This window comes from Saccostrea cucullata, unplaced genomic scaffold (assembly GCF_032062105.1).
Source record: "Saccostrea cucullata isolate Sc308-1 unplaced genomic scaffold, CSIRO_AGI_Scuc_v1 ctg61, whole genome shotgun sequence".
NCBI lineage: Eukaryota > Metazoa > Mollusca > Bivalvia > Ostreida > Ostreidae > Saccostrea > Saccostrea cuccullata.
The window spans coordinates 367174-439262 of record NW_026937101.1 but is presented as its reverse complement, the minus strand read 5'-3'; the positions used below and the strand labels follow the sequence as shown (position 1 = coordinate 439262).

At 34.0% G+C, this 72089-nt stretch overlaps 1 protein-coding gene and 1 long non-coding RNA gene across 2 annotated transcripts; one reads left to right on the top strand and one right to left on the bottom strand.

The window, feature by feature from the left end:
• Positions 1 to 16242: 16242 nt before the first annotated feature.
• LOC134247311 (heat shock protein 70 B2-like) lies at positions 16243 to 19358 on the bottom strand. The gene has a single exon (XM_062729679.1). The coding sequence runs from the start codon at positions 19149 to 19151 to the stop codon at positions 17283 to 17285; it is 1869 nt and encodes a 622-aa protein (XP_062585663.1). The 5' UTR covers positions 19152 to 19358; the 3' UTR covers positions 16243 to 17282.
• Positions 19359 to 22763: 3405 nt separating this feature from the next.
• Positions 22764 to 36671, top strand: LOC134247312 (uncharacterized). The gene is made up of 2 exons (XR_009987805.1): positions 22764 to 23002; positions 36461 to 36671. It is a non-coding gene; the product is annotated as an uncharacterized LOC134247312 (long non-coding RNA).
• Positions 36672 to 72089: the final 35418 nt, after the last annotated feature.

Below are 72089 nucleotides of genomic sequence, written 5' to 3'. Positions count from 1 at the left end.
TTAAAAAGGATATCGTTCATCTGCAGTCGAAAGGTAAAGAGAGTTGTCGCGCTTTGCCAGTATGGTCATTCTCTGGTTCCGTTTCGTTCCACTAAATACCAATATCTGTGTGGGTATTAGTTAAGTTGGAATAAGATGATACACATACAAGCATTTTGTTGTTCATTTTATCACATCTTTTTAATTATTAAAAATTAAATTCAGGGGGGGGGATAAAATATAAGAGACAAGGATGTTTGAGGAGGAAAGTTATTCATCCATCATATATCCAGCACAATAAAGCATACTTTTTTACCTTTTAAACTTCTTCAAAAGTCTTGTCTATAAATCAGTTATACATGTATTATATGTACAAATACAATCGCAGACCTTGATGTAGATAAGAAAAGGTAAATACCATCTTTCTATCTTCAACTAAATCGATATGCAAAATAATTGTAACATTATTATGTAAAGTTATATTTCAAAACGCGTAATTTGTAATTTACTGTATGCTAACAAATATGTTTACTACTTGAACCTTGATTGATATCTTAAAACATTTAGTTCTGAGCTAATAAGAAAGGAAACACACACAACGGGTTCCGTTCAATTTCGCAAAATACCAATATCCACTACAATATTAGTACTTTGCGAAACGGAACGGAACTGTAATATAAAGGGTTTTAAAACCCTGTTAATGAACGACGTGAGATAAGTTTTGTGCCTTGCGTAACGTTTTCGTCTTATGTGTGTATTCAATCAGAAGGTACCCTAGAGGCACGTTACAATAATGGGTTCGAAGGTACCTTTGCTTAAGTAAAATTTAGATAGAACAAGTGTGATCAATTACAATCAATTTATTACATTAATCAAACAAAAAGTACAATACACAAGTTTAATATAATGTCCCAATCCACAGTGTAATGTACAATAATAATTATATCTAAAAGGCCACAGATGCGCGTTAGACTCGGTGAAAGGTGCTAACGGTTTAAGATGCTAGGTGCTACCGATTATACTGGGGCAAACTGGTTCTAGGTGTCCGGTGTTCAGGTGCCAGGTGCTACTGATATAAGCGAATTGGTTCTAAGTTCCATCTTTGCCTGACTGGTGCTATATAACCTTACTCGGTGTTAGGTGCTAGGTTTCCGCTGAAATGTACTAGGTCTAAACTCGGAACATAAATTCACAGAGTAACTCGGTGTAAGGTGCAAGCGCACCCGACTATCTCAATAATTCCGCACATGCTCAACTAAAGTCCACCACCCTAAATTTATAACTTCTGGTTATAGAATAACGTAATTTATGTTATTAAAGTAAAAAGTATGCCATGCAAATTTACGATCACCTCATATACATTCATGCAAAAGATAATTAATTCAAGTACGGTGCACTGTCGTAATTCAGTCAAACGGTGCAACTTCACACCGAACTAGAAGAACGGACTAAGTTTTACTTGTCAATAAAAATAGAATAAATACAAATTCAAACTGCTAACAAATTACAAACTTTAAATAACAACTATAACTTTACTGGGAGAGACAATTTTCTGTGTCTCCCAGGGTCAGAATCCCGAGTGCACCGACAATCTAAATATCGCTGAATTTAAATATCAAACAAATCTAAGTTTCTAAATATTCAATATTACTTCAAACTGGATAAATGTTGATTCTTACTGCGCTAAAACTTGTAATAAAACTATTTCAAAATATCTTAATACTTTAAAATTCTTACTAACATAAATACCTCGGATCAGGTGCACGGTGCTGTGCAAGGTGGAACTGCAAACGGAATTCTGACAAACGCACTTTCAAAATCTTGTCTTTTATACCTTGACGCAATGGTGCATCGTCTACGTCATATGTCATTCCTAAAACTTCAAAAACTATTCTTTAATCAATGTACTTGAATACTTTATTTACTACTACAACATCTATAAAACTCGTTAATTAATCTATGATTTTTAATCTAATCCAGACGTCTTATTTATAAAGTTTTGTATAGAAAGTTCACAGGTATGTCGGCGTATGTAACAACTTATCCGGAGATCCGTGTTTTCTACCATACCGGTTCTACAATTAGTGTCTAAAAGCCATTTCCAGTAAGCATCCAATAAAATAACGGTAATAATTCACAAGAAAATTTCTTTTTCTTGACTATATCGTAAGACTTTAAATACAATTTGATAATTCTAAGGACGCTCTTAAAGTTCAGTAACTCGTAATTAATCAGCATAAAGTTCTACGGACAATCGCCATACAAAATGTAAACTATCATTCAAGTTCTTTGTAGAGAAATTGACTATAAAATACTCGTGCAGGCATAACACTGCCCCCACCTACTCTGGGTTTGGTCTCCAAACTGGGGCGTAAAAAGAAAGTCTTCTATGATACTGTTCCTTATTACTAACTATTAATAACTCTCTTTCACTTACTTTATTTCTTCTTATCTTGTTCCCAATTCTACATTTTAACATGGTGTGATCATCTACTCTGGTCGGACATTCGAAAAAATGAATAAATAAAAAGATAATTCATGAACAATTCTTCGAGGTATCTGCAACCTGGGTGAGGCAAACCTGCATCGCATAAGTTGATAACTAATAAAGAGCTTAAGTTTATTATTTATGGATCAAGATGTCAATTTGCTTTGTCACAGATTTTTATATAACATTGTTTAAATGCGTCTGTAGAACTGTTTCTGATTGAGAAGGATTTCCACTATAACTACATGAACTAAATTTCTATACAGCACTCCACACTCACTACGTACTCTACTCAACTCCTCATATAAAATTAACCTCTACATCAAGTAGGCAAAATGCTTCATGAAAGCGACTACCGGTAGGTTTATTAGAAAAACCAATTCTAAGCACATTGCTATAAAAGGCATGGCCATGCAAAACTACACCGCAAAAGTTCTTGGGGGGCCCATCCCAATATGTGAACTCTGCCAATCTAACTTATCGTCATATCCCAGTAAATTATTGGAGGCCAAAGGCTCATGAGGGGGATGCACCCGTACATTGTACCTCGACTGAGACAGTAAATCTTTCCAAAGCTTTCACTTTCCAAATTTCCAACAAATTACTTGAGGCCCAAGGCTCATGAGGGGGATGCACCCGTACATGGTACCTCTGTTGGAGCGATTAGACTACATTCCATGATTTCGAGTTTCACACCTAAATTTCCAGTAAAATTATTGGAGGCCACAGGCTCATGAGGGGGATGCACCCGTACAGTGTACCTCTACTGGAGTGATAAAACTACTATAACTCGAAACTAACATCTAATCAGATGCTATGGGATCCGTGATCCAGGGGATAATTCAACCCTAACTAGAAAATGTACTTCATAAGCATTCACACAGATATCCCTCTCAAAAGATCCAGCTCTATCTTCTTTAAATTTACTTGACTTTTTGTTCTGATACCATATTAAATAATTATCTCCCTAATATTGATCCAATTTATTATAATACTATATATAGTAGACTATTGCTGATAGTAGGGATGGGTATCGCAAAAAATTTTGTATCGCGATACATCACGATTTTTTTCTCCACAATATCACGATAATATCATGATATTTTTAAAAGCAGTTTTAACAATGATTTTATATGAAAAGTCATTAATATTTTTCTAAAAAATATGCTAGAAAAACAAAATTTTACTTTCTTGAAATTTTTATGTACAGGTATAAAATCAATTACGTTTGGACGGTAAGATGCGTTCTTTTCACTTTTTACAACATTTTTTATACTTTCTGTAATTGTTATTGAAAGATTGAACAAATAAATGAATAATTTCTGGACTTTATAATATGTACCTAAAGACCGGCATTTAGGTCTCCGTATCGCGATACGTATCGCGCAACAAAAAATCGCGATATACCGGTATACCGATAAAATCGCACATCCCTAATATGCATCCTTTGTAATTCAAATTGTATTGATGCTAAAATTTAATTTATTTTGAATTACAAATTGTTCATTATATCATGATATTTTTAAAAGCAGTTAAAAACAATGATTTTATATGAAAAGTCATTAATATTTTTCTAAAAAATATGCTAGAAAAACAAAATTTTACTTTCTTGAAATTTTTATGTACAGGTATAAAATCAATTACGTTTGGACGGTAAGATGCGTTCTTTTCACTTTTTACAACATTTTTTATACTTTCTGTAATTCTTATTGAAAGATTGAACAAATAAATGAATAATTTCTGGACTTTATAATATGTACCTAAAGACCGGTATTTAGGTCTCCGTATCGCGATACGTATCGCGCAACAAAAAATCGCGATATACCGGTATACCGATAAAATCGCACATCCCTAGCTGATAGGTCTCAAGTTGCTACCCGAAATTCTTGTGTTATTATACGATTTGGTCTAAGAGTCATGCCTCTGAAAAATTCTGAGTTGGTCTATAAACACTAGTATTGCTGTATCTTCTCTGATTATTTTGTCTAGATCTAAAATTTTGTGGGCGAGTGAAACTGCCAACAGGCCTGCTACGGTTTGAACTATGAACCGATTTGTGAAGTTTTTCTACGGAAGTCGCTAAAGGGCTAAGATCTTGCTTAAGGTTATCCGATCCTCAGGTTCTGAAAATCAGGCATTGAGTAATTGAAAATACTCACAAAGATGTCTCTAAATTCTCAAATTAAAATGTATTTACCCACAGTGTTTCTTTAAAATTCATCTTTAAATTTAATCATATTATATAGGGAAAATTAGTAAATCAAATAATTTTTCAGGAAATGCGATTTGAACTACCTACTGCATATTTTTCAATTGATAATTAATCAAGAAAAACATTTTAGGAATAAAAATCATAGATATCCAGGCTTTTAAAGAAAATTGCATGAATTTTACACTTATTTGGACTTTACTTTCTCCTACTTACTTCCATTGTTTCATAATGCATAGTGTATGAAGTGTTTCCTTTCAAAGAAAACACCGTAAATCAATTCTAATTTCAAATCATGCATATAAACATTGGTAACTATGGCTAAATTAAAAGAAATTTGATTTTTTTTAAATTGGCAAGTTTTACTTCATTTTATGAGGTACAAATTTCAACTTTTTAAATACTGTTTGTTAAAACTTTAAAGAACATTGAATCGTAAGTAGAGGCATAAAATGAAAATTGTTGCATGAAAAAATTTCAATTTCAAGCTTTATTTTAAGACTTTTTGAATTAAATTATAAATTAAAGAGTTATCCTTCCTGGCTGAGGATCGTATATCCTTAATACTATTCAAGTCACTATCTGTAGGTTTTAATTGCGTCTGAATTTACGTTGGTCGCACAAATAGTTCTACCACGCCGATGATCGGCCTCACGATATGACTCTAATCTCACTGCGAGAGACTCTGCAGCATTCAGATCTTTCGGTCTCGCTTCTCGAAGTCTAAGTTTAATATCAGAATCTGGTATTGCATCAATGAAATGGTCGAGCGACAGCGTATCTAGTAAAAATTTTGAAGCACCGGGATATGTTTTTCTAGTTAGTTTTCTTACTGACTGTGCTAATTCGGCGATTGATTCAGTTTTGCTTTTTACTTTTGTCTGAAGCCTAGATCTAAAAACTTCGGCCTTATTCTCTGACCCAAATCTGTCTTTCAAAGTTCTGACTAGAGTATTAAAATCTGTTCTTTCCACTGACCTGAATTCGCTTAAAACTGAAAGGGCTGTTCCTGACAAACTCGCTGCTAAGTATAAAGCTTTCTTTCTGTAAGTCCAGTCATTGATTTCAGCAACAATTTCAAAATGTGCTAAATACTCTTCTAAATCTCCCGACCCGTCAAATAACTGAGGTTTCATTTTTAGTTTATCATGATTTTGATAATCTGGACTATGGGGACGACTACATATGTAGGTGAAAAACCTGAGATTTTACTAAAGTGCCTATTTTCGTTTCTATCTTCATCGCTATGCTCGCCAGAACGCTCGTCAACATTAACTCTTCTAATCGGAGAACTATTCAATCTGTGTCGTAAGAATGGGTTAGTCGATCTTGAACCCCGAGATCTCTTCTCTAACCTTTTGTCTAAATCTGAAATTTTCTCGGTCATAAATCGTTCGAGGCGCGACATTCGTCGCTCAAACGCATTTATCATCAAGTCATACTTTTCATTCAAATCTTTATCATTCCCATCAATCGATCTATAATCATCATCTTGTGTGTCTACAGTTGAGTTCAGATCTTCATTTCTGTGCGTATGTTCATCATTACGAAGATTTAGAACAACAGTATTAGAATCGTCTTCAGCCATTATGTGTCTATAGATCTACACGCACCCTAGATATCATAAACAGTTCATCGATTTTATTATTTTTTTTTACACGGTACACATTTTTTTTAAACACCTAGAAACAATTTCTATACTTTCATAACGTGTATCATTTTTCTAAAAGCTACGTATTTCAATTAAATTTGTCTTTCTATCTTCCATCTAAATTTCTCTCTACTATTCACTAGAATCTGGAACTACAAGATGTCTCTAATGCTGTCCAATGGGATCTAATGCTATCCCACCGCTGCCACCAATTGTAACGTTTTCGTCTTATGTGTGTATTCAATCAGAAGGTACCCTAGAGGCACGTTACAATAATGGGTTCGAAGGTACCTTTGCTTAAGTAAAATTTAGATAGAACAAGTGTGATCAATTACAATCAATTTATTAAATTAATCAAACAAAAAGTACAATACACAAGTTTAATATAATGTCCCAATCCACAGTGTAATGTACAATAATAATTATATCTTAAAGGCCACAGATGCGCGTTAGACTCGGTGAAAGGTGCTAACGGTTTAAGATGCTAGGTGCTACCGATTATACTGGGGCAAACTGGTTCTAGGTGTCCGGTGTTCAGGTGCCAGGTGCTACTGATATAAGCGAATTGGTTCTAAGTTCCATCTTTGCCTGACTGGTGCTATATAACCTTACTCGGTGTTAGGTGCTAGGTTTCCGCTGAAATGTACTAGGTCTAAACTCGGAACATAAATTCACAGAGTAACTCGGTGTAAGGTGCAAGCGCACCCGACTATCTCAATAATTCCGCACATGCTCAACTAAAGTCCACCACCCTAAATTTATAACTTCTGGTTATAGAATAACGTAATTTATGTTATTAAAGTAAAAAGTATGCCATGAAAATTTACGATCACCTCATATACATTCATGCAAAAGATAATTAATTCAAGTACGGTGCACTGTCGTAATTCAGTCAAACGGTGCAACTTCACACCGAACTAGAAGAACGGACTAAGTTTTACTTGTCAATAAAAATAGAATAAATACAAATTCAAACTGCTAACAAATTACAAACTTTAAATAACAACTATAACTTTACTGGGAGAGACAATTTTCTGTGTCTCCCAGGGTCAGAATCCCGAGTGCACCGACAATCTAAATATCGCTGAATTAAAATATCAAACAAATCTAAGTTTCTAAATATTCAATATTACTTCAAACTGGATAAATGTTGATTCTTACTGCGCTAAAACTTGTAATAAAACTATTTCAAAATATCTTAATACTTTAAAATTCTTACTAACATAAATACCTCGGATCAGGTGCACGGTGCTGTGCAAGGTGGAACTGCAAACGGAATTCTGACAAACGCACTTTCAAAATCTTGTCTTTTATACCTTGACGCAATGGTGCATCGTCTACGTCATATGTCATTCCTAAAACTTCAAAAACTATTCTTTAATCAATGTACTTGAATACTTTATTTACTACTACAACATCTATAAAACTCGTTAATTAATCTATGATTTTTAATCTAATCCAGACGTCTTATTTATAAAGTTTTGTATAGAAAGTTCACAGGTATGTCGGCGTATGTAACAACTTATCCGGAGATCCGTGTTTTCTACCATACCGGTTCTACAATTAGTGTCTAAAAGCCATTTCCAGTAAGCATCCAATAAAATAACGGTAATAATTCACAAGAAAATTTCTTTTTCTTGACTATATCGTAAGACTTTAAATACAATTTGATAATTCTAAGGACGCTCTTAAAGTTCAGTAACTCGTAATTAATCAGCATAACTACGGACAATCGCCATACAAAATGTAAACAATCATTCTAAGTTCTATAGAGAGAAATTGACTATAAAATATTCGTGCAGGCACAACACTTGTAAGGATTTTAATTTAAATATCATGCTTAGCAAGAAAAATTAATTTGACGACAGTCCTAAAAATTCTTGTTTTCTTTACATACAATCAAACAAAAAGTTTTGTTAAGTTTTCGTTTTCTGTAAGTAAATTAAACACCATTTATATTTGAAAAGAAGAGGAAAAAAAAACATTATTTCAAAATGATCAAATCTTGTTCCGTTCCGTTCCGCAAATTACCAATATCCACACGGGTATCGGTACTTTGTGGAACGAAACGGAACCACATCTTTTCATTTGAAGAGAAAAAACAAGAAACAACCTAAATCTGCCAGAGTATTCAACAGGCAATTTTAAAGCTTTCATAAATCCTGGGTAAATCTGAATATTCCAAAATTAGTTTACCTGATAGAACAAGTCATTTTTAATTAAAGAAAAATATGACATTCATGTAACAACTTCATTCTTCATATATTTATTTCATTCATGATTGTGTTTCAATTTTGATGCGATTCGTTTAGTTCTGCTGAATACTAATTTCTGTAGTGACTGTCTATGTGAATTGTATTGAATAAGAGAATACACTCTAAACGTATCATTGATGTAGAAAATTATTAATACTTTTATTTCAGTTTATTATCAAAAGATTATTATAAAAAGAATATCGTTCATGTGCTGAGTCGAAAGGAAAAGAGAGTTGTCGCGCTTTGCCAGAATACTTATTTTCTGGTTCCGTTTCCTTCCACTAAATACCAATACCCGTGTGAATATTGGTATTTAGCGGAACGTAACGGAACAAGGTACTGTGTGTGCATATAGGCAACACCCATCAGCCACGCAATTCTAAATTTATAGGACCCGATATGTTCTCAGATATCTTCAACATGAAGACCTTTTTTTGAATATGCTTCTGAAATATGTTGGATTTTTAAAAAATACTGTAAAAAGAGAATTTTATGAAATGCCTTATGAAAAATTAAAATTCAGTACCTGTGATAAATCCTGTATAATTTTATCTTTATGGTAATCATTAATCATTTTGTATGTCATTTTCAGGAAAAAAAGATTTATTTATGGTATTTTCATTTAAAAAAAAAGCTCTGTTCCTGTGTTCAATAAAAGCTAACTTCACAATATTTTCAATTTGTTGCTTGGTTGCCATGTACGTTTACATGGTGCATTGTTTCCATGGCAATAGAAGTTGGCCAAAAAAAATTATGCTGTCCAATGATGTTCCCTTGGTACATGAAGCAACAACTTAAAATTTTGTAAAGATCTGAACTGGTTATGAATCACCCCGTTCCTGGTTCTTACAAATAGCTGTACTTAAAACATTCAGTTCTGCGCTAATAATAAAGGAAACACACACAACGGGTTCTGTTCCGTTTCGCAAAATACGAATATCCACTACAATATTAGTACTTTGCGAAACGGAACGGAACTATAATATCAAGGGTTTTAAAAACCTGTTAATAAACGACGTGAGATAAATTTTGTGTCCTCTGAGGAATTTATTTTTTCATGCTCAGCAAGAAAAATTAATTTGACGACAGTCCTAAAAATTCTTGTTCTCTTTACATACAATCAAACAAAAAGTTTTGTTAAGTTTTCATTTTCTGTAAGTAAATTAAACACCATTTATATTTGAAAAGAAGAGGGAAAAAAACATTATTTCAGAATGATCAAATCTTGTTCCGTTCCGTTCCGCAAATTACCAATATCCACACGGGTATCGGTACTTTGTGGAACGAAACGGAACCACATCTTTTCATTTGATAATAGTTTTTGATTTAGTTGAAGATAGAGAGATGGTATTTACGTTTTCTTATCTTCATCAAGGCCTGCGATTGTATTTGTATATATAATACAATGAAGCGCATTGAAGTGGTAAAATTTTCCATTTGGATGACACGTTCTGAGTCATGTTTTGAACGTCAATTATAACATAATGACACGCCCATTTCTACAGAAACGAGAAAGCAATATTCGTCGCAATGTTTTAGGACACCCCACTTTCCGCGTTAAGCAACATTAGTTACACTGAAATGAAGACTTTTAAATAAAAAAGAACTGAATATAGAGTCCTCTTTTCTGTAAAACACGCACTGCAACGAATGAATTTGTACATAATTATGATTTTATCATGTTTATTAATGTTAGCATAACACAACTATCAGTCGAACACGTGCTTACTCGGTATTTATGTAGACCGTCAATTTGATTGGCTATTATATTTATAGAATACCTGTTCTACAGGTATTCGATAGAAGCATTTGACCGATTTTTCCTTTCTAAAGAAATGGGCGTGTCTAAAGAAAGCTCAAAACGTTCCATCAAAACGGGAAATTTTACCACTTCAATGCGCTTCATTGTACATGTATAACTGATATATAGACAAGACTTTTGAAGAAGTTTGAAAGGTAAAAAAAAGTATGCTTTATTGTGCTGGATATATGATGGATGAATAACTTTCCTCCTCAAACATCCTTGTCTCTTATATTTTATTCCCCCCCCCCCCCTGAATTTAATTTTTAATAATTAAAAAGATGTGATGAAATGAACAACAAAATGCTTGTATGTATATCATCTTATTCCAACTTAACTAATACCCACACAGATATTGGTATTTAGTGGAACCGGTATAACAAAATGGAACCAGAGAATGACCATACTGGCAAAGCGCGACAACTCTCTTTACCTTTAGACTGCAGATGAACGATATCCTTTTTAATCTATTGACAATAAACTTTGAAAGAAAAACATTAATAATTTTTTACTTCATTGATGGGTGTACGTCTTTCATTCAATACAATTCACATAGTCACTACAGATGACACAGCAGATCAAAAACTCAACGACAGAATAATTCATGACTTATAGACATCTTTTTTTATGGTCCTCTACTTCAGACACTTGACACTTTTTTGGTTGGTTTCTTAAGATATAGAATGGCAGAATAATTTGTAATAAAGTAGCGTATTATATTATATATAATATATTCATTTTTATTCCCCCGCCCCTATAGGGTGCCCCACTACTTGTTCCGTTAAGTTCCGTTTCGTTCCGCAAAGTACCATTAGCCCATTGAAGGTTGACATACTCAACCGCTTATGCTCAGAAAATATGAAACAGATTTGTCAGACTCTAGTACCTTTTATTTCAAGCTCACCAGGGTATATCGTATCGACAAAAGTATGGAAATAACCATTTTTTATTTACAATACGTCGTCGATATATCTAAATGTCGAGATGAAGGCCACAGCAAGTGTTTTCTTTTTTCATGTATAATTTTTGGACAAATTCTGCTTTATTTTAATACAAAAATAGGTCTGCTTATAATGGGGTGCAATAAGTACCCATGGGAATTCCAATAGATTGTTGGAAAGCCTAATCTCCAAAAATCACATTAATATTTGTTGTCAATCAGAAACTCAAACATCTTTTTCATAAAAACTTCAGAGTACATGTGTGAACAAACAGAATGTTTTAACAAAAAAAAATTGAAAGTACTCAATGACAAGGTAAGTACTAACTTAAGTTAGTTCATTCATAACAAAAAATAACTTACAATGAAGCGCATTGAAGTGGTAAAATTTTCCATTTGGACGAAACGTTCTGAGTCATGTTTTGAACGTCAATTATAACATAACGACACGCCCATTTCTTTAGAAACGAGAAAGGAATATCCGCTGTAATGTTTTAGGACACTACACTTCCCGCGACAAGCAACATTAGTTACATTGAAATTAAGAGTTTTAAATAAGAAAGAGCTATGTATAGAGTTCCCGCTTATATAAAACACGCATTGCAACGAATTTGTCCATAATTATGATTTTATCATGTTTATTGGAGTTAGCATAGCACATGTATCAGTCGAACACGTGCTTACTCGGTGTTATGTAAACCGTCAATTTCATTGGATGTTATATTTATGAAATACCTGTTCTACAGGTATTCGATTGAATCATTTGACCGAGTTTTCCTTTCTAAAGAAATGGGCGTGTCTAAAGATAGCTCAAAACGTTCCATCCAAACAGAAAATTTTACCACTTCAATGCGCTTCATTGTACTTTCTGAAACTATCAACATCTAAACCACTCTAGGTAAGAGGTACCCCCCCCGTGACTGTATTCACTCTTCTATAATCAATGCAAAATCTAGTCTCTCTGTGTAAATTGTTTTGGATATGATATCTGTTTTATTGGGTGAACGTCTCCTATGTCAACAAAACTTGTTTCTCCTAAATCTTTGTCTCTTTTTTTTAGTACTTGCTAGTTGCTAACACTTTTCTGACTTTCTCTTTCTGTTCTTCAGATATATTTCCTATTCAATGTATTAATATTCTCTTTCTCTTGGTTGAAATCTCTAGTATTTTAGTACGTGAATCGCTATGATCGTGAATTGCACACACAGACGTTGCTTCACACTTCAAGTTGAAATTCATTTTAGAATAAACTTTCCTTCTCCGTGAACTCGGTTTTAAGATCTACAATTTCAACATTCCCTCAAATTTCTGAACTGACTCTAGCATTAGACACCCCAGGAATTTTATTTCAGAACATTTTATCTTTAGGATTTCCGAAAATTCGCAAAATATCCCGTTCCAATATGTTGATCCATCCTCTGTATCAAGAACTACACCAACACTTTTTCAAAATATCAGTTCCAAATAAACATTATTACATGAGATTAATTGTTTTTTTCCTCAACTTTGTTGTTGTACATGTACCTCGAACAGAGTCTTCCTTGTCGAGGGATGTCTAAATGTTGTCCTCTTTCAACACTTTCTACTGGCTAATAATTTTTAGTTATGTAAAGATGAGTTAAACTGCTCCTCTTCTCAGATTTTTCTTGATGTTATTTTAAAAGTATTTTTACATCTTATCTGACGGATCTTTGACTCATAAATACTTTTTTGGGTGGGACATAGGGCCTAGGTGCTTCATCTATGTGAGATACCATCGAACTTTCCTGCTATTTTATCTAACTTTTCTGTAATCTTCTCAAAGTAAAATCAATTAGTTTCGCCGCGTTTGGTATAATGCTACAGGCCCTAATTGGCTACTTCATGTAATTTTTTTACTGTATTCTTCTTTTTTACCGATTCTTTTTGTCTGTTCAACACAGAAGGTCTGCCATCATTACACATTTCAATAATGCTCCAAGACAAGCCTGTCATGTTCATCAAAACATAAATTAAAATGACACAATTTCACATTTGTTGAAGATTTCGGAAGCATCATTCCCTGAAAAAGAATCACTTTTAATTAAGCTTGAAGTAAGCTTATATTAAAATCCATCACCAAGACAACAGTTTGAACAATGTAAACCACATCATTTCAATGAATATTTCCGTAGAAAATAATTAAAAATAATTAAATTCGAAAAAGCATTCCTAGATTAGATTTGAAATACATTTTCAGGTCAAAGTTTGGTCCATGGCTATCCAACACTTTCAGCACAATTTTCATTTCACCATAACAATACTGCAATTATTATATCCTCAAAAATTGAATTCAAATAAGCCATTTCCGGATTTGATTTGAATTATTCGGATTTATTGAAGAAAAAGTTGTGAGGATCGTCTCACTAACTATTCTCTGTTTCCAGGTCCAAATATCGAAATATCGGTGATTTTGTGCATCTTTCGGTTTCAATTAGATTTCGTTTCTGTCATATACATGTACAAATGTATTCTCTCCATCGGAGAGAAACATGTTTGCCTTTAACAATGCAAATCATAAACTATTTTTTTAGGTGTTGCACTCTTATAAAAATACTAGCATTCCCCGAAATCCACCTGTAACTGTCCAATTTTCAAACAAATAACACAAGTAAACTTTTGATGAAAATTTATTAAACGAAAGTCAAGCAGTAAAAAGTAAAAGTTTATATTTTGAAAAATAAATCAAGTGAAGACACATAAAACAAAGACAGGTTATAACGTTCACAAACGGACACACACACAAACGTTTTGGTAACTCGGAATAGTCCAGAGTAAAACTGTATTTTCTTGATCACGGAAGGTCCAGTACATCTAATACCGGTATTCAAGTCCGGGATTGTCCACGGCGGATCTAAAACTAACTCTCTCACACAACATACGGGATTCACTCAAACTTCAATTAACACATATACGCAATTATCACACATACAAGTCGGACGCACTTTGAGGTAGAGGATTGACACTAATTCCTTAAATAAATATTGAGTGACAAATTCCTTTTTACTGTCTTAACATTAATTGACTGATAAATAATTTTCGACATATGTTAAAAACAGGCATTAAAAATAATTCTTTTTTATAAATTAAAATTCTGTTACATTTTAAATAAATTTGGTAAAATTAACTTTGTGACACAAAGACCTTTTATTATTTGTATCTGGAAAGACAATGGCTACTAAAAAACTGCTGTACATCCCTAGCATATCGTTGACTATATCCATTCTGTAAACGTCCAACTTGTTATTATGTGTTTTCTACCTGTTTTTTTAATTATTATTATTATTATTTTAATTCTCAGGATAAAGAAATCATGATTTTTATTAGTATGTAAAAGAAAGGACGAACACTGTTAATTCTGTGAGCGTAAGAACAACATATTATATAATCAATGGCTTACACAGAATGGACAGTGTTCGACCCTGTCCTTTACATATTTAAGACGTGAAACCTGCCACTAAGTTGGATTTTTTTACTTTTCGTATATCAACTCAAGTATTTTCATTTCTTCTAACTTCTCTTCTATTCTATGGAAAATGACATATAATTACAAGTAAGCCAAAACAAAACTGTTGCTGATATTGAGTTATATTCTTTTTAATTTGTTTTCATTTTAAAAAAATAAATCCATTATGATTTAAAAAGAGGGAATTCCATCGAAATATTGCTTTGCCACCTGTAAACATGCCTAAAGAAAGAGTTTTTTAAATTTGTATGATTAAATGCCTCAATCACCCGGTAAACAAGGCGTTAACCTTGACTCAAATCAACAACATTGTTCTTTATCAATATATTGATGTGAGAGGTTGTTTTCGTTTGTTTTTGTTTTTTTTTTAACATAATTCTGTTTCTAAAAATAGGAGGCAGGTGGTAAACATCCTTATACATGTTATTAATAAAATTAATAAAATTGTTTTAAACATATTAAATGATACTTTGTTTGAGTTTATAGTACTGATGAATGGTATACATGTACACTGTATATATAAAATATACTAGTTACAAGTAGAAGGGTGAGAGGGGCATTAACCTTTGGGTCGGTTCACTCATCGTCAGTGTTAAGTACGATTGTACTAAAGAAAGTTTGTAAAATATGCCCGGGTCATACATATATTCGGCAAATCTTCGTCAGAGAAATGTTTGATCTGGAAGTCACTGGGTCGTTGACCGATGTTTTGTTTTAACCTTCAGGTCGATGACATCTTGTGCCTGAACTTAATTAAACTAACAAAAAATCACAGTATCCATATTACGATTGTTTATGTGCATGCATATTGAATTTTTCATTATATCTAAAGTGATGAAATATCTATAATGAAAATTATTTTTATTGGCTATGGTTTCTATGCTATATAGTTCAGTTATTATGCAAAGAATTTACATTTACTGAATTGATGAAGTAAAATAATATCTTAATTTGATAATCCTGAAAAATGCCACTATAGTCTGATTAATGGTCAATATCATTTTCAGTGTTAAATTCATAAACTCCATTATTAATTTATTTATTTCTTCTGTATGAACTAACTTATTTATTCATTTATTTTTTTTGTCATTGATTGCACAGATTAATTTTAAAAAATGAATCACATTGTTTTCACATATTGCTTGAAGAAGCTTAAATAAAAATATTGTCAAGGGGCATTTTTAATCTTTTTATATAAATTACAAACTGACTTCTGTCTAAGGTGTTAAATGAAATCGATGCCCGACCTGTAAGTGCTCTTATCCCACAAATGACCTGAGTTCTATCAAAGAACTTTTTTATCTAAGGACACAGCAACGCTGACTTTAGGTCAATAAACCCATTTTTACATGGATTCGACAACACTGATTTTATGAAACAAAACACATTGTTGATATCATTTGTGGTACAATAATTGATTGAAAAAAAAAATCAGTCGAATAAAACACCAAAAGTTTATTCATATTTCATGATGACTATTTAAATGAAATAATATCGTTAATTTATAAATTAAAGAAAAACACCTCAAAATAAATTTGAAAATTGCATAGCTTAATTCCATACATTGGACCGTATTTACAGCATAACAGAGCGTCATACCCCCTGTCGATGTAGAATATATAATGAAAATAAATTAATGGTGATCACATGAACATCAAAGCAGTGTGTCGATAGTGCAACGTATGTAGACATAGAAATAAAAAAAATATATGTAAATGTGCTTACAATAACGTTAGTGTAAAATGATATAAAAGTGTGACAACAAGGATGAAGGAAATCGAAAATGTCCTAAAAGAAATGCTGATGTAGTTTTAATTTAATCTGAGTGCAAGTTTTAAACAGAGAAAATCTATTTTAAAAGGCTTAGGGACAATCAAAGGATGTAAAAAGATATAATAGTAACATGACAGTCTGAGAGAACCACAATGGAAACAAAAAATCATATCTAATTATTGATTGAAAATCTTACAATGTTGTCTTTTTTGTTTATAATTATGTTGTTTAACGTCTCTATCCCGGGGATTTTTCACTCATATGGAGACGCCACCTCTTGCCGGTGGAGAGCTACAAATTTTGACCTATGCTCAGCACTTACGGCCATTGAGCAGTGAGGTATCTTTTCCGTGCCAACACCTACTGCGACACGGGGTCTTGGTTTATACAGTCTCAACTGAAGGAGCGATATCCATGTCTTACAGTGGGATTCGAAGTCGCGATGTAAAGGTCAACTCCTTACATCGCGACTCTAGAGCAAACGCTCTAACCACTGCGACAAAATCTTACAAAATCTTACAGTGGACAGAGACAGATACTAGTTTTATAAACATGTCGGATTTCGTCGGAGCAGAAAAATAGTACATGACATATAAAGTCATATGGATTTCGGCATTATTTATCTTGGAGGTGACGACGCACGTTGAAAATGTTCTATTTTTTTACAAGAAAAATCGAACAATGCTATTTATATGCGTATAGCTAATAGATTTCTACGCTGGTAAATTTCTGACTCTCTTTTTCGGTGCTTTTCTGAAGTTTTTGAAAGATGGGTAGTTTTTGGATTTCAATTAACTTCCGTTTTAGTTCCATTAACACTGCACTTTCATTATTGTCCAACCAACGGAAAGTGTCACTGCATACCAGGGAAACAGCTTTTCTTTCCTCCAACGGAAGCTGCTCATCTGCAACTTTTTCTTGAATTAAAATCAAATAGGACTCTACTTTGTTTCTAATTTCTACTCTTTGGCGTTCGATTTCATCCTCTTCTTGGTACTTCTTGGCCTCGATCTTCATTCTGTCAATTTCATATGTCCTCAACTTGTTCTTTGAGACCATGATCTGGTTTGATTTGCCTGTTTTCTTGTCTCTAGCAGTCACATTCACGATACCATTAGCATCAATATCAAAAATGACCTCTATTTGGGGAACACCACACAATGCTGGAGGAATGCCTTTCAGTTCAAACTTCTCAACAAAGTTATTATCTCGAGTCATTGCACGCTCACCCTCAAAAACCTTAACAATTGCCCCTTGCTGATTGTTGTAAAAAGTTGTAAATGTCCTTGATGCTGCAGCAGGTATTCTGGTATTTCTTTGTATAACTTTGTCCATAAATCCCCCTGCTGTCTCGATGCCCAGGGAATAAGGAGCCACGTCCACTAGAACAATGTCTCTGAGCAAGTCACCTCTGTCTCCAACAAGAATAGCTGCTTGACACGCTGCGCCATAGGCCACAGCTTCATCTATATTCACTGATCTTTTTAATATTCCAATCCCCATAAAGTCCTGGAGCATTTTTTGGATTTTTGGAATTCTAGTTGACCCCCCAACTAAAACAACTTCATTTATCTGAAATATTTCTAAATTTGCGTTCAACAGTGCTCTTTTAAGTGGTTCAAGGGTTCTAAGAAACAAATCATTGCAAAGTTTTTCAAAAGTTGCACGAGAAATTTTGCTGTAAAAGTCAATGCCCTCAAAAAAAGCGTCCAGCTCGATGCAGGTTTCTGTACTGCTAGACAGTATCCTCTTAGCGCGTTCACAAGCTGTTTTCAGGCGTCTGAGAGACCGACTGTTACTCGTGATATCCTTTCCGTGTTTTACCTTGAATTCTTCTATGAAATGGTTGACCATGATGTGATCAAAATCTTCACCTCCAAGATGAGTGTCTCCGTCTGTCGACAGAACTTCAAAAACAGATAGTTCGTCGATGGTTAAGATTGAAACGTCAAATGTTCCGCCTCCTAAGTCATAGACTAACACATTTCTCTCACCAGTAATGTTCTTTTCAAGTCCATATGCAAGAGCTGCAGCAGTTGGCTCATTGATAATTCGCATTACATTTAGACCAGCGATTATACCTGCATCCCTCGTGGCCTCCCTCTGTGCATTATTGAAAAACGCAGGCACAGTTATGACAGCGTTTTTGACGGGCTCACCGAGATAGGTTTCAGCTATTTTCTTCATTTTCACAAGGACCATGGAACTGATTTCTTCTGGTGTAAATCTCTTCATTTCTCCCTTGTATAATACTTCCACTTTCGGTTTCCCCTCGTCATTAACGACTTTGAATGGCCAGCGCGCCCTGTCTGTCTGCACGTGCTCATCATCAAACCTGCGTCCGATTAATCGTTTTGCGTCAAAAATCGTGTTTACAGCGTTCATAGTTACCTGACTTTTGGCTCCGTCTCCAATGAGGCGTCCCGTGTTCGAGAAAGCAACATAACTTGGTGTTATGCGATTCCCTTGGTCATTTGCAATTATTTCCACTCTGCCGTTTTGAAAAACACCAACACACGAAAATGATGTTCCCAAATCAATTCCGATTGCTGGTGATCTCCTTTGATCCATCGGACAAGAAATGACACACCAACGTGCAATGATCCCCAGTGTCCTACACCAATGATGTGTTTTTTCTCTCCCATTTCGGACATAAATTCCTTTATTTATATACCACTAGCTCGACCTTGCTAGAAATATTCTAAGTTTGTAAACAAACCTTGTACTCAACCCAGTTTACATTATTCGTAAACATTTGGAATTTTCGTGAAATCATCTGATCAGTGGATAAACACAGATGCTAGCCGAAGAGCTTTATTTTCGTAAACATTACATCACGTGATGTTTTTCAGCTGGCTTGCACTAAAGACCTGGCCTAATTAAGACCTGAAAAACAATTTTTGTGCTTAAATAGCATTTAATTTTTATGTTCAAAACAAAAACAAGTTTGTTTAAAACATCATTTTTAAAGCTAAAAACAGCGAATTTTGTTCAAAACAGCATCATTTTTAAGTTTTTAAAGGAAAAAGACTTTAAGCCGAATTCTTTAATTCTTTATGATGCCTTATATCATGAATACTTGAAGTAAAAGTATTATGGAACATTTTTTAACCAAATTGATTGTCATTAATCGGCCCATTTCATGAAAATTTATTAAATGATCAAATATATAATGACTACATAAAAGTCCCTAAGACCGATATTTTTTTCTTTTTTTTTTTTCAAATTGATATATAAATATTACAGTACATTATATGCAGTAAGGCATACTACTTTGTAATTTAAAAGAATTTCCGACCTATAGAGATAATTCCAAAACGTAAACCAACTTATAATTCGCGTTTACCAGACCATGTCAGGCCATGTCAAGTGAGCTAACACATGTAGTTATATCATATTGATTAGACTAAGTTAGAACTTTTAAGGACAGATGATACAAGCATTTTTTTCTTTGGAGGAGACTTAATATCATGTCATAGGTTTAGAAAAGTGGATAATTCTTTGAATTTTTTCTCCTTAGACTTGAAAAATGAAATGACTTGGTAAATATTAGTTAAAAGTTCGATAAAATTACAAATTTGGACAAATTACACTCGGTAAAGGTTTAAATATGAAAATGAATTTCAGAATATGTTAGCTTGGTGCTGAAAGTGTAATATAAACTTAACAACAATATACCAAGCCAAGTAAATTTTAAAAGGAAACGAAAAATTGCGTGTGAAAGTCAGAAATGTCACATATATAGATATCTTTTATGACCTAATCTAGCAAATATTATTTTTTAAAATTAAGAGTCCTAAAAATTAACATGGTTAAGGTCAAGATCTAGTAAATGAAAGATGCCTACAGGTTTATCAAATATGAGAAATAAATCCCTTTAATGATGCTTAAGTTTACATCTTTAGATTGGTCAAATAAGGTGTTTCAGGGCATAATTTGTAGATAAACAATATGAAAAACATATTTTAAACTGACATTTTCAATAAAAAAATAATATTAAGAAACCAAGTCAGGAATATTGTAGTTTTTTATATTCGACAAGGAAAATGTATCCAGATTGCCTACACTCTCTCAGAAAACGGTAATTTGTATGTTCATGGCCTCTTCTTTAGAATAATATTAAAATTAATATACTATTATTAGGTATCGGGATTTCTTTTCTTATGATTTCAAATTGAATTTCATGAATATACCCTATTTTCTACAAAATGCTGCTTAAGCCGTAAAGTATGGGGAAAAGAAAGTTGAAATTCAATATCACCGTGCCATAGCGTTACTATGATGCAATTATTCCGTAACATTGATGAAACGATTCCTTATGGAGTTTTTGCATGGAGATTTGACCAAGGTAAGTTAATGTCGTATTAGTATGCCTTAAACGCAAAATAGTCCTAATTGTGTTAGCCGTTGCATTGTAGGAATGACACAGGCATCTGTTGACATAACGGACAATGTCCAGTGATGCGCGGTTTTCTTAAACACTTTGCACTTTCATAATAAAGAGGCTTAAAAGTTCGATTTATTGATAGAACTTTTTTCCCAATCAAGTTACAAGATCAGCTACAAGTTTACCATAATGAAAATTCGTTGTTTTTCTATTTCACTCTAGAATGGTGATGAAAATATTCATTTAATCGCTTTTATCATGGGTTTTTAGAAGTAACGTATGATGCAACGATTCCCATCATCAGTAATGTGCGATGCAACTATTCTTTAACAATCGTATTATTAGACCAATATGTTGGATTTCTTTACTAGGACACGTTTCAAAGTAGGGTAATAAAATTACTCATTGCTTTCTTTTTATCACAGAATACCAAATGGTTGAGCAAAAAGCAAAACTTGACTATAGAACGGCTAAAAGAAGAAAGTACAGCAAGAATAAAGTCATTTCATCCCCTTACCCAACTTTTTACAGTCAACTTTATCTAACTTTTGTAAAACATTGGCCAACAGATCGTTTTGATAGTTGTCTTGTTGAAGAAATATATCATCAACGGAGCGAGGTGACTGAGAGTCAGTGTAGCTTATGCACACATGGTGATGCAGTTCTCGTAAGTATTCTTTCATACTTCGGAAAATAATTGTTGAAAGCATGCCCATAGGCTTCACTCAATGTCCAATCATTCTCTAATAATGCACACTGGGGACTTTTTGCAGTGTTTCTGTTTGGGGTATCAGCATGTCGATTTTTGGATTTAAATGGGTTAGAAAATTTTCTTCTTTTCGGAGTTGGGTAAGGGGATGAAATGACTTTATTCTTGCTGTACTTTCTTCTTTTAGCCGTTCTATAGTCAAGTTTTGCTTTTTTCTTAACCATTTGGTATTCTGTGATGAAAAGAAAGCAATGAGTAATTTAATTACCCTGCTTTGAAACGTGTCCTAGTAGAGAAATCCAACATATTGGTCTAATAATACGATTGTTAAAAAATAGTTGCATCGCACGTTACTGATGATGGGAATCGTTGCATCATACGTTACTTCTAAAAACCCATGTTAAAAGCGATTAAATAAATATTTTCATCACCATTCTAGAGTTAAATGGAAAAACAACGAATTTTCATTATGGTAAACTTGTAGCTGATCTTGTAACTTGATTGGGAAAAAAGTACTATCAATAAATCGAACTTTTAAGCCTCTTTATTATGGAAGTGCAAAGTGTTTAAGAAAACCGCGCATCACTGGACATTGTCCGTTATGTCAACAGATGCCTGTGTCATTCCTACAATGCAACGGCTAACACAATTAGGACTATTTTGCGTTTAAGGCATACAAATACGACATTAACTTACCTTGGTCAAATCTCCATGTAAAAACTCCACAAGGAATCGTTTCATCATACGTTACGGAATAATTGCATCATAGTAACGCTAGGGCACGGTGAATATGACGTCATAATGGATATAGCACCAAATAATTAGCCTAAAGACATTTACTAGATATTGACCTTAATGGCAGTTTTTTTTTCATGTTTGCTTAGCAAGATAAGTCAAACACTTTTCAACAAGTTTTATTCTATTTTTTAATTAATTTTTTTATCGATCGTTTGCCGTTCAAATCTACTTAAGATTATAAAAATCATTTAAATATTATACAATAATTATTTATTTGTACTCTGATTTTATACATGTTAAGTTTTATTTATTTATTAATTTATTTATTTATTTATTTATAAGTTATTTTGAAATGTAATATTAATTATATCTTCAAAGTTTTAATGTTGTCTTCAAATGCTGAGTGTAAAGGAATTTTATACTGACCAAGTCAGTCAGGTCTTTAGTGGGTCTGGGTTTTAGTGGGTTCCTTTTAAGCTCCTCCCACTGTTATCCAGCATGGAATAGCTGAGATCACAGTTCCTTCTTCGCTTCTATGATTTCATTGGTGGCATCAGATGAATTTATATATATTTACTTCGAACTCAGGTATACTAGACTTTGCCAGAAATATTTTAATTGTTTAAACACATATTAAAGAAGGCAAGTCAAAAACATGTACTTTAACATTTTGATGACTCTAGAAATGTTATGATCAAGGCCATACGACTTTGTTTACAAACATGAAATTGGCTCCTCCTACTTTTAGTAAGCATGGAATAGGTCAATAACCCTTACTTCAAGGTGAATGTCCTGGAAGAGAGTACAAGTCAGGACAATTGTACAGTATTATGTTATTATTTCACTGTCATATTATAATATTGTGAATGTCCCCTTAGAACCTTAGAACCTTAATTAGTGATATATCAATAAGTGAACTGAAATTTTTTTTGCAACTTCGGGAATGTCTTAATAATGTTTATTCACATAGAGTATTAGCCAGAATATCTAAAAAGATATTCTAAAACGAAAACTTATTCAAAGTTTTCAATAATAATAAATTACTATTCTATGCAAAATATAAAATATCTTTATTTTGTTATGAACAGCCCAGTTATATTATGTTTTAAATCATTTTCTAGTTTATCATCAATACGAGGAGTATATTAAGCCCTGGAGGATAGTTATCTTTTCCCAATATGCCAAATTTATAAACAAAGTTATAATAAGTTTCTTATGCAAGCTTGTAAAATTATATTGAAACAAGAGGCCCATGGGCCACATCGCTCACCCGAGAAGCTTTGACCATTCTGTTCTTTACTAGATTTCCCCCTTGTAATGCATATTGTGACCCTACCCAACTGATCATAATATAAACAATTTGAAATTTACACTACCCCAGGATGCTTCCACATAAGTTTCAGCTTTTCTGGTCCAGTGGTTCTTGAGAAGAAGATTTTCAAAGATTTTTCCTATATATTTCAATGTAAACATTTGATTCCTCATTGTGGCCCCGCCCTACCCCCGGGGTTCATGATTTGAACAATTTAGCATCTACACTTCCCCAGGATGCTTCCACGTAAGTTTCAGCTTTTCTGGCCCAGTGGTTCTTGAGAAGAAGATTTTCAAAGATTTTTCCTATATATTTCTATGTAAAACTTTGATTCCCCATTGTGGCCCCACCCTACCCCCGGGGGTCATGATTGAACAATGTAGCATCAACACTAAGCTTTTCTGGCCCAGTGGTTCTTGAGAAGAAGATTTTCAAAGGTTTTCCTATATATTTCTATGTAAAACCTAGATTCCCCCTTGTGGCCCCGCCCTACCCCTGGGGGTCATGATTTGAACAGTTTAGAATCTACACTACCCCAGGATGCTTCCACATAAGTTTCAGCTTTTCTGGCCAAGTGGTTCTTGGGAAGAAGATTTTCAAAGATTTACCTATATTTCTATGTAAAACTTTGATTCCCCATTGTGGCCCCACCCTATCCCCAGGGATCATGATTTGAACAATTTAGCATCTACAATTCCCTAGGATGCTTCCAAGTAAGTTTCAGCTTTTCTGGCCAAGTGGTTCTTGAGAAGAAGATTTTCAAATATATTTCTTATATATTTCTATGCAAAACTTTGATTCCCCATTGTGGCCCCGCTACCCCCGGGGGTCATGATTTGAACAATTTAAAATATACATTACCCCAGGATGCTTCCACGTAATTTTCAGCTTTTCTTGCCCTGTGTTTTTTTAAAGATTTATCCTATATATTTCTATGTAAAACTTTGATTTCCCATTGTGGAAACGCCCTACCCCCGGGGGTCATGATTTGAACATTTTAGCATCTACAATTCCCTAGGATGCTTCCAAATAAGTTTCAGCTTTTCTGGCCCAGTGGTTCTTGAGAAGAAGATTTTCAAAGATTTTTCCTATATATTTCTTTGTAAAACTTTGATTCCCCAATGTGGCCCCACCCTACTCCCCGGGGGCCATGATTTGAACAATTTAGCATCTACACTACCCAAGGATGCTTCCAAGTAAGTTTCAGCTTTTCAGGCCCAGTGGTTCTTGAGAAGAAGTTTCAAAGATTTTTCCTTAAATTTCTATATAAAACTTTGATTCCCCATTGTGGCCCCGCCCTACCCCCGGGGGTCATGATTTGAACAATTTAGCATCTACACTTCCCCAGGATGCTTCCAAATAAGTTTCAGCTTTTCTGGCCCAGTGGTTCTTGAGGAGAAGATTTTTAAATATTTTACCTATATATTTCTATGTAAAATTATGATTCTCCATTGTGGCCCCAACCTACCCCCGGGGGTCATGATTTGAATAATTTTGATTCTACACTACCCCAGGATGCTTCCACGTAAGTTTCAGCTTTTCTGGCCCAGTGGTTCTTGAGAAGAAGATTTTCAAAGATTTTTCCTATATATTTCTATGTAAAACTTTTATTCCCCATTCTGGCCCCACCCTACCCCCGGGGGTCATGATTTGAGCAATTTAGCATCAACACTTAGCTTTTCTGGCCCAGTGGTTCTTGAGAAGAAGATTTTCAAAGATTTTTCCTATATATTTCTATGTAAAACTTTGATTCCCCATTGTGGCCCCACCCTATCCCCAGGGATCATGATTTGAACAATTTAGCATCTACAATTCCCTAGGATGCTTCCAAGTAAGTTTCAGCTTTTCTGGCCAAGTGGTTCTTGAGAAGAAGAATTTCATAAATGTTCCTTTAATTTCTATATAAAAATTTGATTTCCCATTGTGGCCCCACCCTACCCCCGGGGGTCATGATTTTAACAATTTAGAATCTACACTACCCCAGGATGCTTCCACGTAAGTTTCAGCTTTTCTGGCCCAGTGGTTCTTGAGAAGAAGATTTTCAAAGATTTTTCCTTAAATTTCTATGTAAAACTTTGATTCCCCATTGTGGAAACGCCCTACCCCCGGGGGTCATGATTTGAACATTTTAGCATCTACAATTCCCTAGGATGCTTCCAAATAAGTTTCAGCTTTTCTGGCCCAGTGGTTCTTGAGAAGAAGATTTTCAAAGATTTTTCCTATATATTTCTATGTAAAACTTTGATTCCCCAATGTGGCCCCACCCTACTCCCCGGGGGCCATGATTTGAACAATTTAGCATCTACACTACCCAAGGATGCTTCCAAGTAAGTTTCAGCTTTTCAGGCCCAGTGGTTCTTGAGAAGAAGTTTCAAAGATTTTTCCTTAAATTTCTATATAAAACTTTGATTCCCCATTGTGGCCCCGCCCTACCCCCGGGGGTCATGATTTGAACAATTTAGCATCAACACTACCCCAGGATGCTTCCAAATAAGTTTCAGCTTTTCTGGCCCAGTGGTTCTTGAGAAGAAGATTTTTAAAGATTAACCTATATATTTCTATGTAAAACTATGATTCCCTTGTGGCCCCACCCTACCCCCCGGGGTCATGATTTGAATAATTTTGATTCTACACTACCCCAGGATGCTTCCACGTAAGTTACAGCTTTTCTGGCCCAGTGGTTCTTGAGAAGAAGATTTTCAAATTTTTCCTATATATTTCTATGTAAAACCTAGATTCCCCTTGTGGCCCCGCCCTACCCCTGGGGGTCATGATTTGAACAGTTTAGAATCTACACTACCCCAGGATGCTTCCACATAAGTTTCAGTTTTTCTGGCCAAGTGATTCTTGGGAAGAAGATTTTCAAAGATTTACCTATATTTCTATGTAAAACTATGATTCCCCATTGTGGCCCCACCCTACCCCGGGGGTCATGATTTGAATAATTTTGATTCTACACTACCCCAGGATGCTTCCACGTAAGTTTCAGCTTTTCTGGCCCAGTGGTTCTTGAGAAGAAGATTTTCAAAGATTTTTCTTATATATTTCTATGTAAAACTTTGATTCCCCATTGTGGCCCCACCCTACCCCCAGGGGTCATGATTGAACAATGTAGCATCAACACTACCCGAGGATGCTTCCAAGTAAGTTTCAGCTTTTCTGGTCCAGTGGTTCTTGAGAAGAAGATTTTCAAAGATTTTTCCTATATATTTCTATGTAAAACTTTGATTCCCCATTGTGGCCCCACCCTATCCCCAGGGATCATGATTTGAACAATTTAGCATCTACAATTCCCTAGGATGCTTCCAAGTAAGTTTCAGCTTTTCTGGCCAAGTGGTTCTTGAGAAGAAGAATTTCATAAATGTTCCTTAAATTTCTATATAAAAATTTGATTTCCCATTGTGGCCCCACCCTACCCCCGGGGGTCATGATTTTAACAATTTAATATCTTCACTACCCCAGGATGCTTCCACGTAAGTTTCAGCTTTTCTGGCCCAGTGGTTCTTGAGAAGAAGATTTTCAAAGATTTTTCCTTAAATTTCTATGTAAAACTTTGATTCCCCATTGTGGAAACGCCCTACCCCCGGGGGTCATGATTTGAACATTTTAGCATCTACAATTCCCTAGGATGCTTCCAAATAAGTTTCAGCTTTTCTGGCCCAGTGGTTCTTGAGAAGAAGATTTTCAAAGATTTTTCCTATATATTTCTATGTAAAACTTTGATTCCCCAATGTGGCCCCACCCTACTCCCCGGGGGCCATGATTTGAACAATTTAGCATCTACACTACCCAAGGATGCTTCCAAGTAAGTTTCAGCTTTTCAGGCCCAGTGGTTCTTGAGAAGAAGTTTCAAAGATTTTTCCTTAAATTTCTATATAAAACTTTGATTCCCCATTGTGGCCCCGCCCTACCCCCGGGGGTCATGATTTGAACAATTTAGCATCAACACTACCCCAGGATGCTTCCAAATAAGTTTCAGCTTTTCTGGCCCAGTGGTTCTTGAGAAGAAGATTTTTAAAGATTAACCTATATATTTCTATGTAAAACTATGATTCCCTTGTGGCCCCACCCTACCCCCCGGGGTCATGATTTGAATAATTTTGATTCTACACTACCCCAGGATGCTTCCACGTAAGTTACAGCTTTTCTGGCCCAGTGGTTCTTGAGAAGAAGATTTTCAAATTTTTCCTATATATTTCTATGTAAAACCTAGATTCCCCTTGTGGCCCCGCCCTACCCCTGGGGGTCATGATTTGAACAGTTTAGAATCTACACTACCCCAGGATGCTTCCACATAAGTTTCAGTTTTTCTGGCCAAGTGATTCTTGGGAAGAAGATTTTCAAAGATTTACCTATATTTCTATGTAAAACTATGATTCCCCATTGTGGCCCCACCCTACCCCGGGGGTCATGATTTGAATAATTTTGATTCTACACTACCCCAGGATGCTTCCACGTAAGTTTCAGCTTTTCTGGCCCAGTGGTTCTTGAGAAGAAGATTTTCAAAGATTTTTCTTATATATTTCTATGTAAAACTTTGATTCCCCATTGTGGCCCCACCCTACCCCCAGGGGTCATGATTGAACAATGTAGCATCAACACTACCCGAGGATGCTTCCAAGTAAGTTTCAGCTTTTCTGGTCCAGTGGTTCTTGAGAAGAAGATTTTCAAAGATTTTTCCTATATATTTCTATGTAAAACTTTTATTCCCCATTCTGGCCCCACCCTACCCCCGGGGGTCATGATTTGAGCAATTTAGCATCAACACTTAGCTTTTCTGGCCCAGTGGTTCTTGAGAAGAAGATTTTCAAAGATTTTTCCTATATATTTCTATGTAAAACTTTGATTCCCCATTGTGGCCCCACCCTATCCCCAGGGATCATGATTTGAACAATTTAGCATCTAAAATTCCCTAGGATGCTTCCAAGTAAGTTTCAGCTTTTCTGGCCAAGTGGTTCTTGAGAAGAAGAATTTCATAAATGTTCCTTAAATTTCTATATAAAAATTTGATTTCCCATTGTGGCCCCACCCTACCCCCGGGGGTCATGATTTGAACAATATAGCATCAACACTACCCCAGGATGCTTCCACGTAAGTTTCAGCTTTTCTGGCCCAGTGGTTCTTGAGAAGAAGATTTTCAAAGATTTTTCCTTAAATTTCTATGTAAAACTTTGATTCCCCATTGTGGAAACGCCCTACCCCCGGGGGTCATGATTTGAACATTTTAGCATCTACAATTCCCTAGGATGCTTCCAAATAAGTTTCAGCTTTTCTGGCCCAGTGGTTCTTGAGAAGAAGATTTTCAAAGATTTTTCCTATATATTTCTTTGTAAAACTTTGATTCCCCAATGTGGCCCCACCCTACTCCCCGGGGGCCATGATTTGAACAATTTAGCATCTACACTACCCAAGGATGCTTCCAAGTAAGTTTCAGCTTTTCAGGCCCAGTGGTTCTTGAGAAGAAGTTTCAAAGATTTTTCCTTAAATTTCTATATAAAACTTTGATTCCCCATTGTGGCCCCGCCCTACCCCCGGGGGTCATGATTTGAACAATTTAGCATCTACACTTCCCCAGGATGCTTCCAAATAAGTTTCAGCTTTTCTGGCCCAGTGGTTCTTGAGGAGAAGATTTTTAAATATTTTACCTATATATTTCTATGTAAAATTATGATTCTCCATTGTGGCCCCAACCTACCCCCGGGGGTCATGATTTGAATAATTTTGATTCTACACTACCCCAGGATGCTTCCACGTAAGTTTCAGCTTTTCTGGCCCAGTGGTTCTTGAGAAGAAGATTTTCAAAGATTTTTCCTATATATTTCTATGTAAAACTTTTATTCCCCATTGTGGCCCCACCCTACCCCCAGGGATCATGATCTGAACAATTTAGCATCTACAATTCCCTAGGATGCTTCCAAGTAAGTTTCAGCTTTTCTGGCCCAGTGGTTCTTGAGAAGAAGATTTTCAAAGATTTTTCCTTAAATTTCTATATAAAACTTTGATTCCCCATTGTGGCCCCACCCTACCCCCGGGGGTCATGATTTGAACAATATAGCATCAACACTACCCCCAGGATGCTTCCAAGAAAGTTTCAGCTTTTCTGGCCCAGTGGTTCTTGAGAAGAAGATTTTCAAAGATTTTTCCTATATATTTCTATGTAAAACTGTTATTTCCCATTGTGGCCCAACCCTACCCCCGGGGGTCATAATTTGAACAATTTAGCATCAACACTACCCCAGGATGCTTCCAAATAAGTTTCAGCTTTTCTGGCCAAGTGGTTCTTGAGAAGAAGATTTTTAAAGATTAACCTATATATTTCTATGTAAAACTATGATTCCCCATTGTGGCCACACCCTACCCCCGGGGTCATGATTTTAACAATTTAGAATCTATACTACCCCAGGATGCTTCCACGTAAGTTACAGCTTTTCTGGCCCAGTGGTTCTTGAGAAGAAGATTTTCAAATTTTTCCTATATATTTCTATGTAAAACTTTTATTCCTCATTGTTGCCCCATCCTACCCCCGGGGGTCATGATTTGAACAATTTAGCATCAACACTACCCCAGGATGCTTCCAAGTAAGTTTCAGCTCTCCTGGCCCAGTGGTTCTTGAGAAGAAGATTTTCAAAGATGTTTCCTATATATTTCTATGTAAAACTGTTATTCCCCATTGTGACCCCACCCTACCCCCGGGGGTCATAATTTGAACAATTTAGCATATACACTACTCCAGGATGCTTCCAAATAAGTTTCAGCTTTTCTGGCCTAGTGGTTCTTGAGAAGAAGATTTTTAAAGATTTACCTATATATTTCTGTGTAATACTATGATTCCCCATTGTGGCCCCGCCCTACCACCGGTGGGCAAATTTTGACCAAACTTGGTACAAAGCATTCTTGGGTGAAGGGGAATTTAAATTGTAATGAAGGGCCATGTCTCTTCACAAGGGGAGATAATCAAGAAAAGACAAAAATAGGGTGTGGTCATTAAAAAATCTTCTTCTCAAGAACCACTGGGCCAGAAAAACTGAAACTTATGTGGAAGCATGCTGGGGAAATGTAGATTCTAAATTGTTCAAATCATGACCCCTGGGGGTTGGGCGGGGCCACAATGGGGAATCAATTTTTACATAGAAATATATGGGAACATTTTTTAAAAACCTTCTCCTCAAGAACCACTGGGCCACAAATGCTGAAACTTACGTGGAAGCATCCTGGGGTAGTTTAGAATCAAAATTATTCAAATCATGACCCCGGGGGGTAGGGTGGGGCCACTATAGGGATTCAAAGTTTTACATAGAAATATATAGGAAAAATCTTTGAAAATCTTCTTCTCAAGAAACACTAGGGCAGAAAAACTGAAACTTACTTGCAAGCATCCTGGGGTAGTGTTGCTGCTAAATTGTTTAAATCATGACCCCCGGGGGTAGGGTGGGGCCACAATGGGGAATCAAAGTTTTATATAGAAATTTAAGGAAAAACTTTGAAAATCTTCTTCTCAAGAAACACTGGGCCAGAAAAGCTGAAACTTACTTGGAAGCATCCTAGGGAATTGTAGATGCTAAATTGTTCAAATCATGATCCCTGGGGGTAGGGTGGGGCCACAATGGGGAATCAAAGTTTTACATAGAAATATATAGGAAAAATCTTTGAAAATCTTCTTCTCAAGAACCACTGGGCCAGAAAAGCTGAAACTTACTTGGAAGCATCCTAGGGAATTGTAGATGCTAAAATGTTCAAATCATGATCCCTGGGGGTAGGGTGGGGCCACAATGGGGAATCAAAGTTTTACATAGAAATATATAGGAAAAATCTTTGAAAATCTTCTTCTCAAGAACCACTGGGCCAGAAAAGCTGAAACTTACGTGGAAGCATCCTGGGGTAGTGTAGAATCAAAATTTTTCGTACATATCACGAAAAAAAATCTAGGTTTATTTTAACCTTAATAAGGCTTTGTCATCATAAAACATGCTAAAAAAATTGCTTGGAAATTCTGAAAATATCTGAAAAAAAGGAAAATATTTATGACCCATTATTAGAAACATTATTTTTAACTTTAATTACTTAAAACAGTGCTGCTCTTAACCTTATAAATAACATTGCCACTTTAGGTTTACCGTTAGCATTTTAATTAATATCGAAATTTCATTTGGAAATAAAAGTTTTATGTACCAAAGGTTAATTTAATTTTTTTAAAATGCATATTATATTAAAATTCGTTCAAATACTAAAGATATATTTAATTCATATGTTATCAGTCTAAACATTTTCATAGTAATACAGTTTCTGTACACCATGTTCAATAAACATCAAAGGATCAAAAGTGAATTAGAAGGTCACCACGAGTCCCAGACAAGGTGGACAGGGTATACACGGGTACCAGTAAGTAAATGTCAATCAAGTTCCAGCATCCAATGATGGACCTTCTTGCACTTGATTGACAGGGCTACCCAGACCTGGTATTTTTGAAGGCGGTGCTTAAAATCTCTGCCTTTAAGAAGAAGTCGAAAATGTGAAAAGTTTACGGACGGACAGACGGACGGACGGACGACGGACAAAATGTGATCAGAAAAGCTCACTTGAGCCTTCAGCTCAGGTGAGCTAAAAAGTATTACATTTTTCCGTAGATGAAAATTGCACTAGAGATTTTTTCCGTATATTTTTGCGACACTTTCAATGTTCTTAATATATGATTTTAAAAAAGTTCACAGATATGCTTTGCTAAAAAAGTGCAATGATTAGACATTAATTGAAATTTATTGTTTAACCATTGTTAAAAGGTTACACATGCCTGTGTAAAATTAACAAATGAACAAAATCTAAAGATTTTATTGTGAGCTTCAAATATCACAATTTTAAGGATGAGCGAGATTGATGGACACAAACCAAATTAATATATGTTTGCAGTGGTTAATTTACCTAAAATATTTAGCATTTAACACTAAAAGAAACATATAGCTGTCATATTGTAATTTTTTAATTTACCGGGTGGTAGTGAATAGAAAAAATACAGTATGACACAGCACTTCTTTGCTTCGCAGTTCACACCATCCAATATCTGATTTCTTTTTAAATATTTGCTCTGTAATGAGAGAAACTGATTTTTAATAATCAGAAAATAAATTGTTCGTCATAGATGAGTTAAATACTTTTAATTAATTATGTACATTTCAGAGGGAATTTAATTTTTCAAAAGAGATAAATATGATTCGTATGACAAGACTTGTTTCTGTATAAGACATTGCTAGGTGTGTCAATGAAATTTGATTTAAAGAAATAACAAACAGTATTAAACAATCAGAAGCGGGATCAGATGAGCATTTACCTGTCGACCGGTCACATCCGCCGGTTCCTTAATGTCAAGAACGGGAAACGACGGTAAAAAAAAATCCGTCAACAACTCAGTGTGTAAATAATGGCCCAACATTTAGTATGAAAAACGCCAGTTAGCATTCAATATTACTTTTTGTTATATTGAAACACTACGCTAAATATGGTTTGTACATGTAGGGGCAATTGGGGTAAGTGGACACATTAAGGGTTTAATTTGAGTCTGAAAAGTTCTAACCTAAACCAATCTTTCTTGTATTATACTAAACTCATAGTTCACTGTTATCTCTTAGTAGTGTAAAATATTTTTAAACATAATGCAAATGGTTTGAAGAATATGTGCTTCGAAGTTTAAATTTAAAAAGTGTTCACTTACCCCAAAGATATGGGGTAAATGGTCAATTTTGAAAAATGTGAAAATAAAGTACTCATTATCTTTAAGTATGAAATTAGTCACCTTTTTATACTTAATTATGTACAAAAAAGTTAAAATTAGTTAATTTATTTTTAATTTTCTTCCCAATTGAAATTATTTAATTTTAAGCCTTATGAAATTAATCACTGTTTTTTATCTTTTCCTTTTCATTTCTGAAAAATATTGAAATGCATATTTTTTTTTAATTTAATGGCATAAAATCATTGATATAATTCAAAAGCTCAAAACATCCAATTTTTTACAGTACTTAACACAGGTTACAAAACATTCTACAACACATGACTGATGAGAAAGTGGAACGTCAAATTAAAATGAAAAAAATTATCAGTGCTTGTCACATACAAAATGTTCTAACTGGCGACCATACTTCCCAGTGCAGGATTCATGGTACCAGTCATCACATCTTCTACACTTTATCCAGTCCTCGTCATCAGAATCCTCGTCATAAAAGTACCCCCCACAGTAGGAGCAGCAGTTTTCAGTAACTTCACTGGTAGCAGTATGAGAAGGGGTGTTCTCCTTTGCAGTGGCTTTTGATTTTGTCTTCTTTGACTTAAGCTGTTTCCTCAATTTTTCCAGATCTTTCTTTTGTTTCTTTTCTTCACGCTCTTTTTTTCTGATTTCCTTTTCCGTCTGATCCTTTTCTCTTTTTTCCTCCTTCTGTTTGATTTCATTGATGAATTCATTCTCTGTTATACATCTTGCACCAAACACTTTTTTAGTTTTTCTTTCAGCAGGTGTTTTGACAACTGTTGGAAGTTGAAGTGATCTTGTAATATCTTCCGAGACTGAAGAGGAGCTCTGTGGAACCTGGGTTGGCTGACCAGTGGATACTGACGTGTTTTCAGCTGATGCAACTTCTCCCTCACTGGTTGTGCTGGTCACTGATGCTAAGACAGAAGTTTTTGATGGCCCAAATGCCTCTGCAGGAATAGCAAGGGGGTTGAAGGGGAAAATTCCGGTGGCTCTAAAACCTCCAAAGATATTTACCATGTTCATTTTCTCATTATATGCATGTGAGAAAATTCCGCAAAAGTCATATCTGGAAATTTGTCTGCCAGGATTTGATTTTAAAAACAATTCGCATTGCTTGTAGTATGCCTTCTTTAAGGGCCCAAAAACACTTCGGTCCAGTGGTTGTGTCCAATGTGTTGTGTGAGGCGGTAAGCAGAATATTTCAACATCATTGGCCTTCGCTGCTTCTAAAAGATTAAGTGTGATATGAGAGGCATGGCCATCCACTATCAGTAACACTGGTCTTTGAGGTGAGAGGTTGGTCAAGAAAATCTTTTCGAACCACATTCCAAAGAGTTCTCCATCAATAAATGAACTTTCACTGCATGCAAACAGTGTGTTCTTTGGGGCACTGCTCATTAAAGCTTGACTGATTCTTTTTCCTTTGAAAATCACCATAGGTGGCAAAACATGGGCCTCAGCATTTACACAACACAAAACAAACTGTGATGTTTTCACCCCTTTCACCACTTGTTTTGGCATGAATGGCTTTCTTCCCCTTCCTCCCCACAATTTTTGATGTCTGATGAACTGTACTGAATCCTGTTTCATCTGCATTAAATATTTGCTGGGGCTTTGACTTTATATTGAGTTTATCCATCAGATTCCCTAACTTAGTAAAGTGGTCTGAAAATACATTTGGATTTAGCATAGTACTACGAGCAGCACTCAAACCTTCAGGCTTACGGAGAGATAAGCATGGGTGCCGATCTCGAAATCCCTGCCACCAGTCATATCCTGCCATTTTCTTTTCTTGATTAAATGGATTTTTTCTTCCGGACTGTGCAATTACTGAATATGCAAGCTTACACACATCTGATATTGTCAAACCAAACCCGCGTTCCTCCATTTCCAAAATGTGACCAACAAGAGAGTTTTCTTCCTCTTTAGACAGAATGGTTGGTTTTGATGCTGGAGACTCCAAATCCATTGTTAAAAGTCTCCTCGACAGGGTTGTTCTTGGAATGCCAAATACTTTAGAAGCTTTAAACTTGGTCATTTTCCCCGTTTTAACACACTGAACAGCGTTACTCAAAGATTTTCTGTCCCATTTCCCTTGCTTGGGTACCCAGTCTTTTTTCTTTCTAGCCATTTTCCAGTGTTAGATTAAACAAACAGATTAGAATAAAGTTAAAATTCGAATATATTTTCCATGACGAATGATCAAAAGTCTTAGATGTATACACATTTGTCACCCTTGCATACAATCCTCTAGCTTCTGCACTTCTTGGAGCCGTGAAGAGTTTTAATAACTCAGTGTATTTCAGATAGCGATTAATTACCCAGTTTATTTAAACTTTCATCCATCGGCCAATATAAACTTTTAATATAACAAAAACTTTGTTGCTGTACATACAATGACAACAAACGTAAAATTGTAAAAGGGAGATACACGTACATGAAAATGATTGTTCTATTTTGTCTGTATCATGTTTTACTTTTTCTCCAAAGCTATGACTAAGAAGAACATGTTGAGGATTCCCTATGTTTTTTTAATTTAATAATGTAATTCTTCAACAATATGTATGTCAAAAAAAACCTTAGTCCACTCAGTGTTGAGAAGGGCGCAATAAATATATTTTGTTGCATAAATAAAGTTTTAATTTCAAGCAAATTTATTTTTAAAAGTATAAAAACAATTATTTTAAGTAAAAAAATCTTTTGAAGAAATTCTGAAATTAGATAAATCACAGATATATACACTGTACAATAAAGGAATCTGAATTTACCAAATGAATAAAAGTTTTTGCTTGATTTAGAGCGATAAAAATGCTGAATCAAAAGGGAGTTGATAGCAATGATTCAGAAATCAAAATGATGATAAATCAAGAACTGAAACATTAAGTTTGATTTATTGATAAAGGAATGCTATTAAAAAGATTTTTTAACACAACCCTTTATAAGCTAAAATCATCTTATAGGAGGTACATGTATATCTTAATTATTTTTTTTTCAGTGAAATTGTAGATAAAGAGATAGGAGGACTTTTCCTGCTCACCCTGACCCCAGCGGCTCGCAGGGTTGAGGAATTGAAGTGTTTCCTAACCTGTATAAAATGCAATCAAGACACTTGATGAAAGAAAAAAAGAAAGAAATTGTAAACGAAATGCTTAAATATGTTGTCTCACATTAAAAAATTGCTTTTGAAGAAATATTCTTTTAAACCACTTCTAATTTTTTGCAACGAAAGGTCGATAATTTATATGGATCTTGACTCCAGAAACGTGTATCAGAAAATTTGTGTGTGTGTGTGTGTGTGTGTGAGGGTGTGTGTGTGTGAGAGAGGGTCCGTGAGTGTGTGTCTGTGTGTGTGAGTGTGTTTGTGAGGGTGTGTGAGAGAGGGTGTGTGTGTGTGTGTGAGGGTGTGTGTGTGTCGTTGCCATCGTTAATAGCCGAAAAGGTTTGAAAATTTGAGATCCTGTGTTCAAATGGAACATATTTTAAACACTGAATTTTTCTGAGAATCGTTTCATTTGATACCTGATGCAAGTTAAATGTTAATCAAGAACGAAAGAAAAACATTTTTTTTACCTTTTGTCAACGTTGTAATGGTAACGAAGAGTAACTATAAAGGTTTTAGCTATTGCTGAACACTTTGAAATTCAAGAAATTTAAGATTGGCAAATTAAACATATACATGTATGTCATTTACCATCTCTTATCGACAACTCCTCTTTTACCAATGAGTGAAATTGAATTAGACTTTCACAGAATGTTTGTTACATATACGTGGGTCGTTCAATAAGTAATGCGGGTCGTTCAATAAGTAATGCAATACACGGTATATCATAATAAATATTGAGGCCTTACGAGCGTGTTTTCAAAAGCCATAATTTCCTTAATTTCACATTTCCTCCTTCATTACAATAATTTCATTTCAGATTACTTTTCCAATTATATATCTGTTATGTAAAACTTTCAGATAAAAACAAATAAAGCTGCGTCGACTATTAATTGGACATACAAGCAGGCAATGGTGTACTTTCTGCTATGTTAACGAGCCATCCATTTCACACTTCTACATAAAATCACAGCAATAATAACTCCTGTGTGACGTAAATGACGCCATTGTTCACAAAAGATTTGCTTGAATCGTTAAAACTGTGTACCGAAATTAATGACAAAAGCAAACCAGCGTCTCACCGATAGAACGGTGATTATTATAATTATACAAATTCTCCTTTCCATGCATCTAAAGGGACAAGGACTATTCAATTAAAAGATGAATTTTCATAAACAGGAAAATTGTGACAAAAAGCACATAGCGGCTGTGATGGCAGGGGATGCTCACTCCACGGCAACTGATCCCACCTCTGATGTTTTCGAAGTCCATGTTTGCTCCGCTCCTATTTTCTTATGTTAAAGCAATATGAGCTGCAACTTTGATGTCGGATTTTTTTTATTGTTGCAAATTGTAAATAGTTATTTCAATGACAGAAAAAAATTACATTAATAAACATCTGTTGTTCAAATTTGAGATGGAAGAACTATCTATAAGCTTCGATTGAATCAAATTACATTATTGTCGTCCGGTACAAATTATTTTTTCTTTAAAAAAGCGGAAAATTATATCAGATATCGAAATATAAGAATAATAGACTAGGAAATCATGCATTTTATTTTTGATAAGTTTTTGCGTCTAATAAAAATTTTATGAAGCTGGGAGCGTCAGGTGCCTGCGGTTTGTATAGGATAGTTCTAATTTTTACAAAATATGGCGAAAATATATTTTTACAAAGACCAATGATTATTGAAAATTTAGTTACATTGTTATTGTTTAAAGTGTACTTTTTAAAGATTCCATGGGTGTTACGTACTTTTTTAAATCTGTAGAGAGTCCGATAATATATACATGTACAAACAATGAATTTTATTTTCACATTTTCATATTTTCAACTGCCAATAAATCTATTTCAAAAAGATAGAAGGAAAATGCAAGAAAGAAAAAAATCTTTTTATTATCTGCAAAGTTAAGGTATAAAGAAGGTGTTGCTGTTCTTTTGTTATTTTCCCTAAATGTGTAGCAGATTAAAAAAAGAATTTTCATGTTGCAGAAACTCATATTAATTTTTTTCAAATGCAACAATATATAAAGCACAACGAGAAACAATATTTGGAAGGTGTGTATTGACTTCCAATTTGCAATTAAATGATGTGAAAATTAGTCTTACGGCAAAATATATGATTTTCCGTTTTTTTAAATAGAGAATCCACATTGTTCTTAAAAAGTGCCTTCTTGAAACAAAATAATTTTGATATATACACAAAGAGGCAGGAATTTTCTTCAAAACTGCCATTTCCGATTTTTGTTTCAAAGAGGCACATTTTTGAAAAACGCAAAAATTGAATAAAAATTATTCCCCAAACCAAATGCAAAATGTGTACTTTAAATAACACTGCAAAACCATCGTGTCCGAAATGGTCTAATGGATATGCTGATGGACTTCCAACTAGTACTTTTACCAGAGAATGGGTTCGAATCCTGGAATGGATAATTTTTGCATATTTTCACCATATGTAATAGTAGTGCAATGAAATTATATATATTTTGAAAGAGAGAGGGAGAAGGGGAGGGGGGAGATTGTCAAGAAGTTAATTGAGTAATAACTATACTGTAAACCAACTTTTATTCGCGACGACTTTATTTCGCGATTAACCGGGAGTAAACTAGTTCGCGGCGATTATTTTTCGCGATCAAGCCTTTTTGAAACTGTTTTAATAGCAAAAGAGACTTTAAGGACCCGTTCACGGCGAGAAATATTCGCGATGACGAGACTCTCGCGAACCTCGCGAAAATTTCTCGCACGCGAATAAATGTTGGTTTACAGTATACTGTGGTTTCATTAATTTTCGTTGGCATCAATTTTCGTGGATTTTAAAACAGACGTTTTCGAGGACACGTCATTTCGTGGACAAAAGCATTGCCTATACAAATATATATCATATTTCTTAATTCGATGAACATTTGAATTCGTGGATCTGCTCAACAACGAAATCCTCGAAAATTGGTGCTCAACGAATATTGATGAAACCACAGTATTAGAAATGCTGGATTAAGGAGGCTCATTACACCACTTTTTGATGACGTACTACACAAAAAAAATAAACCTCCATTGTGTCGACCGGTTTCCTCTGGGGACGTTGTTTAGTGTTTGAATAAATATGGCGGGGAAAACAGTATATTCCCTGTATATCTGGTTTGAACAGGACAAACAATTGATTAACAAACAATATCCAATCATTAAATAAAGAATAGCAGATAATTAAATACAAGACCTCAAAGCTGAAATTTATTGTTCAGCAAAATTTATTTTTTACAACATGCATTTTATAGATTACTTATCCTTGCAATATTTTTAACAAGTCAATACCTCCTCTTATTAAGATTTAAAAAAGTAGAATAAGAATGTCTTCACATACATACATGTCAATAGCATTAAATATTATTGTGACGTACCATCGTTTTTGAAGGGGGGGGGGGGCAAGCCAGAGAAAAAAAACGAAACTCCTATTTAGTTAGAGGAGGGGGATGAAGGTCCCACTTCCTTCAGCACCAAATTTTATTCATTCAAGATGACTTCACCCTTGCTTGGCTTTACTGTAACAAAAAGGGGGAGGAAGCTATCGGTGGTCTTTCAATGAAGATTTTTTAAAAGTAAAGAGATATTTGGAAAAAAAAGTGTGGGGAGCGCTTCCATCAGCTGCTACGTGCCTGTGTTCTCTCCCCCGTAACATTTTGCATGGGGTATAATAATTGGTCAGAAAAGTACCATAGCTGACATTTTTCATTAATATAGTGTTAGTCATAGGATGTGAGAGACATATACTTTTACCAAAAAATGTGACGCCAGTTGGAAAGAAAACTTGAGCTTATGTGTTTATTTCATGGTCTTACATGGCTGTGGATTTTAATTTTGATTCTGTAAAAATAATGTTCAATATTTCAGCTAAAAAAATTTTTTTTTTTAAAAATATGCATGAAATTGTTCAATAATCATTACGATTGTAATTAAAGGCTGAAAAGGTAATTTCTATATACTTATAACATTTCTTGTAAACAAAGAATCGGTTGGTTCTGAGGACCCGACCTCCATATTTATAAGATTACATTGTAATATATGCATGTAATCGTAATTGCTCTCACATTTGATCCTGTAATTATCTTAAAACTGAATTAACAATAATAATTTAACTTCATAAGGTAATTTACACGACATATCTATGCTGCGATTGTTAAATCTATAAAAATAATTTTCATTAGTGAATCAATATGCATCTATTAGACATTTTTGTAATCAAGGGGCCCGTTTTACAAAAGAACTTACAAAGACCAAAATTAATTCTGAGATTTTATTCTTCTTGAAAAGAATTTAGAATGTTGCTATGGTAACAATTTCCAAAACAGTTAATTTTCAAAAAATTGTAATCAACATAAGTTTTTGGTATTAGTCGTAAGTTCTATTGTAAAACAGGTCCCAGGGGTTCGGGCAACAATTATTTTAAAAAAAAATCTGGATAAACTTCTTTTTTCATTGACGTTGTAAATTTCTAATACAAACACTGACAAATTTATGAAGAAACTAGTGTTAAATATGCGCATGCTCATTGATTGAACTCTAGTGATCTAAAACATCTCGTGTTGTTTAGTGTTTGTATAAATATGGCGGGGAACACAGTATATTCCCTGTATATCCGGTTTGAAGAGGACAAACAATTGATTAACAAACAATATCCAATTATCAAATAAAGAATAGCAGATAATTTAATACAAGACATCAAAGCTGAAATTAATTGTTCAACAAAATTTATTTTTTACAGATACAACCACAGGAACCTGTCGTTACTTATTTTTCTTTTAATAAAAAAATACATATTAGGTATGGGTATATTCTTTTTCTATTAAACGAAAATAAGTACACATGTAACGTCAGGTGCCTGTGGATACAACATGTATTTTATAGATTATTTATCCTTGCAATATTATTTAACAAGTCAATACCTCCGCTTATTAAAATAAAAAATAGAATAAGAATGTCTCCACATACATACATGGAAATAGTTTTAAATATAATAGTGACGTACCATCGTTTTTGAAGGGGGGGGGGGCAAGCCAGAGAAAAAATAAGACACTTCTATTTAGTTGGAGGAAGAGGATGTAGGTTCCACTTCCTCCAGTACCAAATTTTATTCATACGATACGACTTCAGCCTTGCTTGGCTTTACTGTAATAAAAAGGGGGAGGAAGCAATCGGTGGTCTTTCAATGAAGATTTTTTCTTTGAAAGAGATGTTTGGAAAAAAAAGTGTGGGGAGCGCTTCCACCAGCTGCTATGTGCCTGTATCCCCTCCCCCCGGTAAAATTTTGCACGGGTTATAATAATTGGTCAGAAAAGTACCATAGCTGACATTTTTCATTAATATAGTGTTAGTCATAGGATGTGAGAGACATATACTTTTACAAAAAAAAGAAAAAGAAAACTTGAGCGTATGTGTTTTTCATGGTCTTACATGGCTGTGGATTTAATTTTGAGTCTGTAAAAATAATGTTCAATATTTCAACTAAATTATTTTTTGAAAAAATACACATGAAATTGTTCAATAATTATTACGATTGTAATTAAAGGCTGAAAATGTAATTTCTATATACTTATTACATTTATTGAAAAGAAAGAGCCGGTTGGTTCTGGGGACCCGACCTCCATATTTATAAGATTACATTGTAATACATGCATGTAAGTGAAATAGTTCTCACATTTGATCCTGCAATTATGTTAAAACTGAATTATTAATAATAATAATTTAACTTCATAAGGTAATTAACAGGAGATATCTATGCTGCGATTGTTAAATCTATCAAAATAATTTTAGTGAATCAATATGCATCTATTAGACATTTTTGTAATCAAGGGGCCCGTTTTACAAAAAGAACTTACACCTAAGACCAAAATTGATTCTGTGATTTTATTCTTCTTGAAAAGAATTTAGAATGTTTCTATGGTAACAATTTCCAAAAAGGTTAATTTTCAAAAATTTATAATCAACATAAGTTTTTGGTTTTAGTCGTAAGTTCTTTTGTAAAACGGGCCCCAGAGGTTCGGGCAATAATTATAGGCAGATTTAAAAAAAAAAAAGATAAAGTTTCTTTTTTTTTTTAAAAATTAAAAACTGCCAATGATAACACAGCCGTAATTTTAAGAGGTTGACCTAAAAACTAAAAAAAAAGACTTTTTTCATTGACGTTGTAAATTTCTAATACAAACACCGACAAATTTATGCAGAAACAGTTTTCGCATTAACAATGAGACTTCACTTCCCGCCATTTCTTTCACCTGTTACTCCAGGTAAACTGAGGAGTATACTCGTGTAACACAGGTTGATCACCCGTGTCGAAGATAGGTTGTTTTATTTACAACTCTAGTGACTCGTGTAACCCGTGTCGCTTAATCGAATATACCCGAATATACCCTAAGGGGTATATTCGATTACGCGACACGAGTTACAAGAGTAACGAGAGTTGTAAATAAAACAAAACATCTTCGACACGGGTGATCAACCCGGGTATATTCGATTAAGCGACACGAGTTACTAGAGTTGCAAATAAAACAAGACATCTTCGACACAGGTGTTCAACCGCGAGTATACTCCTGAGTTTACCTGGAGAAACAGGTGAAAAAATGGCGGGAAGTGGAGACCTATTGTAAATGCGAAAAATGTTTCTGCATTTTGTCAGTGTTTGTAATAGAAATTTACAACGTCAGTGAAAAAAGTCTGCAAAATCATTTTGACATTTTTTCCCTTTTTTAGTTTTAGGTCAGCCTCATTATCTATCATTGTGTTATTATTGTCAGTTCTATTTGTTAAGAAAAAGAAGTTTTTCCAGCTCGGTCTTTTTTACACTGTATAATTGTTGCCCAAACCCCTGGGTTACAGAAGACCTTACCACTAAAACCAAAAACTTAAATTGATTATAAAATTTTTGAAAATTAATTGTTTTTGAAATTGTTACTCTAAAAATAGCATTCTAAATTCTTTTCAAGAAGAAAAAAAATTGCATTTTGGTCTAAGTTCTTTTGTGAAACGGGCCCCTTGATTATAAAAATGTCTAAGAGATGCATGATAATTCACTCAAATTATTTTTATAGATTTAACAATCGAAGCAGTGTTAATTATATTATGTAGAAAATTATCAATAAATCAGTTTAAAGATAACTACGGAAACCAATGTGAGAACAATTTCAGTTACATGCACATGTATTAATCTTACAAATATGGAGGTCGCGTCCCCAAAACCAGCCGGTTCCTTGTTTACAAAAAATATACACTTAAAAATGTTAAAACTATATAGAAATTACCTTTACAGCCTTTAATCACAATCGTAATAATCATTGAACCATTTCATGCGGGTTTTTTTTTTCAAAAAATAATTTTAGATAAAATATTAACATTATTTTTACAGGCTCAAAATTAAAAGCCACAGCCATGTAAGACCATGAAAAAAACACATTAGCTCAAGGTTTCTTTCCAACCGGCATCACAATTTTTTGGTGTATAGATCTGTAAAAAATTATACAAGTATATGTCTCTCACATCTTATGACTTATACTATATAAATGGAAAATGTCAGCTACGGCACTTTTCTGACTAATTAGTACACCCATGGCCCATGCAAAATATTACAGGAGGGGAGGGGGGGTAAATTATCCCACGTTTCCAATTATCGTTGATACCCTGGCATACTCTACTAACTAGACGGTGATTCCTCAAATTTTCATTCGATTGTGAAATGGAATTGAAAATTTGGATTTTAAAAATTTGGAACATCAAAAATAATGTCTAATAGATTGAAATTACAGAGGCCTCCCATGTCAATTTTAATTGTCCCCGCCCACTAAGGTCTAACACAAACACAGACGCACGAGATTTACATGCATCTTAGGTCTTCTTAGCGTCAGACACAAACACAGACGCACGAGATTTAGATATAAGGCCTTCTTATCTTCTGACAGGGTCGCTTGGCGAATTTTACATTCCGGTAGAATTATCAAGAAATCAAACCAAACAACTTTCAAAGAACTATGACAGAGAAAACAAATAGAAATGGAAACAATAACGCTATCATACACTAAGCTAAAAAAACCTTTGGTAAGAAGTGGACAATAGGTACTTACTCTATTAATAAAGTTTCAAAATTAAGTAAATCTATATGACTAGGTACAGGAATTAAATTAATTGCCAAGTGGCAAGAGGAAAACTATTTTATAAATTCTGCGATCCGTTGAAAAAGTAGCAATTCAAATACTTTCCAGAAGTCAAAACCCGTTTTGGTTCATATAGTAGATAACTGTATTGCAGTTAGATCATTTATCCATTTATGTACATGATGATATAATGATTTTTATTTTATATTAAAACAAAGCTAATGTTAGATACTTTGTTTACAAATAATAATACAATTTGCTGCTAAAATATTGCTATGGCAGCGTTACTTAACACACCGTAAAGTACAATATGATCGAGCATAATAATTAAATGTAAGTTTCGTTTCTTAAAACGCTCAGCAATTTTGAAATATGTCATTTGCATTTGCATATCAATTTCAATAGTCACCACCCACATACGTCAGACACAAAGACAGCCACTCGAGATTTACATGCATATTGGGCCTCCTTAGATTCTGAAAGGGTCGCTTGTCGACATTTACATTCCAGTAGAATTATCAAGAGATCAAATTAACTAACTTTCAAAAAACTATGTTAAAGAAAAAAAAAAATAAAAATGGAAATATAACGTTATCATACACTTAGCTCAAAATCCTTTCTTGACTCTGTGCTAAGAAGTGGACAATAGGTATTTGCTTTATTAATAAATTCTGATGCTGCTATTTGAGTTGGGTTAGTTAGAATATAAATTAGATCGGAATCGGAAGACCTCAATTCCTCCTCTTTCCCTTACAAAAAATACTATAGTTTACATGTACCATAGTTTTTGCTATAGTAAATCAAAGTTCCAAAGTTTTCACTAAAGTAAATCAAAGTTCCAAAGTTTTCACTAAAGTAAATCAAAGTTCCAAAGTTTTCACTAAAGTAAATCAAAGTTCCAAAGTTTTCACTGTAGTAAATTAAAGTTCCAACGTTTTCACTATTGTAAATCAAAGTTTCAAAGTCATCAATATAGTAAATCAAAGTTTCAAAGTTTTCACTGTAGTAAATCAAAGTTTCAAAGTTTTCACTATAGTTAATCAAAGTTCAAAAGTTTTCACTTAAGTTAAGGCTTTTAATTTTTTTTATTGCTTTAACAACTTATGTATGTTTATTACCAGTAAGTTATTTTGATTACTAGTATTTAAATGTTTTAAGGGGGTCGATCTGGGGTTCGTTGGGGCTTGATTTTGTTGTACATTTTGAATAAAATATATGAAGTTATTAACACAAATGCAATATTTACATTAAAAAATATGTTGACTGAAGTTGATGAAGCAAATATTTTGATTATAAATTACGCAAATTCTATTTTATAGTATTTTTGTCTCCATAAATAAGACATGTTACATCTGTATAACATTAAAATTGAATAGATTTAAATTAACTTTGCTCATTTATCGGCGCAAGAGACAACCTTTCAGTAAAATTCATTTCTTCTACATTATCCTCTTTGGGACGGGTCGTGTTTTAAAAACTTTTCTAAAGCTTGACTGTATCTTTATCTTGAAAAATCATATAAAATTAAAACATAATTTCAAGGGTTTTATAGTACTTAATGAAAGTTCCCAAGTTTTTACTATAGTAAATCAAAGGTCCAAAATTTTTACTATAGTTCCAAAGTTTTCACTATAGTTCATTAAAGTTCCAAAGTTTTCACTATAGTAAATCAAAGTTCCAAATTTTTCACTATAGTAAATCAAAGTTCCAAAGTTTTAACTATAGTAAACCAAGTTCAAAGTTTTTACTATAGTAAATCAAAGTTCTAAAGTTTTTACTATAGTAAATCAAAGTTCCAAAGTTTTTAGTTTGGTACTGTAGTTAACTATAGTTTACGAGAGTATTTTTGTAAGGGTTGCCCTGGATTCTAAAACGAGGGGTACACGAATTTTGTAGCAGACAGAATTTTGAAAAAATATACTTTTAATCACATTGGTTTCTAAAATCCCATCCCACACCATAAGGTAGAGCAATGATAGAATTAACATCCTGACTTTAATAATTTTAAGAAGATTTTTCTCTGCTGTTGTGTTTTTCTCTATCATTTCAGGTTTATTCTGGAGTATTCGCTTCACTTGAATTTTCTCGTTGTGGTATTCCATTGGCCTAACTGTGTGTACTGTAATTTTGATTATGTGTTTAACCTCGCTCAAAGAGTCCAGCCTGACGCTCCATTTAATTGGCTTTTCTCATGGCATCTCAAGTTTCAATTTGCGCCGAGCCATTCAACTGATGCTATAATTCATTGTGCTTCTGCTGCTGCTTAAAACAAACTCATTTACTGTGAAAATTTGGCTGCTTTCAACAAATTCATGAATTGGTCTGCTTTGTTTGCTTAAAAAAATTCAGTTGTTGTGCACAATGTGTACTGTTTTCAACAAATTTCAGGCACTGTTTTAACTTCTTGCTAAAATAATTTTAGTAACTTTCGCGGTCAGCCTAACCCGAATGATAGCTACATATATATTAACTGTTAAGTTTATTTAAGATACATGAAATATCATTTTAAGGTTATTTACCGTTTGCGGTATACCGGAACGATCATTATTATGTTTATTATGAGTACATTTAATATTCTGCTTTCATGTTGTTTGCTGCTGCTGCTTGTTGTTATTTGGGATCGCCTTTTACGCTTGGTGACCCCTTGCTGCTTTTACGTACACCACGACAAACAATCGCCATTATCAAATAAACGGGTTAAAAATCATGTTTGTTTTATTTTCCTCTATAAAAATAAGTAAATTTATTTGACAAGGTACAGAAATTGAATTAATTGAAAAGTGGCGAGAGGAAAAGCTATCCATTGAAAGCTTTCGCAAAAGGTAGCAATTCAAGTACTTTCCAGAAGTCAAAACCCGCTTTGGTACGAGTACATATAATTATATTATATACATGTAGTGGATAACTGTATTGGAATTAGATTATATAACCATTTATGTACATGATATAATGATTTTATTTCATATCAAAACAAAGCTGATGTTAGATCCAAGATTTTATTACAAATATTTCAAATACAATTTCCCGCTTAATTGTGGGTGAAATATAGATATGTCGGCGTTTGACAACAAAGAATCAAGTACAATTTGATTTAACATAAATGAATGTAAGTTTCGTCTTTAGTGCTCCTTGTACCGTCGTCCTCCGAATCTCCCAAATCTTCCTGATCCTCCATATTATCTTCCTACTCCTAATCCTCCCCTGTATCCTTCAAATCTTCCTCCTCCTGCTCCTCCTCGTCCTTCTCCTAAACTTCTTCCTCCTAATCCTCCTCCTCCTAATACCCAGAATCCTCCTAATCCTCTTTTCAATCCTTCATATTCTCCCCCGTGACCTCCTCTTGTATTATCGTATACTACTTTTCCGAATTCATCATATCCAAGATCTGTAACAGGCGAAAAAAATTACTTTATTTCATTACCCTGTAAATATTTTTTAAAGACCGTTTTTCACTGATACTGCTGATGTTTCAATGTATTTCAATCTATTTTATTCGTTTATAGGATATATGAATAAACGTTAAAAAAAATACAGGTCAACTCGGAAGAGTTTTATTAGCATCTCTGGAAAAAAAACAAATAGCATATATTTGATGGCCAGAAAAACCATTGGTAATTATACGGAATAATATATTAATTTGCGTTTAAAGTCTTTTTCAGACTTTTAATAGAATTGTTATAGCAACTCAAATTTTATTATGAAAAAAAATATTTAATTATGATCAAAGGCAAGAGATTGAGAATATAACGTATAAAGTAAACTTACTGGTCGTCAGGGCCACATGGAAGAGTATGGTCATTACAACCAAGACCAAGCGTTTATCCATATTATTCATCTGATTTTGAGACTGCAGATAAATTGATTATTGAGTTTAAGGCCTTATATACTACAAAGGAACCTGATATACTGTTGGTGTAGTCACATTCACCAGTCAACGCTTATTTATTAATAGCAATAGAACTTATGAATGTGATAGAAATATCAAATATTTGGGAAATCAAATGATGATGAAGAAAAAGTAAACAGAATAATAAATTTCAAATGTTGTAATACATTTGATATTTGATCCATACAGGAAACATGAAACAAAAATGGGACAGTAATCTATATATAACACTAAGTGAAGTGGAAGTATTGCCTCATGGTGGATAATAAATGAAATGGCAGTTTTAAAAAAATGTTGAATACCACGCTTCTCAATATGTGAACTATACTAATACATATATTTTTTTAAAACATGAAAAAAGGGATATGGATATTATGAACAGTATTCAAGCTCAAAAATCCATTAAACAATACAAATCAGGAGCAGAGCAAACACCATCGTCCTAAGCCACGTTCTGGAGTGCGCACATAGCTCTCTCCTACCCGTGGCTGCTTGATCACAAAAAGTGTCGTAATCTTGAATATTTACACCTCTCTATGGTGACGTCATATTCAGTCAGTGGCAAGTTTTGTTTCCATCGCATTTGAAATTAACAACTGACGTCAACAGTATACAAGAATATTACGAATACTGTGACTGGACATTGAAAGGTTGCGATCAAGTTCATCATCCGACCATGCTTTACTCTCTCATTGGTCAATTTTTTAATGAACTACTAAGAATTTTCTCCTCGTTCAACCACGGCCAGAATGAGAGAGGATCGTACATTTTGGCCGTGGTTTGCGGCGATAAGCACACACAAACCTTTAAATCGTCAGTGATGGAATCATGTGCCATGGAGGAGTGAGCATCCCCTGACGACCTGTAACGCCGTGTGCTTCTTGTCATGATCGGGGAATAAGATGAAGATCAGTTGACAATTCAGTGTTTAAATACTCTTTTTCTGGTCTTACATTAAAAATTATCATGTTTCATGTTATTTTAAGAAATCACATCTAGTTTGTCGGGTATGCCCGCTATGCATAAATTATACCATGTTTCCAAGTTTTGTTGATGTCCAAGGGATATAAAACAAACTAGACAGTGATTCCTTATATTTATAATTTATATCCTCAGTAAAATTGTTAAAAAAAAAAAAAGATTTTAAAATGTCAACTAGATTTAAATTTTTTGAAGCTTCACGTGTCAATTTCAGTAGTACTTGCCTAATGACGTCAGACACAAAAACAGCTGCACAAGATTAACATGCATTTTATACATATGATCTATCACTTGGCGAAATTTAAATTCAAATTAAATAATCAAGAAATCACCTTACCAAACTTTCCCAAGAGATATTACGGAGAAAACAATGAGAAATGTAAATATGATGGGCTAATCTCTCTCAATCTCTCACTATGTTCTGTCATTAAGTCCATTTTCAGTAGACAGTAAGTCACGTTTCAGTTAATTCATTGCAAATTTCATCCTGTTATATCAAAAAAGTTTTGTTTCAATGTGTATGCAGTGAAGCTGCACTTTATGGCATCAAAGATCCTTTATCTTAAACACGCTGGTTTCAAAATATTTGAAACGCTTTTTGCTAAGAGTTTCTCTCGTACTCGACTATACCATCGGTATATGGGAAACATAGAATATCACATAATATGGTACAGGGTCGGGCTCATGGATACTTTCTCATTCATGAGGAAAACAAGGACTTAAAGTCAATATTTTGCAAGTTCTATGTTCCATGCAATGAACATATTATGAGCATAATATCATTGAATACACTCATTCAGGGTAGCTCAGTCGTTTATATGAACGAAGGTCGTTGGGTCAAACTGCAGGCCAACTGAAGTTGATTTTAAACTAGAGGCACTGTGAGCACTGAGCTCAGTTTATGATATTCCCGCCTCATGCGATTGTAATGGCAAAGTCCATGTTTTACTCTTGGAAACCCGAAATAAATGTCAGATCAAAAAGTAAAATAGAAGGTGCATTAAGATATTAAGTAACAAAGAATTTGTGAAAATCTCTTTAAATATCATTCAGTGGTATAAGAGGAGTTGCGGATAAGAGATGGGTACCCCAGAGCGTAAAAGACGGACGGAAGGACAGACAGACGGACGTACAGACATCCTGATCACTATTTACCCATCCCACTTTTCAAGCGGGTTAGAAAAATAGGTAGCAGGTGTTTGTTTGACAAGTGCTCGGCATTTTGAAGTGGTAGTTGTAAGACTTCTGGATAAACCCTCAAGAACAGAGGCTCCAGTGTCACGTCAGGCGTTGATAAAATAAAGATCCCTCAATGTGCAATGGCCGTGAGTGTCGAGAAAAAGTCTGTGAAAGACAGGTTGGAGTGAAAACTTAAGGATATAATATCCAGTTGATTCATGATTTTGTCCTTTTTACGAAAAAACAATGTCAATTTAATAATAAACATTCTACATAAGTTGAATAAAGGAAATCATAAGACGTTTAAAAATTTAAGTGATTATACCAAAAGATATTTACATCTAATGAATTTATTCATCTCAATTTCCTTTGAAATTTTGTGCAATTGTAAACTGTGGATAATAGAATTTACCGAATGATAACCGAATATTTCGATATTGCAAAGTGATTTTTACTAAGAACTATTGTTTTGAGCGTGCTTTTAGGTTGATTGTTTCTCTTGGAATGCTGTTGCAATCTATATTTGGGCTTTTTTATATTCTATTAGCATTATATTTATTTTCATTTTCTCTTTTTTTGTAGGGATGTCAAAAATATTATTTTCCATAGTCGAACATTCGAATGCATTATTCGAACGTTAGTCGACTATTCTGAACATTTTTTGAGAAAAATATCTCATCGATGGCATATTTATTAATAAAAATCCCTTTTCGTAAATTCATGCAAAAGGTAGCATGAAATGCCTACACAGTGTATTACACACTGATATCTATGAAAGACAGGTTGGAGTGAAAACTTAAGGATATAATATCCAATTGATTCATGATTTTGTCCTTTTACGAAAAACATTGTCAATTTAATAATAAACATTCTACATAAGTTGAATAAAGGAATTGATAAGACGTTTAAAATTCAAGTGATAACACCAAAAGATATTTACATCTAATGAATTTATTCATCTCAATTTCCTTTGAAATTTTATGCAATTGTAAACTGTGGATAATAGAATTTATCTAAATGAGAACAGAATATTTCGATATTACAACATGATTTTAACTAACAACTATTGTTTTCAGCGTCGTTGGGTTGGTTGTCTTTGTTGTTGGTTATGTTGCTTTTAGGTTGATTGTTTCTCTTGGAATGCTATTGCAATCTAGATGTGGGCTTTTTTATATTCTATTGGCTTTGTTTTTCTTTTTATTTTCTCTTTTTTGTGAACCTTTGCTTCTAAATGAATTTTTTTATTCAAATTAATTATTTTTTAACTTGAAAAGCAGGAGGGTATATAATAATCGGGATGTCTATCCGTGGGTTCCCATCTCTTATCCGAAACTCCTATTATTATACCATTGAATGAAATTTAATGAAACTTTCAAAGAAACTTTGTTACATAGTGCCATTGTGCACCTCCTATTTTACTTTTTGATCCGACACATATTCTGGGTTACCAAAAGCAAATCATGTACACTGCCATTCTTTCTATAATACTGAAGTGTACCAATCTCTTATCCGCAACTCCTCATGTACAACTGAATAAAATTTCATGAAACTTTCACAGATTCTTTAGTATACCCCCCCCCACTTGAAAAGTGGTAGGAGATGTCCGTGCGTTCGTCTGTCTGTTCATCCGACAGTCCGTTACGCTTTAAGGTAGCCATCTCTTATCGGCAACTCCTCTCTTATCACTGAGTGAAATTGAATTAGACTTTCACAGAATGTTTGTTACATATACGTGGGTCGTTCAATAAGTAATGCAATACACGGTATATCATAATAAATATTGAGGCCTTACGAGCGTGTTCTCAAAAGTCGTAATTTCCTTAATTTCAAATTTCCTCCTTCATTACAATAATTTCATTTCAGATTACTTTTCCAATTATATATGTGTTATGTAAAACTTTCAGATAAAAACAAATAAAGCTGCGGCGACTATTAATTGGACATCCAAGCAGGCAATGGTGTACTTTTTGATATGTTAACGAGCCATCATTTCTACATAAAATCACAGCAATAATAACTCCTTTGTGACGTAAATGACGCCATTGTTCACAAAAGAATTGCTTGAATCGTTAAAATTGTGCACCGAAATTGATGACAAAAGCAAACCAGCGTCCCACCGATAGAACGGTGATTATTATAAACAAATTCTCCTTTCCATGCATCTTAACAAAGGACTAGTCTACTAATTTAAAAGATGAATTTTCATAAACAGGAAAATTGTGACAAGAAGCACATAGCGGATGTGACCGGTTGGCAGGGGATGCTCACTGCTCCACGGCAACTGATCCCACCTCTGATGTTTTCCAAGTCCATGTTTGCCCCGCTCCTATTTTGTTATGTTGAAGCAATTTGAGCTGCAACTTTGATGTCGGATTTTTTTGTTGTTGTTGTTGCAAATTGTATATAGCTATTTCAATGACAGAAAAAAATTACATTAGTAAACATCTGTTGTTCAAATTTGAGATGGAAGAACTATTTATAAGCTTCAATTGAATCAAATTACATTATTGTCGTCCTATACAAATTATTTTTTCTTTAAAAAAGCGGAAAATGATATCAGATGTCGAAATATAAGAATGATAGACAATTCAAGGAAATCATGTACAGTGTATTTTATTTTTGATAAGATTTTGTGTCCAATAAAATTTTTATGAAGCTGGGAGCATCAGGTGTTTACGGTTTGTATAGGATGGTTCTAATTTTTACAAAATATGGCGAAAATGTATTTGTACAAAGACCAATGATTATTGAAAAGTAAGTTACATTGTTACTATTCTAAGTGTACTTTTTAAAGATTTCATGGATGTTATGTACTTTTTTTTTAAATCTGTACAGAGTCCGATAATATATACAAACAATGAATTTTATTTTCACATTTTCATATTTTCAACTGCCAATAAATCTATTTCAAAAAGATAGAAGGAAAATGCAAGAAAGAAAAAAATCTTTTTATTACCTGCAAAGTTAAGGTATAAAGAGGGTGTTGCAGTTCTTCTGTTATTTTCCCTAAATGTGTAGCAGATTAAAAAAAGAATTTTCATGTTGCAGAAACTCATATCAATTTTTTTCAAATGCAACAATATACTAGAGGTACTGTGAGCGATGAGCTCACTAAATGATACCCCCCGCCTCCCATATGGTTATAACTGGTGAAAAAGTCCATCTTTTCCTGTGGCCGGGAAACCCAAAATATCTGTCGGATCAAAAAGTAAAATAGGAGGTGCACAATGGAAATATGTAATAAAGATTCTGTGAAAGTTTCATCAAATTTCATTCAGTGGTATGAGAGGAGTTGCGGATAAGAGATGGGTACCCCAAAGCGTAACAGACGGACAGACAGACGGACGGACGGACGGAAATACCGATTACTATATACCCCCACTTTTCAAGCGGGGGGTATAATAAAGCACAACGAGAAACAATATTTGGAAGGTGTGTTTTGACTTCCAATTTGCAATTAAATGAGGATGTGAAAATTAGTCTTACGGCAAAATACATAAGATTTTCCGTTTTTTAAATAGAGAATCCCCATTGTTCTTAAAAAGTGTTTCCTTGAAACAAAATAATTTTGATATATACACAAAGAGGCAAGAATTTTCTTCAAAACTGCCATTTCCGATTTTTGTTTCAAAGAGGCACATTTTTGAAAAACGCAAAAATTGAATAAAAATTATTCTCCAAACCAAATGCAAAATGTGTACTTTAAATAACACTGCAAAACCATCGTGTCCGAAATGGTCTAATGGATATGCTGATGGGCTTCCAACTAGTACTTTTACGAGAGAATGGGTTCCAATCCTGGAATGGATCATTTTTGCATATTTTCACCATATGTAATGGTAGTGCAATGAAATTATATATATATTGAAATAGAGAGGGAGAAGGGGGGAGAGATTGTCAAGAAGTTAATTGAGTAATAACTATATATTAGAAATGCAGGATTAAATTGTTTCCTTTGATAAGCTGTGACTTAAAACTAATGCTTTATTTAGTTTTGTCTTGGAAAATAAAGTTACTGTATTTTTTAAACAATTTATTTTTTTACATACTGTAGTTATTGCAATTTTGGTCTCTTAGTTAGGAGCCAAGATTTGATTTGATACAAATAAAATGTCTTGGATGTAGCATCAACAGTGTGGTTATGGGACGCAGTTTTATTTCATGAAAAATATTTTCCCACGATGTCTACAGCATATCTTTCGAAATGCTGCTTTAGCCATTGTGCTTTTTGTTGTTCCAAACTCTTTCATGCAAAATGACGAAAGTGCTTTGCTGTATCAAGCAGGAAATACCCGCCGTAAACATAGTCCTTTACGTAGCTATATCTATATTTAGGAAGTGAAGACGCATTGTAAATGCGAAAAACGTTTCTGCAATTTGTCAGTGTTTGTAATAGAAATTTACAACGTCAATGGAAAAAAAGTCTGCAAAATCATTTTGACATTTTTTCCCTTTTTTAGTTTTAGGTCAGCCTCATTATCTATCATTGTGTTATCATTGTCAGTTCTATTTGTTAAGAAAAAGAAGTTTTTCCAGCTCGATCTTTTTTACACTGTATAATTGTTGCCCAAACCTCTGGGTTACGGAAGACCTTACCACTAAAACCAAAAACTTAAATTGATTATAAAATTTTTGAAAATTAATTGTTTTTGAAATTGTTACTCTAAAAATATCATTCTAAATTCTTTTCAAGAAGAAAAAAAATCGCATTTTGGTCTAAGTTCTTTTGTGAAACGGGCCCCTTGATTATAAAAATGTCTAATAGATGCATGATAATTCACTCAAATTATTTTTATAGATTTAACAATCGCAGCAGTGTTAATTATATTATGTAGAAAATTATCAATAAATCAGTTTAAAGATAATTACGGAAACCAATGTGAGAGCAATTTCAGTTACATGCACATGTATTAATCTTAAAAATATGGAGGTCGCGTCCCCAAAACCAGCCGGTTCCTTGTTTACAAAAAATATAAACTTAAAAATGTTAAAACTATATAGCAATTACCTTTACAGCCTTTAATCACAATCGTAATAATTATTGAACCATTTCATGCGGTTTTTTTTTTCAAAAAATAATTTTAGACAAAATATTAACATTATTTTTACAGGCTCAAAAATAAAAGCCACAGCCATGTAAGACCATGAAAAAACCCAATAGGTCAAGGTTTCTTTCCAACCGGCATCACAATTTTTTGGTGTATAGATCTGTAAAAAATTATACAAGTACGAGTATGTCTCTCACATCTTATGACTTATATAAATGGAAAATGTCAGCTACGGCACTTTTCTGACCAATTAGTACACCCATGGCCCATGCAAAATATTACAGGGGGGGGGGGGGTAAATACAGACACGTAGCAACAGGGGGAAGTGTTCCCCCACATTTTTTTTTCCAAACATAACTTTTTACTATTAAAAATCTTCATTGAAAGACAGGTAGCTTCCTCCCCCTTTTTGTTACAGTAAAGCCAAGCAAGGGTGTAGTCATATTGTATGAATAAAATTTGGTGCTGAAAGAAGTGGGACCTATATCCCCCTCCTCCAGCTAAGAATTTCGAGCATGGGCAATGTTCTTTTTTATTGGAAAGTTTTTCTCAGATAAGTTTTTTTTTTCTCTCTCTGGCTTGCCCTCCCCCCTCTTTTTGAAAAACGATGGTACGTCACTATCATATTTAATACTACTCACAGTATGTATGTGAAAACATTCTTATTCTACTTTTTTGTTTTGTATAAAGAGTAGGTATTGACTTCTTAAATAATACTGCAAGGATAAATAATTACAATTTACCTGTTGTATCTATAAAAATTACATTTTATTGAACAATTAATTTCAACCTTGTGGTTTGTATTCTTTATTTGATCATTGGAAATTGTTCATTAATTAATTGTTCGTCCTGTTCAAACCAGATAAATAGGGAATTTACTGTTTTCCCGGCCATATTTAAATAAACACTACGCAACACGAGATGTTTTATTTAAGTCACTAGAGTTGAATCAGTGAGCATGCGCATATTTAACACTGTTGCGACACGGGTTGTCTTAATCGAAAACACTCTAAATGTCATTCTCGATATATAGGGAATAATCGCGAGTTTCTGCAACACCCTCTTTGCAAGTGTAGGCGTCTCCATATGAGCTAAACATTCTCGAAGGGGAGACCAGTCCTTCGGATGAGACCGTACATACCGTACATACCGAGGTCCCATGTCGTAGTAGGTACTGGCACGAAAAAGATCCCACACTGCTCAATGGTCCTGAGTGCCGAGTATAGGACAAAATTTGCAGCTCTCCACCGGCAAGTGGTGGCGTCGCTATATAAGAGAAAAATTCTCGAGAGGGACGTTAAACAATATACAATTAATCAATCAATCGAAGGGGACAATAAATAAAGAAAAAACATTTATATCATTTTATATCTTGAACTAATCTTTTGGTTATTTTTTATATGAATCACAAAGGAATCTACGGATGATGGTTCAAATTTACATCGGTCTTTCTATGAATTTGGATTCATAGAATATGATTCAACATGAGTTTCATCTTTCCTGTCCCAATGGTTCTTGAGAAAAAACATTTAAAGATTTTTCCTATATATACCTATGTAAAACTTTGATCGGCCATTACGACCCCACCCTTAATTCCCCCGGGGGTAATGTCTTGAACAACATTGCATCTACACTACCTGAGGATGATTTTACATGAGTTTCATCTTTCCTGGCCCAATGATTCTTGAGAAGAAATTTTTTAAATGATGCCATTAATTTTTCACTAATTGTTATTATCTTTTCTTGGAAGGGTGTGTTGCCTTTCATTTGAACAAACTTGAATCCCCTTCACTCAAAAATACTCTGTATTGTACACGTTTTGTAAAAATCGGCCAAATAGTTCTTTAGAAGAAGATGAAAATGTGAAAAGTTTATGACGACAACAACAACGCCAACGACAACGACAGACAACGGACAAATTTTGATCAGAAAAGATCACTTAAGGTAAGGTTTGCGTCTCCCTCCAACTTTTATTTTTTTTAATATGCACACATGCCATATATCAATTTATTCAGGGAGATTAGCTTCATCATTTAATATGATTTTCAAAGATATTGCCCGTCCCATTTTTTTAGTAAAAGACGCCAAATTTAACGTATTTCATATTTCACCTCGAATATTATTTTCATTGAAAAAATTGATTTATTTTATTAATTATCAAACTTTTATAATTAAAATGACCTGAATTAGTATAATTCATGCTTCTATTATTTAAACTATTAATTTTCCGTTATCAAAAATGTGAAAATTTGGGTAAAAAAGAAGATTTTTCAATATTCCTTGATAAAGTGAAACCGTTGCCATGGCAACAAAAATATAAAAATCAACGTTTTACATATCTACCGATTCCATCAAATTCCATGAAGTTATTAATTTGATCATTTTAAATAATTTGAACCAAAAAAATATGTATGTCCCCAATATTATTTCCATGGAAACAGGGGCTATATTATGGGTTCGGAACACAAAAATCAGGCTTTTTCTACACTTATAAAGACAACATTGATATCACCTTGTCATGGTGAATGTTAAAGACTAAATGTATTTTTGATATTGTTTTTAAGCAAAACTTGGCCAAAAATATTCAAAATAAAACTCCTCCTGTGCTACAAGATGGTCTAAAAATTTATTCCATGGAAGAAATCTAGTATTTATGGCAATCTTTACATCTGAATATTCTGATGAAATTGTCCATGAATTATACTGCAACACCTTTAGAAGTACATGTATATGTTTATAAACATACTTCAGAACATGTTGCAACTAACCCAATTAAAAGCCTCTGAATTTGACCTCATGCTGATTTAGTTATTCCAACATGTAGTAATTTCTAGACATCTTCGTAGCAAAATATCTCTATTCAGTTATGTCTCGTGACTATCATTATACATGTATGCCATCTTTTGAGTGAAATGTTGTAAGCATTGCATCCACGAAGCTGCTGTTTTTATAATTAAATGATTTCTTTACTTCGAAGAGTAGAAATGCTATCTTGAAAGTAATGTTTGTTTGCCCTCTCTTGACTCTGGGTAAAATTATTGGGTCGGTAGGTGAGAAAATCTTCAACAACATTTCTTTACGGGGAATAAGAGGAATAAAAAGAAAAAATACGGCGCTGCATTGAAAAAAAAATTTCAGTCTGGTCATTTTAGTCAGTCGGTCTGGAGAGGCCGACAACCAAACATATCTTAAAGATGGCCTATTTCTACACTTCATGGACATTAGCTCAATCATTGGATTAGGTAGTCTGAGAATCTAAATTGAAATCAGTGTTTTCAATAAGAGCCGGCAACCGGCAAAATTAACCGCCTGTACGCGAAATTTTGCCGGCTATGAAATTTCCGTCATTAGGATTTTGCCGGGGCTGATACGTGAAATCCATAGATTTTATCGCAACTATTTCCATGATCTAGAGTACCTTCCCTTGAGTGCGCTCTTTTTTCAAGGAAGTTTGATTAGATCCATAGTGTCATCTAATGGCGTCGCAGACAACGAATATTTGAGCGAAGTCGTGGAGAAACAACACATGCACTTGAGATGACATATATGTACATTAAGAGACATAAAGCGTGGTTACTTCCGAAAAGATTTGTTTGTGTTTAATAATTTTCGATTTAAAATTGATTGTGCGACAGCCTCAATAAGTGAGGGGTTCCCCGTAAACGACAGCAAATCATTTGCTAGATATAGACATTTGCCAAATGTCTATATCTAGACCAATATAATTTTAAGACCTTACTAATAAATGTATGAATTCTTACAGAATTTCCTCAAAATGAAAATATCAAATGTTTAGCTAAGACGTGACTAAGACCTAGAAATTCTTAAAGAATTTCCTCAAACTGAAAATACAAAAATTTATTCTCATTTATTCGTGTAAGATCTCTTGAAATACAGAGACAACATCGTTTTCACATTTGGGGAGGTTTTAATGTACTAGAATTTTGTATCAAATTCCATTTTCTTAATTTTTTTTCTGCTAATCTGTACAAAATGTCAAAACAAAAAATAAATCAGTTTAAAGATTATTTTATGAAAAGTCTAAGATTGCAGAAAATTTCAATATTTAGGGGGTACTGTACATCACCAAGTGTTTAAAAAATCTTAAATTTTTAACTGAATATTTTTTTGAAATATGAATTAAAGTCCTGACCAATGTATGTGAAAGGGAATAAATATGTAGAATTTTCAGTGTAACATTTTACCCATCTATACTATAATTTCATACTTAAGATGTCTATATGTTTTTATAGACAAGTAATTTTTTAAAAAAAAACCAATTCAATCTGTCATAAATCTGTCAAACAAATATGTGAAAAGGTAAAAAGTATTTTCTAATTGACTTTTTCTAGGTAAAATTTGCTAATTGATAGTAACAGGAAAGTACTTTTTTAATGGCCTGAGAGGTAAGAAAAGTGAGTCAAAAATGCTGAATTTCGTTTTCGGCCGGGGGGCTTTGCCCCCCTGGGCCCCCTACCAGGGCTCTGCCCTGGACCCGCTGGGGGCCTAAGGCGGCCCCCAGACCCCTCGCCGAAAACTAGTTTCCTGCTATTCCATCCATTTTTCCTTCTATTCAAAATCTTATTGAAAACACTGGAAATATCAGACAGAACAAAATAAAGATGAATTCTAAGTGACATCAATTCATACTTTAATGAGTTTACAGAGTACTTCTGATTTCAGAGAAAAGGCAAATTCTGCAAAATGGCATAACACTGTCATAAATATTTGTCAAGAACAGGGAAAAAGAAACAATGTTACAGTGATAGATATATCTCCTTGATATCCATGAAATAATAAATAAATTTAAATATAACAATTTTTTCTCCTTTTTAAAATCAAAATACAGAAAAAAATTAAAAGATTATAAATGTAAACAATTTTAAAATAAACTACATGTATTTGTGAAAGATTTTAATTTTAGTTGATTACTAAACTGGTCTTATCATTCCTACTAAATTAACAACCTTTCAATTTCCAAGTGTCATATTTTAAACTGTTAAATGTTCACTGCAGCTTTATTTACAAAACTCATCAGTTTTCAGAAATACTTATTTGAGCATATTAGGTCCTGGTAAGAACAAAATTTAATGAATAAAAATATTAAATTTAATTGTTCGTGTATTAATTTCCTTGCAATTTTACAAAATAACCCTTTTAAGAAACTTGTTACTTGTAAGTGTAGACAAAAGCAACCTTCAATTAATACCTTAATGTATACATTTATTTTACTGAAAACAAATTCAAAGATATGGACAAACAGAGCATGCACTGCAATCATCACATACACATACATGTATTTTCTAAATATATTGAAAACAGCATGTAACAAGGTATTATTTAAACTTGGAATGATTACTTGACATAGATTTCAATTAAATTTTATTTTTTGCTGTAGTTGCAATGTTATTGATAATTTATTTTTAAAAAAATTACTTTTGTTGTAGAAACTGTAAAAATTGGTAATATTTTTAACTTTATCAAGAAAAGTTTTGTTTTTATGCATGTTTTCATGTTATTTATGTTATTTGTTTGTTTATTTTATTGTTAATTGTGTTTTTGTTTATGTTTATATTGGGAAAGGGCTTCTATGTTCTAAGTTTGTTGTCACCCATGCGCAGAAGGGTTAGTCCATGCCAGGCATGGACTAACCCTTTTGCGCATGTGTCAATTTTTGGCTTTCTATATATTCCGTATATTTCTGCAGTCAAATGGCATCACAACGTAATTATTGAAGTATTTGACTCTATACTCAGCTACGATCGCATCATCATCGCTAAAATTTCCCATCGAGTTGATGAAATCCGTTTATCACTGTCGGCAATGCGTAGCACTGGGTTTTCATGAATGAAGATTTCGACGTACCGATTTCCTGAAGAAATACTTCGCAGGGAGCGAAAGTATATACCAATGCACATTCAATACGATAAATGCAAACACTTACAGATATTTTTTCAGTCCTATGAAGTTTAAATCCAAGAAAAAGCCAGAGAAACGCGTCCATGTAAACACTGCCAATACACTACCAGACTACTCTTGATCGACGTCATTTTTCGAGGTACGACGTCACAGGTACACTGTTTTCCCGTACTTTCTGTGGCAAGATGGCGTATAGCCTATATAGGCATTGTACGTAATATAAGGCATTCTGTCATCGTAGTACAACAAACAAATTTTATTATTTTAGCACAAAGTTTCCTTTTACCTACCTAATCAAATATCTCAAGAGGATACAGAAGTGGGAAGTGATTAGTACAGAAAACAGGCTCCAAAGATTTGAAGATCCATGATCCGTCCCTCGTTTTACCTCCAGCTAAAATGTGCAGATTTAGTGTGCACATCTCAAGTTTTCAGTCCATTGTGACGTAGCACTCGAAGAAAACTTTACAGCATGACAATACTTATACTGAGCATATGATAACGAAAGGGAACACATTCTATTAGAAAAAGTTTAAGCATATTTTTTTCGATTTTGCTTTTAAATTAAAAAAAAAAAAAGAAACTGCTTGTATCTTTCATTTCATTTCTTTTTTTCTTTTTCTTTTCTTTTTTTGGTAGAAAGATATATAGTAAGATCGGAATAAAACAAAATGCGCAAGAGTACAATCTTCTTGGCGGAGGTCGCATGGGGGTTGTTCTGGTATATTAAAATATTGAAGCAAATATGTGGTACACCCCCCCCCCCCCCCGGGCACACACACATACATCATATCGATACTGCCGATAAATAGGCCCCTATTTACTTAAGAATCTTGATAAACAACTATAGATATGGTTCATAAGTAGGCGTCGGAACCGGGGGCTTAGCGCCCCCCTTTTTTGGCAAATATATACATTATATAGGCATTGAAAATTGGGGTTTACCTTTTTGGGGTGGTTAAGCAATTTGCTTCCGTCGCCTATGACGTCGACATAACTCACAATAATATTTTATTTGTTAATATATCTTCAAATACAAATATTCTTTAATCGAACCCCCTGTCCCCCGATTTTTTGTGTTGTCCCCATCCACCCAACCAACCATTCCTGGATCTGTCCACGTAACTGCTTTTTAGAATTATACAAGGACTAATGTCATTTTTTTTTTGGGCTATACCTGTACTTGTATTTTTCGTTACATGTAAGCCACTATTTATCACACACACACCCTTTTCAGTCTGTGAAAATTATTATTATACGTTTATTGACTGATTTCGAGAACAACAAGCGTTTTGTCGGACCCAAAATTTTAGGCCAAAAACAAAAATGTCTGCCTGTCAGTTAATAAATGTTTTGTTATACTTCTCATAAATATTTATATTTTTTGACATGCATGTATTTTGTACTGTCTTCCGTGATGTAAAATCAGGTCTCTCGATTCTTAACAACCATGAATGAAAATGAGAGTAAGCTTCCCCCAGTATGTGACGTAGGCGGTCCAACATCTCGCCAACCGGTCCAACACCTCACTCTGCGGTCAAACATTGATTTCTTTCTGCCCCCCCCCCCCCAGCAAAATGTTAAACTTATTTCGTATAGATTTGTATAGGAACACATTTTCAAAGGTATAGCAATGGACTTCTTGTGTTTTTAGGATTCAAAAGACCCATCTTAAAGAAATGTCAGCTAATGATGTCGTAACGGATTGTAGAGAGCTGATCACATGTTTCTTATTTTTTTGCTTCTAACCTTTGGAAGCTTGAAATGTAAAATCGTAATAATTATTTCTTATAGAGACAGACATCGCATGGATTTAATATGTCTCCTCGTACCTCATTCTCTTAAATATATGGCCAAATTATAGGCTTCATTTTGTAAGGTGTTGACATCTGAGTACTCTATTTTAATTGCCTAACTTGAAAAATATTTCATGTAGAACTCGATCACCAAAAGTGCTAGCTGCAGATCTGTAGCTCTCCGAAAATATATATATTGATAGACCGGAGAGCTACAGAGCCACCCATTGAAAAAACTGTATATTTATTGCGCACAAAAAAATGCGCTCGTTTGTCGATTTTATTCTCCATGTTTTTAAAGCTGTAATCTCAAAATATTACTAACCGTGTGTCCTTAACATATTCTTTGACTCTTTCCACAACAAAACATTCCTCATAATTGTTGTTAATAGTCCTCCTGGCCCTGATATTGCAATCATCGGACATTTCGCTTATTTATACTGCCATTTTGGTTTCAAAATTAATTCGGTCCAATATGCTTCGTTCGGATGTCTACTACGAGAGAACTTGATAGAGGAGAGATTCATTTTTTGAAATCTTCCATTTTTTGCAATTGAGGTAAGAATTTGGAAAAATTCTTCTAGAATCGAGCGCACTTTTTTTTGCGCAATAAATATACAGTTTTTTCAATGGATGGCACTGTAGCTCTCCGGTCTATCAATAATTTTTTTCGGAGAGCTACAGATCTGCAGCTATTTATATATTGATTTTTTTTAGATGTATTGTATTCATACAGTGTGGTGGTACAGCTCAGAGATGCTCACTAGAACAGTTTTAGTTCTTGTTCGAATCGCCGAGTTTACATTCTTATTTTTTTTTTCAAACTTTCATATACTGCAGGTGTCACAACATCAGAAAAAATCATGCCGAGGAAAAATTTTCAAGAACGTCTTTGGGCATATCGATCTGCGATCTGTTGTACTAAAATGGAGGAGGAAGGTTTACAGATTAGAAAAGAATGTGGCAAACATTAAAGGTTTTATAACTCGTTGCCATTATCAAGGCATCATGTAAGGACCCTTATAAATATAAAATAAGGATGTATCTGTAAATACCGAGCCTCGGAGGTAGGGTCATATGAACACATGTGCACATTTAATTAGAAACAACAAAACTACTCGCATGTGACCTAAAGTCAGCGACCGGAACGGATATCCATAATCTACAACTGAAACCAATGTAGGTACTATAGGTCAGCACATATATATATAACTAGAAGAATTAGCAAATAATACATGTACATATCCAATTATCAATTATTTCTATTTGAAAATGATAGGAGTTGTGTTTTCATAAAAAATAACTACTTTTCTAAGAAAAATGCACTTCATACGGTAATGCCACCCGAAATGGTGGTGGTGGTGGTGGGGGGGGGGAGGGGGGTCATGCTGTTATCAACAGAACTTGATTTTATAAAATAGCTAATTTAGGAAATATATTCACTTCATGGACAATACGACCCCCTCCCCCATAAAAGGAGTGATGATATTAATTGTTGACTGCAGTACTGTTGTCCCTGATGTACAAGTCACACCATGTTCCCAAAAATCGACGGTGGTGTTTCCATCTACACTACTTATATCAAAATGACTCAATATTCTGGTAATGATAAAAGAGAAATTTAGAAGGAAGATCTGAAACACGTGCCCCCTTTTCAAGTTGACATTTACAGAATCGTGTACATATACATGTTTTTTTTTTGTTTTTTTTTAAGCTGGTAACATCTCAATATTTCTGTCTGTTACACATAAGTGCATCCACTTCAATCTTTCGTTGTTTAGAAAGTATAAACTGAAATCAATTGCATAATTTCTAAACCAATCTTCCTACAGATTTCATTAGATTTGTGTGCATCTTGTAATAATCTGGGATAGCTGTAGATCCTGTGGCTCGCTGAGCGTGAACTGAAAAAATTAAGATGGATTACCAGAGAGCTACAGTGCCACCCATTGAAAAAAAACTGTATATTTATTGCGCCAATAAAGGTTGCGCTCGTTTTTGGACTAATTTCTCTAAATTCTTCCCTCAACTGTAGTAAAGTACAATTTCACACTATTCCTTTAACTCTATAAACTCTCCTTTATATCTTCACGAAGCGCGTGGGACCAAACTATTTTGCCGTTCAAAATTGCAGTGTACATGAGGAAAATTTTCAGTGGTTTCCATTTCAAGCCAAGTAAGGCTATTTACAGCGGTGTTATGGAATGCTTTGTTTTGGAAATAGTACAAAAATAATTTAAGAACACATGTTTATAATATTTTGAGATTGCGGTTTGAAAGACACGAAGAAATACACAAATCTAACTTCAGCGCACTTTTTTGTGCGCAATAAAACTACACTTTTTTTCAATGGGTGGCACTGTAGCTCTCCGGTCTGTTAATTATATTTTTAGGAGAGCTGCAGTTCTGCAGCTAAATCTAGTACAGTATGTTACAACGCACTTTGAAAATTTACACACTTTGAAAAAAAAAATTAAAGTGCGTTAAATTTGGGACCAAATTAACGCATTTTGAAAAAATAAAATTTCTTTTCAAAGTGCATTAATATCGACCATATTTACGCATTTTGAAAAAATTGTATGGTTTGCTCAATATGCTTGCAAATCGTAGGTATGATAAAGAATTGAACCTGTTTGATAACTTTTCGGTGATGAGGTCACTTCAGGATGTGAAATTGATCGATTTTGATCTTTCCATGCTTTAAAAATTCTTTCTAGCTCTTTTTAATGTTTTAATGTAATTATTTTTTCCAGTTTGCATGCATTTTATGTAGAATATAAAATTTTTAAAAAGTTTTCAACGTCATACCAGTTATGAAAATGCATATATTTGGGTGTAACATAGGCATCGGTACCGGAAAGGGGGGGGGGGTAAGGCAAACAAATGTTTTGCAAAGATACATACATAATATAGGAATTGAAAATTGGGCTTACCTTGGAGAAGGGGGTCCACTTTCAATTTGCTAATGACGGCTATGTACAATGTATAAGAAAAAAAAGAGTAAAGCTTAGAGACCTTCTCCTCGTCTTCTCCTTGTTATTAATGAGATTAAATGAGTACATGTAGATTTTAAAAAATTTCAAAAATAATATTTATTACTAAAATTTAAGTTTCGATTTTTTTTTTGTTTTATACTTATTTTTTTCAAAGTGCGTAAAATGGCCCCGTGGTAAAAATGTCGATGTACACTCTTAACGCACTTTGAAAACTTTTCTCATTTTAGTGCGTTGAGTGTGTCCCAAATTTAACGAACTTGGAAATTTTTTTTCAAAGTGCGTTGATTTTGTCCCAATTTTAACGCACTTTGAATTTTTTCAAAGTGTGTAATTTTTTCAATGTGCGTTGCCACACTGGTACGACTTGGCTTTTTGTCTCAAAAAGAGTTATCTCCAGGATCCAACTTGAGAAGAGTCACTGCCTTGCATCTCGACAAGCGGAATAATATGTCAAGTAAATATAGTAAGCCGATATTTTCGTTATGCTTGCCCGTTTACTTTTCTTTTTTTTTTTTTTTTATTTCCAGCCATGGGTTAGACTGTTTGATTGATTGTATGTTGTTTAACTTCCCTATCGAGAATTTTTCACTAGAACAGCAAGGCCACCACTTGCCATTTGAGAACTAAAAATTTTGTCCTATGCTCGGCTTACAAGCGATCATTATTCTACATAGCTGAAGTATTAATTGTTTACAGATTCTGGATAATAAAAGCAAGTTCAGAGTTCATTTTATTCACTCAAATCAAAAGATTGGTACACTGGGTTCCTTAACAGCGTATCTACAATATACTAGTATATATAAATTGGTCAGAGGTAGTCTTTGATAGCAGCATGAAGGTACAGCAAAAGACACCCCCAGTACTGCTGGTCTTCTCCGCACTTGATTTTTAAGGTTACATCTTATCGAATTTTCTTCTTGATCTATCTTAAAAATTAACAGAATAAATTTGTGACACCCCCCTTTTCTTAAATTTGTAACTTCCTAAATGCATATTCAGGTAAACTTTCAAAAACACACTCAAAGGTGGGTAATTTGATACAATTGATGACATTCTAATTTTAATTTTAAACAAACTAAACAAAACTTTTTTCTCGTTAGCCTGAGAGCCTCTGTCCCAAAGGTAGTGCTATGCCAATAGATCATCACCAAGATTGAAGAATATTGAAATCTCAGATGGAAAAATCTAAATTGAACATCCAAAAGCAAAAAAAAAAAAAAAAAAAAAAAATCTTTGATTCAATTATTAAACACAGTTTTTATTTGTAGAGGAGTGCAAAAGAACCATTGGTACTCGTATGGTACAAATTTGCTGCAGTGTCAAGATGTCATTGATGATCTTCTCTGCTTCTTTCGAATTCTTTATTACCTGAGAGTTTTCATTTTTAAGTAATATTCACCAAAAAAAAAAGGTTCTAAGACAGTTACATCGTCAGTAGATGAAAGTGTTACAATGCTTCGTACCGGAAGTTTAAAGTGACCCGAAGTGTTGCTGTTTGTAGCAACGGGGGGGGGGGGGGTCGCCACTTTTAAGCTCACCTGAGCTGAAAACTCAAGTTTTTTTTCTGATAACCCATTGTTCGACGTCCGTCCACACTTTAAACTTTTCTAATTTATTCCAATCATGACCCTTTGGGATTGGACAAGGTCAAGATAGGTATTTCAAACGGGGAAATCTGTTAAAAACAGAATGGCCACAGTTACTTATGTGAGCGATGAAGCCCATGGGCCTCTTGTTTCCACACATTACTTTTTACTATCGATTTTCACGTATATTGGAAGATCAGCCTTTTTACTATCGATGCGCAGTATGGTAAAAGACCATGAAGTTGACAGCCCCCAACCACCACCACGACCACCATTTTTTGCTGCACCATATGTAATCGAAAGAGGGAAACAGGTAGCGTTTAAAAAAATAATACTGAATAGAGATCCACCACCCGACCCCCTGCCCATATGTAATCCCCCCGCCCCCCCCCCCCGATTTCCTCTTCTTATTTTTGGCATATTTGTCAGGTTTTATTACAGGTTTGAATTTAATAATTCTTTTTCTTTGCGTCCCCCTTTTTGTTTAAAATTGATGCTATGTCCCTGTCGTGCTAGTATCTAAATTGTTTTGGGCGACATCTCCTGGATGACTGCATGAGATTTCACAAAAATATGTAGTGTATTACGCCTCTGCTTGAAAAAGTTTGGGCCCGGGTTCATGCATGTCTGTAGCACTTTCGTGGATCTAACATACTTACATAGGATATACATATAGCTCTTTCATGCGTATCTTTAAAAAATTATTTTAGGAATGTGAATGTGTATCTTTAAGAAATTATTTTAGGAATGTGACATCCTGCCCACCACAGCTAGGCATGCATATTTTGTTTAGTATAAACTGGACACCCGTATGGTATCAGCATAATTTACCTCGATTGAACCTTAGCACTTCTTAATTTTTTTCATTGTCAAAATATTCTTCCTCCCTCCAACATTACTTTGAATTGTTGGACCTTCTCCGACGACGATTTTTTTTTCTGTAGATGCACTTGTACCATACATTTACATGTATAGGCGTTACCGGTAATTTAAAGGGGGCGGTTGAGAGTAAGATCTATCCACATTTCATAAATATTTCTTCCAAATATATATACACGTCTGTCTACCACAATGGAAAAATTAGTCTGTGTTGAACAGAACATACATGTAGCTGCAGAACTGTAGCTCTCCGAAAAATATATATTGACAGACCGGAGAGCTACGGTGCCACCAATTGAAAAAATTGTATATTTATTGCGCACAAAAAAAGTGCGCTAGTTTCTCGATTTATTTCTCCATGTTTTTAATTAAAATTGTCATCTCAAAATATTACTAACCGCATGTTCCTAACATGTTCTTTCACAGTTTTCACAACAAAACATTACTTATAGTTTTTTTTTTAATTGAGATCATCGAAAATGTCGTCTATCTATATTGCCATTTTGGTTTGCAAGAAAATGCGGTCCAACGTGCTTCGTACAGATGTAAACTACGCGAGTAATTGACAGAGCAGTAAAAACTTTTTTGAACACTAGCTTTTTGCAATTCATGTAAGAATTTCAACGAATTAAGCGCATTTTTTTGTGCGCAATAAATGTACAGTTTTTTCAATGGGTGGTTCTCCGGTCTGTCAATATATTTTTTTTTTCGGAGAGCTATAGTTCTGCAGCTATGTTGAACATAGCTACAAAACTGAAGCTCTCCGACAAAACGTTAAAAAAATTTTGGAGAGAGTCTTGCAGAGAAAGAAAACAAAAGTTCCATCCGGCAAATAGTTGGGTTCAAATTATCTTGTGTCACATTGTTCGGATTCAAATTGTATACTATAATTATATTTTTTCCGTACAATTCATTGTCAAATCCAAACATATTGTTTATTTATTTGTGAATTTTGTTTAATAAATAGATAATTTTTTTAAAGAAGTCTTTGAGACTAAAATAAAACATCGTAGAAGTGTGTGATATTCTACTATGTGGATAATTGGATATTTTTTTAAAATTTGTTAACATTTATAATACACATGTACTTGCTGAGCGTTAAAAGTAGAGACGATACTAACATATATCGGTAAATATACGTCCTTAATTGTTCATAATTATGTTTCCAATTTTAAAAGGAAGTACAAATTATGTGTACGAAAATACCCGGTAAACATGTATTGATTAACTCAACTTAAATGCCAAATCAGGATTACAAACGAGAAATTAAACTATAGTTCTTGGGTTATTGAAATGTTCGTATTTTACAAGATGTAAGTGGACTTAGGCTCTTCTTGAAGGGGATCGAAAACGTAAAAAGGGACTTCAATCATTATTCAAGGTATTGCGTGTCATAATTTTCCCACTGAAAAATGAGGAATCGAACATTTGATAATAAAGGGGAATTTAACTTCAATTTTATTTTAAAGTTTTATTTATTTAATGGACCTTACATTTTTTTTATCAAAACTATAATTACAAGAACTGTATATTTTGCGAATGACACGTGATTCGGAAACTTCCAGTATTGCATTAGCACAAAACGTGCATCTTAAAATTGTGATCATCTACACGTGTGCCGGAGGAAAACCCTCTATTAGACAAAGAGACGTGACTTAAACAAAAACTTTTCAGCAGTGCAAGTCAACATATGATTAACACTGTATAGATTGGTGTTTTTTTCTTCTTTTGAAGAAGGAGCCTTGCCAAAAGCCGAAATCCTACCCCATTTTTTCCACAGGTACTTGGGAACCACCTCCACCCAAACTTCCGTGTCAGTACCCTAAGAATTCTTGGACCTTGTTTAAATACAATATTTTTCTATGATATAGAAGTATAACAAAAATCTAAAATTTAAGTTAAAACAAGTCTAAAAGATAAATCCATCTTCTCTGATACTTTGATACTTAAACGAAACTGTTTTAATGAGAGTATGAATCATAGGCGTCGGAACCGCGGGGGGTGGGGTGGGTTAGCCCACTTTTTTCCAAAGATAGACTTACATGTAGTATAGACATCGAACAATGCTGTGTAGGTTTAGCCCCCCCCCCCTTTCCACAGACACGTTGCAGTATAGGTTTAAATTGGGGGAACGTGGTGGTGTTTGGTACAAATTTTTGGTACTGAAGTTCGAACTAACCCCCCCCCCCCCCTCTCTCCCCCAAATAGGATTTTCGTTTTTGGAAAAGAGACGTATCTTTTTTTTTTTATTTGGCTTGTAAGATTTTTTTGAAGGTCTAAAAAAATCTTCTTAGACTTACTCCCTCCCCCTACTTTCAATTTGCTTCCGATGCCAATGTGAATAATTTTCCACCTGTAATACTTTGCGAGTATGTCGAAATATTCTATTTAAAAGGTCAAAAGAACCCTTGGGGTACGTTGATAAGGGGGGGGGCGCACTTGTGAATTTTTCACTATTTTGTGATCGAACCTGCAATCTTTTCTTCCTGAAACGGTGTGAGAATGAAAAATTTAGCCATTGTTACAACTGTCGATGTGTATTGTAGAAAAAATACGTTGCCATACATTTGTGCCTGATATAATATCAATCTATAGTGAACCAGAATTTCAGATAAATGTTTGTACCGATTAAACTATATTATATTTTTTTTATTTCAATATTTTCTAACTTTCTTGTGTCTTCGTTTCACAAATTTCCCTTTCTCGGCAAGTTTTTCTTTTCAGATTCGACGTTTTACCTTTCAATTAACATCACTCCCCACCCCCAAACACACACTTTTAATTTGCTTCCGACACAAATATGTTTTGGTTTAGTGGGGGTTGGGGTATAGGATTTGAGATTCTATAAACACAATGGCCAAAGTGAAACATCAAATATTTCGAGACCCCCATTCCCGGCCCTTTCAAATTCACGACCTGGAAGAGCAAAATCAAAGTGAAGAAAAGCATTTTTTCTCTCAATTTTAGTACATGTATTTATTAATTTATTTTAATTTAAAAGCAAAATTGAAAAAAAAAATATGTTTAAACTTTTTCTAATAGAATGTGTTCCCTTTCGTTATCATATGTTCAGTATAAGTATTGTCATGCTGTAAAGCTTTCTTCGACTGCTACGTCA

Coding starts and splice junctions, on each gene's coding strand:
- LOC134247311 (XM_062729679.1), bottom strand. CDS start 19,151: ATGGATCAAAGGAGATCACCAGCAATCGGAATTGATTTGGGAACATCA.